Source organism: Myodes glareolus, chromosome 27, assembly GCF_982192425.1.
Source record: "Myodes glareolus chromosome 27, mMyoGla1.1, whole genome shotgun sequence".
Taxonomy (NCBI): Eukaryota; Metazoa; Chordata; class Mammalia; order Rodentia; family Cricetidae; genus Myodes; species Myodes glareolus.
In genome coordinates, this window is record NC_142052.1 from 16,294,613 (window position 1) to 16,366,701 (window position 72,089).

The 72,089-nt window shown below is 38.2% G+C and overlaps 2 pseudogenes; one reads left to right on the forward strand and one right to left on the reverse strand.

Moving 5' to 3' along the window:
* The first annotated feature begins 8,852 nt into the window (after positions 1-8,852).
* On the forward strand, positions 8,853-60,411 carry LOC125400001 (small ribosomal subunit protein uS17 pseudogene; annotated as a pseudogene).
* Positions 60,412-63,102: 2,691 nt separating this feature from the next.
* Positions 63,103-63,605, reverse strand: LOC125400015 (small ribosomal subunit protein uS12 pseudogene; annotated as a pseudogene).
* Positions 63,606-72,089: the final 8,484 nt, after the last annotated feature.

Here is a 72,089-nt window from a genome sequence, read left to right on the forward strand (position 1 = left end):
CAGAACTTCAGCATTTCACTTCTGAAGGACAGAGGTCAGGGAAGAAAATTTCAGTAAGATTGCTTCCTCCTGAGTGTTACTAGGGAGACTGTTTTTAGCTTCTAGGGGTTGGAGAGCAAGGAGAATGTTTAGTGTTCCTTTGACTGCTAGCTGCTGTGTGTTAATCTTCACTTGTATCTTCCCAGGACATTCTTTCTGTGTGAGTGTTTACCCTTCTCAGGACATTCGCCCTGTGGGAGTAGGGCCTATTCTGATGACCTCATTAATTTGACCATATACAAAGACTGTCTCCAAATTTGGTTACTATTAGAGGTTTGAGGCTAGATATCTAGTACATCTTTTTAAAGATAATTAATTAATTGTGTGTGTGTGTACATTTGAGTAAATGTATGCTATGTATGTGCAAATGCTGAGGAATCCCAAAGAGGACATCAGATACCTTAGAAATGGAGCTACAGGTGGTTGTGAGCTCCCCAATATGGGTGCTGGGAACTGAATTCAGGTCCTAAGGGAGAGTAAAAAATGCTTTTACACTCTGTGCCTTCTCTCCAGATCCTAGAATATTGTTGAAAGTTTAATCTATATTATAGCACTGATCATTTCACATATGTTTCAATTATTCAGCATAATGCACCTTGTTTCTTTAGTTGCTGTGTACTATGCCATCACATAGATTCATCTCACTGTATTTATTCTCATCAGACAATGAGTATTTGGCTATTTCTACATTTTAGTTTTTGTGACCAACACCTTAATGAACACTTGTGTACTGTAAGATTTTTTTATGAATGTACATATTCAATTTTATAGGAGTGGAATTTCTGAGTTTTCAGTAAGATGTGGATATGAAATAAATACTTTCTAATTTGCTGAATTTTAATTATCTGGCAGATTTTACCTATAGAGTCCCAATTGGTATCAAATTTTTGATTTTTCTGTCTCAACCTCTCAAGTGTTAACAATATAAGTGTGTCCTACTACATCCTGTTTTCTAATTGCAGGTTTGATTTGTGTTTTCTTCATGAATAATAATGCTGAGTGTCTTTTTTAGAGCATAGTGACTATTTACACATTATTTCTAGAGTAATGCAATTGTTTTACATTTAAATTTTTTCAAACATTCTTGTTTCCTCAATAAATATTTACGACCACATTTCTATCAGTGAGGCATAAAAAACATGTAAGAAATTTCAGACTGAAAGGGCCTGGGTGTCTCCTTTTAGGAATGTGTGATCCTCAAGGCAGATTGTCACGGGCCATGAGCTTAGATGAGAGCGGCAGTGCTGAGAGTGGGGTGGGACAGGAGGCGAATGAAAGTTATTTGGTCTCCATTTAGCCCTCCACGAATTTAGGTTTTCCCTCAGAGGGCAGAGACCTGCAATTAAGACAAAATGATTTAGCAATGATTTCAGTGATGGACTTAGAGAAATACAAACTCTGTGAAGCCTAAGGCAACAGGAATTCCATTTGCTTGTTTGTTTGTTTTTGGATATCTCTGACAAATTCCATAGCAAATGCTAAAGACAACACAGGACCAGGCCAAAAGGAAGTTGAGACTGGGCTGATTCACAGACAGTGGTGTGCACAGTGGCTCCTGGATGTTTTAGAGGCTATCTGTGTGGTAGCTTCAGTTAACAAATACTGCTCCTGTCCACAGCACCATGGGTGACCTTTCCAGACATAGAAGGCATTCCACCAGGGTCAGGATCACTGCAAAAGGAACATAGTGGGTGGCACATGGTGACCTAGAAGACCAGCTGAGTGCCCCTAAGGCATGGGGCTCCCCAAAGTCAGGAAAATTTTGGACATATTTGGAGACTACTCACCAAAGCAGATAAATTCTAGTTTGATTATTAATTCCACTCTACTTCTACTTTTTTGCTAGCGTACCTTGAGGAATAAGGTACCTTACAGATAAATAAGATGTGACCTCTCCCCTAGATAAGTGAATATCTTAAGATATTATTCTTAAGAATAAGAGAGGGGACACAAATATAATAAGATTATTATTAGGAAAGATATAAAGTGTTTAGTAGTTGGCATCTTAAATAGACTCTTCATTCTACTTGTCATAATCTATAATCAGTCCTAAAGCTGAATCAGTGAACCTTTTCAGACTCAGAATACTCTTTATTTTTGATGTCTATTCCATTCCACTTGTTTTGCATTTGTGTCTTCTTGATTGTTTTCTCAATTTCTGTGTTTCTGCCTGATTTCATAAGAATGAAGTATTTACTTAATCTTTGAGACTTTTTAGATTGGGTGGTTGTCTGTTCTGCACACTATACCTTCCTTGTTCTCCTGTCTGGCCTGAGACTTTACAAATACTTTACGGACTTGTCAGTGTGATGACATCCACAAGGAATGCTGAGATTTTTTTTGTAGATGTAGGCTGAAGAGATAGACAGTAAATCTGAATAATATAATGTGTTTTTAAAGAACTTTCAAATAGTTTGGAATAAAGAGAATACCATGGAGTGGACAGGGGCCAGCTTATGAAAGTTTAAGAATACTGGATTTTACTTTGAAGACAAGCAATGGGCAAATCTGTTTTTGAAGAAGTCTCATTTTGGAAATGCCACAATAACTTTCCTAGAGGCTTTCAAGCGTAAGGAAACCTGTTAACAGCATTCCACATGAAAGATGATGGTGGTTAAAGATGTGGCATCAGACATGAAGAGAAGTTTAGATGATTGGAAAACCCTTATAAAACAGCTTCAAATTGTTGTAATTTATCAGCTGTAGAGGTGAGGTGAGAGGAGAAAATAATAAAATAAATGTCAGTTTTCTGGCATTGGCCGTTGGGTGAGTGATGGAACTATAAAGACGAGAATCCAGAAGGAAAAGCGTCATGACGAAGTGGGCAGAACATCTTGTTCTCCTGTCTGTATTGCTTTGGAGATCTCCACGTTTGAATGAGGCATGATGATTGCTTCTATATTTTATTGCATCGCCCAAAGCAATTCATCTGGTTCCTTCAAATAATGTTTTGTTTATTGTGATGGTTAATCTTGGTTGTCAACTTGATGGGATTTAGAATCACCTAGGAGACACATTCTTGGGAATGTTTGGGAGGGTGCTTCCAGAAAAATTTAACTGAAGAAGGAAGATAGAGCTTGAATATGGGCAGCACATATCCCCACAGTGCTGGGGTCCCAAATGGAATAAAAAGGAGATGGTGAGTGAAGCCCTAACATTGATTTATCTCTGCTTCCTAACTGTAGATGCATCATGATCATGCATTTCATGCTCTTGTTTCGTGTCTCCCATGCCTGATTGACTGTATCCCCTTCAACCATGAGTCAAAACAAACCCTTCATTTTAAAAGCTTCTTATTCTCAGGATTTTGCCACATCTCCCATGCCTGATTGACTATATCCCCTTCAACCATGAGTTAAAATAAACCCTTCATTTTAAAAGCTTCTTATTCTCAGGATTTTGCCACAGCGATGTGAAAATTAATCAATACATTTGTTCTCTTAATTTTAAATGCTATGTATCCTTCTCTGCATGAAATAGAATTCCCCGGGCCACAGAAAACTTACTATCATATAGAGAATGGTTGCACCAAGAAACAACATGGTGGATTGCTGTTTTTTGACCCCCATTAAATGTCACTTACACACTAATATATCAGAAGGCCTTTTAGTTCATATTTTAGGAATATCATTATATTTTTATGTCTTATTGAGAATAGTTAATTCTGTTTTTCATTCCTTTATTGTTGACAAATTTATCAGCTAGGATATTTCAGAAAAAGTGCAAGAATATTTATTATTCATTTACTAAGTATAGTTGAATAAAATGTCAGGTGTGTATGTATTTGCTGTTGATTTTTTTAAATAAAAAGGACCTAGGTTATTTTCTTCTTTATGCTCTATTATTCACAAGTACTGTTCATGTTATCCTCTTGTTTGTAACCCCATGGGTTCATGCCAGCTGCCACAGCTCCTAGGGTTAGGGACTCACACTGAAATATCTTCTATAGTGGTGCATATTCCCAACAGATTTCTCTTTTTGACCAAACCCTGGCCCGAATAGATTAATATTATCGTGGTTGGCATGGACCAAGGAAGAGTCATTGCCCAGAAAACCGAATATTGCAGCCTAAATAAACCATTGTTTCTTTACCAAAGGAAAAGAGTATAAGGGTTGATCAACAGTATTTACTTACAGGAAAGAAAAGAAGCGATCACTGAAATGTGGGAACAGAACTAGTCAATATGAGTTTGGAGTGGTCTAAATCTGTCTGTAACCTACTATTATCTGTCTGTCATCTATCTATCTTTAATCAATCAGTATCTATCTGTCTATCTATCTGTCTATCTATCTATCTATCTATCTATCTATCTATCTATCTATCTATACATCCATCTATCATCCATATATCCATCCATCCATCCATCCATCATCTGTCTGTCTGTCTGTCTGTCTTAGTTAAGGTTTATATTGTTGTGAAGAGGCAGCATGACCACATCAACTCTTATAAAGAAAACATTTAATTGTGTGACTTAAAGTCTCAGCCCATTGTTATCATGATGGGGAACATGGAGATATGCAGGCAGACAGACATGGTGCTGTATCTAAGAGTGCTACATCTGGCAGGGAACTAGAAGTAAACTGACTGTCACATTAAAGGAAGGTTGAGCAAAATAGACTTCAAAGCTTGTCCTCACAGTGACATACTTCCTCCAACAATAGTGTCTCCTAATAGTGTCTCCAACAATAGTGTCTCCTAATGGTGTCACTCCTTTTAGGGGGCATTTTCTTTCAAACCATCACACTATCTTATATATTTGTCTAATATCTGTTATCTATCTGTCTAATATATCTATGCTTTATATATGTACTGTGGGAGGAGGCCACTTGTCGGTTATGGCTTCTCAGCCCATAAATAATCACATAGAAACTGTATAATTAAATCACTGCTTGACACATTAGCTCTAGATTATTATTGGCTAGCTCTTACATATTAATTTAATCCATTTCTAGTAATCTGTCTATCGCTACGAGGCTGTGGCTTACTGGGTAAAGTTCTGGTGGCTCTCTCAAGTGGGGTTACATGGCTTCTCCCTGACTCTGCCTTCTTCTCCCAGCATTCAGTTTAGTTTTCTCCACCTCTCTCTGTTCTACTTTATCAGGCCAAGCCAGTTTTCTTTATTCATTAATGAATAATAGCAGCATATTATTATATATCATATAGTAATCATAACATATATCCATCCATCCCCCGTTGTCTATCTGCCCATCATGAGTCTAGGTACCTGCTTTCTAATTTTACTAGTTTCAATCCAGAATAATGTAACATCCTTTAACTTATTTTTTCCCAGAAACATAATATAAGAACTTATCAATATTTTGCTTAAAAATATAATAAAAATAAATTGTCTCCATATTAGTAGTAAGCCAGCAATGTCTTAGGGATGCATTATTTTCTCTAAATACATGAATCTAATATAACAACTGCTATTAATTATTTCTGATATTTGTGAGACCTATTCTTTCACATTTTTGGTAAATTGGGGTGATGGTCATTTAAAAAATCCTCTAAAGGTATTTATAATTGTTCACAAACGAAATCTAGACTTTTCCCTACCTTAGGCTAAAATCTGGTTCAAGCCCTGAACTTAAGTCCTTTTCCTGTCACACACAAACAATGTGTACAGTAGTTATTTTTTGTTACTTTAAAAAATATGTATTTTTATTTATGTGCACTGGTGTTTTTCCTGCATGTATGTCTGTGTAAGGGTGTTGGAACCCTGTAACTGATGTTACAGACAGACTTGAGCTGTCACGTGGGTGCCAGGAATTGAACCCCAGTCCTCGGGAAGAGAAGCCAGTGTTCTTAACTGCTGTGCCATCTCTTCATCTCCTTATGCTACTTTTAATAGTCATCATTCCTTTTCTGAATTAAGATCCATGTTTACCTTGTTGCTCTGGCTTCAACAGAATATATTTTAAGCTTCATTCTCTGTTGAACTGTGTTTCCTCCTTGATTCTTATAGCCTATATCATAATGGATATACTGTGAAAAGACCCTCAAATCCAAATCAGGACTATGGTGGTATCTGGTCTTATGGGTGAAACAGCTACCAAGTTCTCAGTGCCTCCAACATGCAGCCAGCAGTTATTTATGGACTAACTAGTCTGAATTATGTAAGCCAATGTAACATATCCTCTTTGTAAAACATAGTCAATTATATTGGTTCTGTTCTTCTGAACTCTGACCATCAGTGGTTAGTGACTCAAATCAAGAGATTCCTTGATCCGTTTGGTTAAAGTTCTTGCTTGTAGATGAACTGAAAATACTTTGATTTCCAGGTCAAGTCACATTTAAAACTCTTTTATTTGCATAATGATAAATAATAATTTTGTCATTTAAAAGCTTGGTACATTTTTATAATTAAAAATTTAAAAGTTAGGTGTAGCTATATTCTAAAATTTTCTTTCCTTTATGTTTAAAAACCACTTGTATTATGAGTGAGTACATATGATAATTGTCTTTCTGTATCTGGGTTACCTGACTCAAAATAATGTTTTCTAGCTCCATCCATTTGCCTGCAAAATTCAATATGTAATTTTTTTCTACTGTGTAGTACTCCATTGTATAAATGTATCACACTATCCTTATCTATTTTTTGGTCGAAGGGCATTTAGGTTTTTTTCTAGTTTCTGGCTATGATAAACAATGCTGCTTTCTTTGAGGCATGACTGAGTGTCCTATGGATATATACCCAAAAGTGATATTACTAGGTCTTGAGGAAGGTTGTTTCCTAATTTTTTGAGAAATTGCCACTCTGACATCCAAAGGGGCTGTAGCAGTTTGCCTTCCCACCAGCAATGCAGAAGTGTTCCTTTTACTGCAAAACCTCTCCACCATAAGTTGTCATCAGGTGTAAGATGGAATCTCAGAGTAGTTTTGATTTGCATTTCTCTGATGACTAAGGACGCTGAACATTTTCTTACGTGTTTTTCAACCACTTTAGATTCCTCTGTGGAAAGTTCTCTGTTTAGGTCTGTACTCCAGTTTTTTAAAAATTGGATTATTTGTTCTTTTGATGACCAATTTCTTGAGTTCTTTGTGTAATTTGAAGATCAGACCTCTGTCTGATGTGGGGTTAATAAAGATCTTTTCCCATTCTGTACACTGTCATTTTGTCTTGTTGACCATGTCTTTTGCTTTACAGAAGCTTTTCAGTTTCAAGATGTCCCATTTTTTAAGTTTCTCTCAGTGTCTGTGCTGCTGGGGTTATATTTAGGAAGTAGTCTCCTGTGTCAATGAGTTCAAGTGTACTTCCCACTTTCTCTTCTATAAGGTTCAGTGTGGCTGGCTTTATGTTGAGGTCTTTGATCCATTTAAACCTGAGTTTTGTGCATGGTGATAGATATGGGTTTATTTTCATTCTTCTACATGTTGATATCCAGTTATGCCAGCACCACTTGTTAAACATATTTTCTTTTTCTATTTGATATTTTTGCTTCTTTGTCAAAAATCAGGCGTTCGAAGGTGTGTGGATTAATATCTGGTTCTTCAATTCGGTTCCATTGGTCCTCCTGTCTGTTTTTTTGCCAATACCAGTCTGTTTTCAATACTGTAGCTCTGTAGTAGAGTTTGAAGTCAGGGATTGTGATGCTTCCAGAAGTTCTTTTATTGTATATAGGATTATTTTGGCTATCCTGGATTTTTTGCTTTTGCTTATGAAGTTGAGTATTGTTCTTTCAAGGTCTGTGAAGAATTTTATTGGGATTTTGATAGGCATTGCATTGAATGTATATATTGCTTTTGATAAGATTGTCGTTTTTACTATGTTAATTATATTTACCCAAGAACATGGGAGATCTTTCCACTTTCTGGTGTCTTCTTCAGTTTCTTTCTTCAAAGATTTAAAGTTCTTGTCATACAAGTCTTCCACTTGTTTGGTTAGAGTTATTCTGAGATATTTTATGCTATTTGTGGCTATTGTGAAGGGTGATGTTTCTCTGAACTTTCTAACCAGGGTAAGTATGCTTCATTTGATGTTCACTGGCTAGTCTTTACAACTCAGTATTTACACAGTTACTTCTATAAACACAAAATCTTAAAATAAAAGGAACATATATACTAATCTTACTCATGACATTAAAAACATTTTTACTAAGGGAATCCCAACAGATACCTACATTTTTCTCTGTGTGTATATATATGGAGGTACGGGTGCTGTTTCCATGCATGCTTGTGTAAAAGAGAGTACCGTCTTGTATGCTGTTCCTCCTGGGCTGTTCATCTAATTTTTTGAGACACAGTTTCTTCATGGTCTGGAGCTCACTGACTAAACTAGTCTGGGTGGCATCAAGCACCAGGGACTATACCTGTCTCCAGTGCTGCGATTATACGCATGTGCCAATATCACCAGGTTTTTCTCCGCATGGGCTTTAGGGATCACACTCAGACTCTCACGCTTGCACAGTGAGCACTTTGCTGAGATATCGTCCCACCCTTCTGTCTCTACATTTTAATTTTTTTACGTATTTGCTCCACAAATGTTGCCTTCACTGTGTGAGGGACCTATAAAAATGAATGATGTATCTCTAGGCCACACTCAGTCTACCTTCTAGTACGTATGGGTAAATCAATAGATAAAGGGACCAGTGACACAATAGAATTACTAAAAAAAATTTGTTATCATAATGTATGTGCATGTGTGTGTGTGAATAAAGTTGTTGGACAGTTATAAAGCCACACAACAAAAGACTTGCTAGTCTTCAATGGTGGGTTAATTTCATCCTTAATTAGACTGGATTAGGAAACAGAACCTGAGGCATTACCAAGGCAGGCCTTTGGCTATACACCATTTCTTTGGCTGGTGTCCTAGATGGCAATAAATGGAAAAAGGAAAAAGCCAGATGAGCTTCACAAGTTCACGTCCTCTGTTCCCCATGACCTGAGACGAGAGCAGGTTGTACCTGTTTACCTTCCCCACAATGACTGTGCCCTATGGTGTGTTTTATAAACTTCTCTGTAGTCTAAGAACAATGGACACTTTGCCTTAAAGAGGAAAATTCTTCTAATTATATTGGAAAGCTATGTGACGACAGTAACTGATGGTCTGATTATGAGGCGAGTGAATTTGAGCCTCCATGATGAGTCCAGCCTTTTCTTGTTTCTGTGTTTTCCCTTAGTTCAGAAACGGAGTGGGCAAGTAGGTTGAGAAATCAGTCCAAGGATTCAGTTAGATGAATAGTTCATTTCGGACCCTCCTTGCCTCCAGAACCTCACCTGGACAACCCTGGGGTTTTGCAAATTGAATTTGGCTTATGCAAGACTGACTTAGAATCTTGGTGTTGGTGTGTTCTCAGAGGCAGAGCTGGCCCGCAGGCAGCAGTGGAATTTGATAAACTGACTGGGAAAGGGCCCTGGGGCAAAGAAAGGATATGAATGTTCTCTGCATCTTTGTAGTTGGAGAATGCACAACCAAGTTCATTTACAAGGAGATGGATACAGGAAGGTGAGGTGATCAGAGGTTGAATTTAAAAGAATCCACTCCTATTCCCCCAATGCAATTTTGGAGAATAGTCAAATATTCCTTAACTTCTGTATCCTTTGACCCACTAATAATTTCTCCAGAAGGACTATGATGACTGACGATTTGACTCTACATTGTGTAATTGTTGTAGAAGCACCAAGTGATCACTCTCAACATCATTTGAAAAGTGGATAACTCCTTCTCTCTAAACTTAATGAAATTTGAGCAGCAGTCCCCAATTACACTTTCATAACCAAAGGGCAAGTTAGGAGGCAAGTGCCTAGGCATTTGAACAAAATAGTGAGAAAAGTGGTTAATTTTTTCCATGCTTACTTTTATATGCTCATTTATCTATTAAAGAATTACTTATTATTGAATATTTGTTACATACAGAGCACTGAGTGAGGAGTCTCTAAAGTCAAAATTCTTTTCTGTTTTACCAGAAGCATGGTGGTGGCAGCCAGTGAAGTTCCAGCTAACTTCACAGTCATTGACTCTTTCTAAGACATTTGTCACGTTTTGTATTTTTCTTTTTAATTTGGAAGGAGCTCTGTGAATATAGAAGCTTCACACCAGTCTTCTCCTGTTCTGTTTTGCTTTTTTTGAATCTGGAAAAGACAAGAGAAAGGAAGTTGACATTTGAATGGCTATTTTTGCCTTAGGAATCATGCTAATTTTGTTGTTCATATTTTCTCATTAGGTTTGGAGATGTTGCTTGCATTTCTTTATTTGCATATGTCAGTTCTTCCTGTCTGGAACCCCTTCCTCCTGTTGCTTGTACTTGGTAGCATTTGTCATTCTTTATACTGAACTCATCCAAATACCTTAGACTTGGTGAGATTTCTTTTCCCATTTTTTTTTCCTGAGACATCTTTTTGTGTGCACAGGCTCTTCTCAAATTTGCCATTTTTGTTCCTGCTGTCTCCTTCTTATGAGGGCTGACATTACTGGCATGTACCACCACACCTGGCTTACCTTGTTCTTCTTGATCCCCAGACCAAGGCTGGATGCGTCTCGCAGCACCTATGGTTGTGAGTCTTAGAACTCTGTCCACAGATCACAATTGCTATCCATGTCTGATTTCCCTTGCTCCACTCTGAGTTCTGTGGTGGTAGATTCTGTGCTATTCAACTGTTTGTTCTTAAGATACAGTGCAGTTTGTATCATTGTATGGGAAGCCTATCCAGTGTCAGCTCACTGACTGAAATGGGATTGATTCCGTTGTCTGGACCAAACTTTTGAAGAGGATCACATTCTCTTCCTTTTGAGAACTGAGCTCGTGAAGCAACTTCTGATAACAACTTGTTTCCTAGTTTATTGATGACAGGGTAAAGGTGCTTTTTAGAGAAAAGAAACAGATTTTTCCAGGAACAGAGGGTATATTCCTGGTGTGAGGGAATAAATCAGCATTTTAGCTTGTAAATCAGGTTTTTTTTTTGATGTATCTGCCAGATTCAGTCCCTCAGCTCTAAAGTGCTTTTATGTTTCTATTCATGAGACTGAATTGTAGAACCTCTAAGAAACCTTGCAGAACTCAGACAATATACAGTGAGTTACCGATCAGCGTTTTCAACAGATGTTTTAGCTGCAAAAATTGGCTTGACCTGCATATTATGGTTTATAAATTCAATATCAATCTTTATCATCCTTGTTTTATGTACAGCATAGGATCAAAGGTGTCCAGCCTGTACCTTGAAAGTAGATATCTCACTGATATTTGATTATTGCAATTCATTAAGTCCTAATAAATTAGTCATGTTTATTAACTACATTTATTACCTTAGAGATATATAATTTCAAAAATTCCTAGAAGCCTCCCTCCAAATCCTAATTTTAAAAGTTCTTCCTCATGCATATTTATGAACATTCAGGGAAGCTATCTTTAAGAAAAAACAAAACTAGGCAGAATGAACAGAAGTAAGAGAATAACTTTAATACAGTTTGTTTGGGCTGCCAAGTGTTTCTTAGGAGGGCTGTGAACTAAACTGATGGGTTGTGTATAAATAGAAGGAAAAAAATCTCAATGAAAGTTATTCATTTGTTTTAATGAGTTTTGAATCCACTGGATTAAGAGAAAATTCATCTGATTTAATTGAGTGACACTAATTGGCAAGGAGAAGGAAATCAGTAGTCTGTGCTTCATAGCTCTCCAAAGTTCTTATTTTCTTCTAATTTCTGACAGGTTAACATTCTTTCTTTGTGCTCTGTGAGCAGATTCTAAAAATAGTTCTGTAGTTATTGAGATAGACCAGAGCAGATTAGGAAACGTTCTGTGTAGTTAGTTCTTTTTCATGTTTTAAATCAAAGGTTAAGATTTTTGTTCTTTGAATTGTTTCTTTAAATATAAAAGTAACTATCTTGTTTATATGTAAAGTTTATGAGAGGATGAGGTGGGAGAAAGAAGGTTTGTGGGAAGGATAAGACTGGTTTAGAAGAAACAGGAGGGAAATGCAATTGGTCTTTGATATCTGGGTGTTCTGTACCACTGACTCAACCAATGTCAGAAAACATTAACAAATAGATTTGTAGTAAACATTTTCAGAATTCTTGTCATTTCTCCTAAAACATAACAAAAAACATTCATATGACATTTGCATATGAATTCTTTAGTTTTGTCTTTTAATTTATTATCATTTTGTTTATTCACTCATTCACTTATTCAGTGTGTGTGTGTGTGTGTGTGTGTGTGTGTGTGTGTGTGTGTGTGTGTGTTTGTGTGTGTGCCAGTGTAGGCTAGATAGAAGACAAACTATGGGATCAGTTCCCTCTTTTCATCATGTTGGACCCTGGGATGGAACTCAGGTAATCAGGCTTGGTTAAAAGTACCTTTACCCACAGAACCATCTTGCTAGCTCTTGCATTTATACTATATTAGGCCATGTAAGTAGTCTGGAGATGAAAGTACACAACAGAATGTGCAAATAGTTCTCCATTTCATTTAGGGAACTTGAGCATCTGTGGCTTTTGGTACCTCCAGGAATGCTGGAACTTGTCTTTTGTGAGATACTCAAGGACAGTTGCATCAAATTTTATGAGGCTGAAGATAGCTTATCTGAGGTGAGTCTTATGGTCTAGAATCCCAGCAAATGAGGACTCATGAAGATGATTATGATAGTAGCCTATAAGGCATCAAGGTCTGAAAAAGAAAGGCTGCAGGGTGCACAGGAGATGGTCTTTCTACAGCTCAGGATCTCCAGCCTGATACATGTCTCTTCACTGTGGCAGAGCATAGACGCAATAATAATTTTTAGATCTGAAAAGTCCATATAAATATGGGATAATAGGTATCTCAGGAATAATTTATGAAGACAAATGACCTTCACATGACCCTGGAGAGAGGGTCATCCCCCACCCAACTGCAGAATGGAGACTGAGACAGAAATTAAGTTTATTAAAACTTGCATTATTGTGCACACCTGAGTCAGTGGACAGAGATGAATGTTCACTCTAACCACATTTCCTGGGGCCAAACATCTCAGATCATTATGTGCTCATGAGGAGACATAGTTTTATTTGATTGCATTTGTTCATTTACTATAATTTGATAATATTTCCTATGAGCACACATTTAAATAATTATTTAACTAAAATGATGTTTTCAGAGTTAGCCTGGCAAGGGGGGTTTGGAATCAGAAGACTCTAGTCATGTCTGATACTCCAGCATGTGGTTTAGATTTGAATCTCATTATGACTTAGCACAAATCAGAGTGGACTTGCTATTTAAATGTGGGTGGAGTTATATACAGTAAATGCCTCTCAAAATCATGATCATAGTACAAAATGATATTGACTTCTGACATAGACATTCAATCCCTGGTTTTAGAAAATGTCCCTAGAGTTTCCTCCTTGAATCTTTGCGTAGGGGTATATGAGATTTTAGTTGTTGTTCTATGTTTTGGGTTAGCTTGAAGGGGGAAGTTAGAGGTATGACTCTAGGGTTGGGAAGCATGCTGAACCTGGCCGTGGGACCAAACACTTAATTCTGGGAAGCTGCAGTTTGTGGCCTGTGAACATGGACCTCTTTACTAGGTCATCACTCTGTGAGTTTGACACAAAGCCACAGTTATACTCTGGCTATAACTGGGCTTCCACACTGGTTTCTGAGTTATTACTTTTGTATAGCTGCTCTTTAATTAGAATATGAGAATCTATTCCACTGACACACACCACATGGGTAGGTAGTACAAACCAATCCCTGGTTTGTTCCTAACAAGTCACAGCATTTTCAGAGTCACTGGATGCTGATATTGTTTGTGAATGAGCATGGCTGGAAAACTGATGTCCGTTTAGACTTATTGGTCCTTGGGAGCCCATTTTCAGCAAAGTCCCTTCTCTTCTCCTGTTGGACCACCTCTGTGGGTGACTGATGTAAAGGCTGTTCCTATTAACTAGATTGTAGTAATGCTGAGGGGCTTGAGGCACCACATTATCATATCTCAAGGGTGTCTTTCTTGCTTGTATGGATTGCAGTTTCTTCACTTAGAATAAATTCATTGACAGCAAGGGTTTTATTCACTTTCCAGGTAGGATGCTTGGCAGGGTGGTTGTGGCACAAATGCTAAGCTGCACATAAGCTCATCTCTCTGATATGACTTTGAGAAAGATCAGTATATCTCACTGTGATGTTCTGAGCCCCATGGAGGACACTCTTACGGCAATTTTAAGTCTGTCTGGCAATTCACCTTTTCTGGGGAAAGCAGTAGGACTTCTGTTAATTACTAGTACAAATGGAGAGACTTCTCAATATCGAATCCTCCATTAGCATCCCCTTCAAGATTAAACTTCTCAATATCGAATCCTCCATTAGCATCCCCTTCAAGATTAAGGATTTGAAATGATCTGGGGAACTGACCGAGAGCAGCCATTAGCTTCTGATCTGGCCTTGAAGTGTGTGTTAAAAGATTCAGAACTGGAGAGATGACAGTTGGCAAAGTATTGCTGCTTAAGCATGAGGACCTGGATTTAGTTCCTGACATGCACATAAAAACTGGATGCAATGATCCATGCCTTTAATCCCAGTACTGAGAAGATGGAAGCAGGAGAACCCACGGAGCTTGTTGGCTAGCCAGTCTCTGGCTGAACTGGTGAGCTACAGATTCAGTGAAAGGTATTATTTCAGAAACTAAAGTGAAGAATGATTGAAGAAGACACTAGATTTTGTTCTCTTTTTTCATTTGCATACACATCTGTACACAACTGAGCAAAACAAAACAAAATAAAACAACTCAAGCCAATCACTCTAGGTTCAGACCTCAGTTGAGACTTATATTGAGGCTTTATAGGATGTTCCTTTTCTCTTTGTTTTTATTCTTTTTTTTTTTAAAAAAATAAAAGCAAATTAAAACAGATGAGTTTTAATTTTCAACTATATCTCTATAGATAAAATCCTAAAAGCAGATAATCTAATACCCCTTTAAACCTCAAATTTTGAAGAATGGAAACTGGCTTATGAAAGTGAAGCCCATAATCTAAACCAACAGACGAGACAACCTGTTCTAAATATTAGGAGCAGAAAAGTCTGAGAGAAATGAGTTGATTATTTCAGTGAAGAATTACTATGGCAACCTCAATAGCTTTCCACAGTCAAGAATTCCTTCCTTCCTTCCCTCTCTCCCTCCCTCCCTCCCTCTCTCCCTCCCTCCCTCCCTCCCTCCCTCCCTCCCTCCATTCTTCCTTCCTCCCTCCTTCTTTCTTTGCTTTCTTCCTTTTCCTTTTCTTTTAAAAATTTCAAAGAGATTAACCACTTAGTTTAGACATGTTCTATAAGGGAGAGATTTTTCCCCTTTTGTTGAAAATAACTTTTTCTCATATGTTTCCCTAGTTCCTCCTTATTTTCCCTCCCATCTTGATCCAAACATTTTCTGTTCTCGTCAGAAAACAAAAGGTTTCCAAGGGATAATAATAAAATGGAATAGTGTATAATCAGAAAAAGCCCAAGCTAAAAATGGAATAGGACAAAACAAGCAAACATAAGTAAAAGAGCCCAAGAAAAGGCATAAGAAACAGATAGAGATTAGAGACCCACTTATTCATATACCTGGGAATCCCATAAAAACACTAAACTGGCTATGCACAGGATCTGTAGGATAAAAGGACAGAAGAATAGGTAAATAAAATAAAATAAAATAAAAACTATGAAACAAAGACAGGGAAGGGGAGCCCTCACATGACATCATGAGACTAAGGACCTCCAATGATGCAACTGAGTTCATTTTCTATTGTCCATCTACTGTTGGGCGTGCCGCCTACCCTCAAGAGTAATTTGTTTCCCTAGTGAGACTCCCTTGGAGAAAACTAAATTTTTATTTTCAAATGGTTATCAGTTAGAGATTGCTTCTGAGTTAGGGATAGGAACACATATTCCCTGCTCCTTTCAGCCCTATGACCTCATCTGCTGCAGACCTGTGAGGACCTTGTGTATCTGTCTCTGTGAATTCGTATGTCACCAGGCTTGTTGATTTCGGTGTTCTTGTTTTCTTGGTGTTCCCCATCCCTTCTAGCTCTTATACTCTTCCTGCTCCCTCTTCTGGTGTTGAGGGACATTCCCCGAGCTTCAAGCAGAGGGATTTAATGGAGATATTCTGTTCATGGGTGAGTGTTCCAAGCTCTCTCACTCTTCACATAATATCTGACTGTGGGGTCTTTGTATTTGTTCCCATCTTCTCTGATGATGGCTGAGCAAGGTATTGAACTCTGAATATAGCATAATGTCATTATACATTATTTTATTGCTATTTTTATTTGAAGAATAGTATTTGATTTTACTCTAGGTCCCTGGGCTATCTAGTTTCAAGATTTTTGTTACCCAGGCAGTGCTGTATAAGACCAGCTGAGACATATAGCCTTATGGACTGAGAAACTTCTGGATTCTTGGACTTCCATTCATAACCAGTCATTGTTGCATTATCTGGACCACATCATATAAGTCAGTTTAGTAAATGCTGTCTATCTGTCTGTCTGTCTGTCTGTCTATGTATCTATGTATCTATGTATGTATCTATGTATCTATCTATGTATCTATGTATCTATGTATGTATCTATGTATGTATCTATGTATCTATGTATCTATGTATCTATGTATCTATCTATCTATCTATCTATCTATCTATCTATCTATCTATCTATCTATCTACCTAACGTCATTCTATAAGTTCTATTACTCTAGAGAACCTTGACTCATATCTCATGGAGTGGGCTTTATGTCAAGTTAGACGTTGGTTGGTTACTCCCACAGGTTTCTGTCACCATTGCACTAGCTTATCTTGCAGGCAGGACACCACAATAGATCAAAGTGTTTGTGGCTGGGTTGGGGTTTATGTTTCTCATTTAGAAGCATGCAGAGTATCATTCTGAATCAAATATGCTAGCATGTACAGGAGAAGGCCCTGAGAGGGCACCTTCTCCATATTAAGTGAAATGTATAGGTGTCTTCAGCAATGGATCTTGCTATCTGTTTGTGCTAAACAGCTATAGTCTTGGCAATGGCCTGAGTTATTTAGGGGTTCCCACTGGATTCCTTTGGCCAACAGCTCAATTAGATGTAATCCAATCTCTGTACTAGAGCATTTATTTAGTGACAAGAGATATCTAGTTGGGGCTCTGTCCTGTGGGATAAAGTTCTTTTTTATTTTAAAATACACTTTTATTTTTATGATTTGATATTAGGATAATTAAAAATAACATTTGTTTTGTGAATATACATACATTTTTTTTTACTTTGGATTCTATTTTACTTCTTTTTTTATTGATTTTATTGAGCCATACATTTTCTCTGTTTCCCTTCCTTCCTCTCCCCCCTCCCCCTTCAACCCTCTTCCATGGTCCCCACGCTCCAAATTTATTCAGGAGATCCTGTCTTTTCCTACTTCCCATGTAGATTAGATCCATGTATGTCTCTCTTAGGGTCCACATTGTTGTCCAGATTCTCTGGGACTGTGTGTTTTAGACTGGTTTTCTTTGCTTTATGTTTAAGCGCCACTTATGAGCGAATACAGATGATATTTGTCTTTCTGGGTCTGTATTACCTCACTCAATATGATGTTTTCTAGATCCATCCAATTGTCGGCAAATTTCAAGATGTCCATTTTTTTCTGCTGTGTAGTACTCCATTGTGTAAATGTACCACATTTCCCTTATCCATTCTTCAGTAGAATGATATTTAGGTTGTTTCTAGGTTCAAACAATGCTGCTATGAACGTAGTTGAGCACATGTCCTTGTGATTTGATTGAGCGTCCTTTGAGTACATGCCCAAAAGTGGTATTGCTGAGTCTTGAGGAAATTTGTTTCCTAATTTTCTGAGAAATTGCCATACTGATATCCAAAGAGTCTTTACCAATTTGCACTCCCACCAGCAATGCAGGAGTGTTCCCTTCACCCCACATCCTCTCCGGCATAAGTTGTAATCAGTTGTTTTGATTTAGATTTCTCTGATGGCCAAGGATATTGAGCATTTTCTTAAGTATTTTTCAGCCAGATAATGTTCTTGTACACTGTAAATATTTGTCACTCATATTGGTATCTGATATTTCCTTCAGTTTCTTTCTTCAGTGTCTTAAGATTATTTTTATCATACAAATCTCTTACTTGTTTAGAGTTACCTAAAGGTACCTTATATTATTTAAGACTATTATGAAAAGTTTTGCTTCCATGAATTCTTTTTCACTGTTTCTTTTAATTTTCATATAGAAGAGATATTTAATTCATTTTTGATTAATTAAAATTAATTCTTTTACTTTTGTGAATTCATTTTGATTACCATTGCTTTGTGGAAAGTATTTATCAGCTGTAGGTATTTCCAGGTGGAATTTTTAGTGACTCTTTTGTATATTTTCATATCAGATGCCAATAAAAATACTTTCCCTTCTTGCCAGATGGTGGTGGTGCACACTTTTAATCTTAGCACTCCAGAGGCAGAAGCAGGTGAATCTTTATGAGTTCGAGGCCAGCCTAGTCTACAAGAGCTAGTTCTAGGACAGGTTCCAAAGCTTCACAGAGAAACCCTGTATCCAAACAAAACAAAACAAACAAACCAACAAAACCCACAAAATTATTTTGGCTTCCCCTTTCTTATTGTATCCCCTTGATCTTCTTTAGTATTCCTATTGCTGTAACTAAGATTTTAAGTACTACATTGAATAAGAATGGAGGGAGTGGACAACCTTGTCTTGCTCCTGAGTTTAGATGAGTTGCTTTGAGTTTGTCTCCATTTAAGTTGATGTTGGCTATGGACTTGCTGTAGACTGTCATTATTATGTTGCAGTATGCCTCTTGTATCCCTAGCCTCTCCAGGATTTTTTCATGTATGGCTGCTGGATTTGTCGCCAGCCTTTTCTGTATCTAAGAAGACGACCATGTCATTTTGTCTTGCAGTTTGTTTATATGGTAGATTGCATTAATTGATTTATGTATGTCGAACCGTCCTTGAATCTCTCGGATAAAGCAACAAGTGATGAGAAGAAGTTTGGAGGGGAAGATCTATTTGATCCACTGAAGATGAAGATATGGAAAGAAGCAAGGCTACAGCTGGCAGTCTGCTACAGAGTTGGGAATGAAACTGTAGGAATGGATTTGGAAGAGAAAAGGAAGAGATAAAGATCTACACTTAGCCTGCTTCCATGGCTATTGTCCAAGAATTATTTCTTCATCATTCATGGCAACTTGTAGGACCTGAGGTTCTATAGAATGTCCCAAGCTGTAATTTAAGAATCCCATCTGGTTTTTTTTTTTTTAAAATGTTTCTTTTTGATGTCTTGGGTTCCACAGAGGCAGGAAAGCCAGAGGTAAAAGGTGGTACAGGAACTTTCCTTGTATTTTTTTCCCAGTAGGGACAGATGTTAGCATTGACTTAGATCAGTGGTTCTCAACCTGTAGATTGTGACCCCTTTGGGGTCACATATCAGAGATCCTGTATATCGGATATTTACATTACAATTCGTAACAGTAGCAAAGCTACAATTAAGAGAGTTGAAAACCCCAGACTTAGGAAGAGTTCATTGGTAGAATCAGCAATCTGTCCCTACCTAACCGCAAAGAGGGTGGAAAGATGAGTTTCCTTCATAGAGTGAGAGTGTGTCATGATATCTGGGACCAGTAGTAATGTTCATACAGGACACTTTGAATGGAAATGGACTTGCTACGAGGGAACACTATGTCAGCATTTTCTTATAGTTTTCTTTGCTTCTCAGACCATATTTGGCATCATTGATTATCCACTTTACATCTCTTCCTACGTGCCTGCCATTGGGCTCATTTTGAGAGTTTAAGTAGTTGTGTGTGTGTGTTGCAGGGGAGGGACAAAAGTTGGTTCCATTATTTTTCTCTTTCCAGTAAGGTCATTTCTAAGACTCCTTAAAGTACTTATTTTGCCAAGACCATGTGATATGAAAGCATGATTTTGAAAAGTCACCACAGATCCCTCTAGCTCATTTAGGAGCCATCTGGAAGAGGCCTTAGGGTCAAGGAACACATGCTGTTTCTCTGGCCTCTGGGAGCCATCCCTAGGGAGCAAATGTACATACTTATTTAGGCTATAAATCATTTTGCTCACTGATGCTAAATTAACTTTTAAACCTTCTAAACTCCCTGCTGGATCCTGGGTTGTAGTATGCAGAGCCTTGAATTTGCTATTGATTACATGTAAATTGCTTTTGTTGTGCGGATTTAAGGCACACATCAGTGCAAGCACAGCACAGTCTCCAATGACTGGCCTATGACTACTTGAAGTGTGGGTGAAGATCAAATTTCCAAGTACCATTTCAGACCCTCTTTGATCTTGGCTTAATAACTTGTATTGTGAGGATGCTGAACTCAGTATTTTTGAAGGAAATCCTACATTAACAGACAAAATCAGGGCAACGTGGTAGAATCAGATACCCTTTGTCCCTAAAATGATCCCTAAGAACTGCTGAAGAAGTCTAGACCCTTCTGAGAGCTGTGGTCCAAAGTGAAGAGGGCTGTGGGTGTGTCTTTCCTTTCTGCTGGTTCTTTGTGTCAACCTGCTAGCCACTCTTTGTCTCTCTGTTATCTTCTGTGACCATGTTTCTATTTTACTCTGTGTCGCTGTCCCTTACCTTCTCCCTTTTTCCTAGAACTGATGCACATTTCTTTTACCAGGTGAATCACAGTGGAGATTTGAGAAGAGTATTAGAATCCCATTTGAAGATGCAAAAGTTGTGTTGCTTGAAGATTTCTCTTCTATTTTATTTTTTACACTTCAATGGGATATCCCGGTTCATTTTGTCATTTTTGAAGTTAGATTCACTAAGTTACAGGGTTTAATATTTCCTAACATCTCCCACCCAAGTCCTGGAAGGCAAAAGAGGGACTTATTTAAGAAGTGTGTGATATGTGGCATACATTGTGCATACAGGTTTCTGTTTTATTTCGACTGAATTTAACTATGCAATCACCACTTGACTCATTAGTATTTTGCTTTGGGGATATGAGGTATTTATTATGTTAGAATGATATGAGATCAGATATGACAGAGCTCCTTCAGGAATAAGAAACCTTAATTAGGTTCAAAATTGTCCTGGTTTATCCCAGGACTAGATCCTACAACATCTTAATTTATTACATTTAACTGTTTTTTTTAAAGTTATTATGTTTAGCTTCAACCATAGTGAGAGCTACTGTGTGTCTCCTATGTTTCTTCATAATAGTTTTACTCCTACATGCAATACTGCACTGTTCCTAACAACAAGGACATTCAGAAAGTACAATCACGTAATGCTCTAACACAAAACAGCAATAAAATTAAGCCTAGTAAACTTTAAGATAAAACTAACATCAAATCCATCTTGGATTAAGATTTGACTGTCTTGTTCTAATGATACCAATATAAACCTTAATAATTATTATTCATGTTTACTATTTGTATAAAATAATGGGTCTCATTGTGAACCCCAATGTGAATTTTCATGATTTTGAAGTTGAATATAGTGTTTTGTGAGAATTGATGTATTCATTCAATATTGCTAAATAACAATGTTTATAGATATTGGAAAATAACTTACAGAAGGACAAATAAAGCATCGCTTACTTTGTTGCTAATAATGCAATTCAGTGTACCTTTGGAAGAAGACACAAAATTTTAAAATGATAGAGAAAACCACAGGGCAAGTGAACTGGGCACTATTATTAGAAATAGGAGAATCAGAAGGTTGTTTTAATAGTGTTTAATAGTGTTTAAAATATGTGGAGCTGTCCTGTGGTTCATGGGTCTATAGCTCTGGAGTGTGATTAGGGCTCTGCCATAGCCTCAGATTTGTCTGAGAAAGGAGAAAGAGGAAATCTTGAAGGAATACTTTTTAAAGAGAAATGTGGGTGAGAATGATTTTTCTGCATGTGTGAGAGAATACACCATGTGTGTGCAGGTGCTCTTGGAGGCCAGAGTGGGCATTAGATTTTCTGGAACTGGAGTTATTAACTATTGTGAACTGCTATATTAATGCTGGGAACCAAACCCAATTCCTCTGCAAGAGCAGCAAGTGCTCATACCTGTTGACCTAACTCTTCAACCCAGGGAGAACAATTTTTTTTAAAGAAGTTAATGTAAGAAATTGAGGACAAAAAATTATAAACAAAATAAAACAAACCAGAGAAGTCACATGTCCTCTCAAACAGTTATTTTTTTTATCATGGGTAGAGTTGGAGATCACTCAGTTAAGTTAAATAAGCCAGGCTCAGAAGGACAAATATTACCTCTGTCATATGTTCCCCCTCCCCTCCATAAGGAAAGGACCCATAGCATAATGTATTTTAGTGGTGAGTAGCATTCCTCCCTCTCTGGATGGCCTAATAGGCTTCCGCTGTCCGTAAATGTTCCATGTCGACCTTTAAGATCTTAAATTGCAGAGGAAAGAGAAAATCAAACGGAAGCTTGAAAAAACAAAATGAGAGCAGAAGTGATGAAAATTGACGGAGAAAAACTGCTTGGCTTCTTCATTGTTTTTATACTTCCCAGTCTATGGCTTCAGAGGAATTGTTTTGGAGAAGGGAAAGATTAAGGAAAAGGAGAATGCAAGGGAAAATACAGAATTATACCCCATTTCTCTCATATGTTGACCTTGGATTTAGTGTGTGTGTGTGTGTGTGTGTGTGTGTGTGTGTGTGTGTGTGTGTGTGTGACATGAAATAGAAAGAGGAGGGAGAAGAGGGGAGTAGTGAGAGTGAATGGGTAGGAATGTGAACAAAATACAAGAATATGTATGTATGAAAGTGTCATACAAATGTTGTTAAAAGTCAACAAGAAAATTAAGAAAGCTGCTTTTCTCTTCCGTTTTATAAAGGTATTTATTAACTAGAGAACTGAGTCATTGCAATTCATATTTTGCTATACATGAAAACTATAAATTCACCTTCTGCTTTGCCCTAAAGAATATGAAGAAAACAGTCTGCATTCAAGCTTAAATAGAAGACTAATAATTCACAGTGGACTTTTTTAGTTGACATCATGATACAAATGACTACTATTTGGGATGGTTTCTTTGCCAAAATAATAGGCAACATTCTGTGGATTTGCTTCTTACTAGTTTATGGATTAAACTGCTGGCATGTTTGTGTTTTGCGACCTATTCTAACACGATTAGATTCACCACATGAAAAACACAAAGACCAGTTCAACCCAGGAAATAATCAATTTTTCATGCTCATTATCATTTAGATGAGTCTCTTATAAGGTAAGGGCTGCAGCATGACACATTTAGTGCTGAGGTACACCCCTTCCTCTTGGGGTGGCCTTATATGCTTCCTCTAGCAGTCTCCGGTGCTTCATGTAAAGCTGGTAAGATATCAAATTTCAGAGTAAGGAGAAAATCAAAAGGACACTTGTGAAAACAAAATGAAAGCTGGAGAAATGATGAAACTTGACAGATAACTGTCCAGTTTTTTTCAGTGTTTTTGTAGTTCTAAGTGTATGGTTTCTGGCTGTCCTAGAGAAAAATGAAAAGCATTCAGAGCTTGGTTATTTTATTAACACTTTTATATCTCAACACCGTTTAGAAGCCTTTTAATTCCTCCTACTGAAACTGGAACACCATTAATATTTCTGGAAAGTGCAAATGAAAACAGACCCAGCTCTAGTGGTTGCAGCAGTCGGGGCCCAAGGTTCAGGACAGGGATTTATCTGGGTATCTCAGAGACTTCCTTACTGGAGGGTAGAGAGTCCTATTCTTATGGCCTAATTAATCAAACTGTAATTTTTATGAGTTGATTATAGCTAAGCTTAACAAGGTTATAGGACTATTCTGAGTAACTCCCCCTTAGCCTGACTGTTGAGATAGGTGCCAATGGATTCATTCTTTAAGGAATAGATCTCAAAGCTCTGTAGTGGTTCTGTATTCTGATTAAAAATAGCTCTGATCTTTGGCTTTTGCTATGAGGCCTACAGGTTTAAATCACATTGTCTCTCTTACTGTGAACTCTTACTGTCCTTCTCCCCAGGGATTAGTCAGCAGAATGTGTGCATGTAATTTGTATCATATGCCCTGATGTCAGATGGATATGCCCATGCGATGAAAGATGAGACAGAAGAAATGACTAGATCTCTGAGATCTGAACCTGGGGACCAAAAAAAAATACCATCATCTCCCCCCCCCCCCAATATCAGGTCAGATTATTTTTAGTATAGCAAATGTTTTTTTCACCATAGAAACCTCTGGCAATGAATGATAAGCTGATTTCCAAGTTGTATACAACAGAGGAGGAACTCAGCTGATGTGCCTAGCTTCTATCTCATTGCTGCTCATTAGAAAGACAATGCAAACCAGCTGTCCCCTGGTGTTCACAGAAGAAAGATCCAATTAACTGGCCATCCTCCACCTGGTTCCAGACTTAGCCAGCTCCTTACAAGCCTGTAAGAGCAGCCAGCATGCATCAATTTTTGTCATTAAATGCAAGCTATGGTGTGAGGAGAGATGGACTGGCCAACATTCTCTGAAATACCTTGGAGAGTTAACAAGTCAAGTATCTTCTGAGCTTGGCTATCTGGAAAGGCAGCAATTTCATTGGATACTGACTAAAACTGTTCCTTATTGTGAATATTGTGTATTTGTGAAGCCAGAAATACAATGAATTTCTATGAACGTAGGTAAAGGGCCATTGTGAGATGCAGTGAATTCAGCTGGACTTTCTTTTTGGTAAGAATGAAATTTAAAATGTGAAGCACTGGACTGTTTTGTAACTAACCACACACCTGTACTGTAACAGGAACTCATTATTCAGGTTTTCCGTTGTGAATTTGTCAAAAATACCGTGATTAACTCAGAAATAAAAGGCAATGTCTAGAGCCCTTCAGTTGTCAGTATTCCATCTTTTAAACGTCAAGCACATAATTGGCTCCTGACCATTTAGGCCCAGGAATAAAGCATCTAGTGATGTGGATCCTGGAAATGCTTCAGACCTATGAGTTCCTGGTGCAACACCCCGTTCTCAATAGAGTCATCAATAAAGCAATCATTTCTCAGAAGCGAAGACTGAAAAATCTGCTGCATTACACTTTCCAATCTCTTCAAAATCACATTTTAAAAAAAAATCCATTTTGCTGCAAGATGACCGACCAATCTCATCTGATTTATAAGCAGTGGCCTCTGAGGAAATATGAAAGACTTGGAGTTGAAGCCAGGCAACAAACATGCCAGCAGAAAGCAGACACTTCCTGCATTTTGAGCTTGCAGCTTCCAGGGCCAGCTTTACGTGTCAGTTTGCAATTTGTAAAGTTATCTAGCAGAGACCCATTCATTTGTCGGTGAGAGTGATGTGTATTCCATTCTAGGCCTCTGTGTGGGGCTTATATATACCTATACTTTTGATCTGCTCAAGAAAAACCTAGAAAGCTTTTTCCTTATAATTTCCAATTGTGAGACTTTTTTTTTTTTTTTTTAAAGAATTTTAAGTGTCAAGTGTTAGTAAAGAAATCACTTCCCTGGTAAGAATTTGACTGCCGTCTTTATAATAATGTCATAATACATTCAGAAAAAAAATTTAGATTTCTCTGGTGAAAAGGTTGTTACAGTTTCTGTGTATCAGAGGAAGGCTTTTAATGTAATATACCCAATGAAATTTCTTTAGCTCACTTGAGGGTCATGCACCTTAATGTACACAAATTTTCTAAGTTAGTTATATACTACTCATGATCAGAAACCAAACACCTTATTGAAATTGGATTTCTAGGGCTTTAAAAATGAAATTTATGCTCTCCAAATTACAATCACAATATTTAAAACTGTTTTAGGAGAAGTTATTTGTCATTATGAATTGTTTAGCATTAGATTCATTTGAATCTGGTAAATAACTTTTTTTTCTAAGCTATTAAACTGTGTCATTTAGTCTTTTGTTTATCTCTCCAATAGATAGTATGGATGTTTATAACTATAAATTGTCCTCTTAGTAGTATTTTCACTGTGTCCCATAGGTTCTAGTATGTTATATTTTCATTTTCATTCAATGCTAGGACTTTTTTCACTTTGTCTCCTGATTTCTTTGAGGACACATTCATCATTGAAAAGCTTTTATTTTTCAATCTACATGAGCTTGTATGGTTTCTACAGCCTCCCTCGACTTCTAGGTTTTTTTGTTATTGTTGTTGTTTTGTTTTGATTTTTGATTTTTCGAAACAGGGTTTCTCTGTAGTTTTAGAGCCAGTCCTGGAACTAGCTCTTGTTCCTAGTCCAGGCTGACCTCGAACTCTGCCTACCTCTGCCTCCCGAGTGCTGGGATTAAAGGCGTGTGCCACCGCCACCTGGCTTTGACTTCTAGTTTTAATCCTCTGTTGTCCCATAGAATATATGAAGTTTCTCTAATTCTCAAATTCGTTTGAACTGCAGTATTATTAAACACCTATGTTGCTTCATTGATTTTGTGTCTGGATAAACTGTCTTCTGTGGAGTATTGAAGTCGCCCACTACTATTGTGCTATAACCAGTCTGTGTATTCTCATCCAATAGTATTTGTTTTATGAAATTGGGTGTGCCAGTGTTCAGTGTGCATATGTTTAGAGTTATTATATATTCTTGATAGATTATTTGCTTAATCAGTATAAAATTACCATCTTTATCTCTTCAGAATAATTTTGGTTTGACCTGTACTTTGTTACGTTTTAATATCTGGTATTAAAAATTGCTATACTTTCTTGTTTTCTTTTTTCATTAGCTTAAAACACTTTACTTGATGCTTTACCCTAAGACAGTATTGGTCTGTATCAGTGAGGTGCATTTATTGCAGACAAATAAATGGGTCCTGCTTTTTTAACCCAATCTGCTAGTCTGTATCTCTTGATTAGAGAGTTAAAACCATTAAAATTCAGATTTCTTGTTTCAAGATGTATATTAATTTCTGTCATTTTGTCATGACTGTTTCAAATGATAGTATCTTAATCCTCATTTACTTTCCTACTATTCTACTGCACTTTATTCTTTTCTGTGATCAGGTGAGCTGCTTATATTTCTCTATGGTTGTGTTTCCCCTCCTAGCTCCTCTCAGTTTTTTCCTCACACCTCCCCTCCACATTCCATGAACCTCTCATAGATATTAGTCAGCCATGGTTTATCAAGTGGCAGTGAAATTAGGCACTTTCCCTTACATTCAGGATCAGTAAGCAATCCAGTAGCAGGAACAGATTCCTAAAGCAAGCAACTGAGTTAGAGACTGCCTCTGCTCTCATTGTTAGGAGTCTTGCAAGACCAAGTTACACAGTTGTAACATGTATGCAGAGGACCTAGGCTGGTCCCATGCAGGCTTCCTGGTTGTTGGTTCAGTCTCTGTGAGCCTCTATGATCCCAGGTTAATTGGTTCTGTGAGTTACCTTGTGGTGTCCTTGGCACCTCTGGCTCTTACAATCCTTCCTCCCCCTCTTCCACAAGATTCCCTGAACCCCAGCTAATGTTTGGCTGTGGGTCTCTGCCTCTGTTTCCATCAGTTGCTGGGTAAAGCCTCTCTGATGACGACTAGTCTAGGTAGCAGTCTAAGAGTATAGCAGCAGAATATCACTAGGAATCATTTCACTGTCTTTTTTTTCTAGTCTCTGGGGTATCCTGCCTCTGTATCCTGGCCTTCAGGGGTGAGTTCCCTTTCAGGGTGTGGGTCTCCAGCTAGGCCAGTCATTAGTTAGGCATTCCCACAATTCAGGCAAAAATTGTTTAAAAAATTATGTTTATACTGAACTTTTTGTTGCTTAAAAATATAACAATACTTAATAGCAGGCATATGTCAGGAATTATAAGGCATGCAAAGATGACAAAGTATCAGAAAGGGTGGGTGTGTTTATGTTCTGTGATAACACTGCTCCATTTTCTACACAGTACTTCAGCATCCATGGGTTTCTGCATCTTCAACAGGTCTTGGATCTAGTCTCCCATGGATATGGAGAGATAGATGTAACTTGTTTCTCTTGTGGTCCTTGAAAACAGTGACTTCACTGGGATCCTAAAAATTTCTCAGTTCTTTTCTTTAAAAAAATTAACCTTGTTTTTGCTTGCTCTTTACCAAAAATTATCAGACAAAGCCAGCCGGTTACATTGAAGAAACTCACACTTTTGCAAAGTGAAGGTCAAAATTCTTAATAAGAGCTGTAGGGCCCTCTGTGAACTAGGCCCATTGAATATCTCTTTTCCTTCCTGTCTGTCCCAGTGGGTCAGGGTCTCTCTCTCTCTCTCTCTCTCTCTCTCTCTCTCTCTCTCTCTCTCTCTCTCTCTCTCTCTCTCCTTCTCTCTCACTGCATATAAATATTTGTGTAAGTACATGTGGAGACCAGATGACAACCTTGGGTGTCAATCCTCAGGAAGCTGGCCACCTTTTTTTGACATAAGGTCTCTCACTGACTTAAAGTCCTCTTGGCAGGGTAGGCTGGCTGGCCAGTGAGTCCCAATGATCCACCAACTCTATCTGTCCAGTACCAGACTTACAAGTGTACACCAATGTGTTCAGTGTTTTGACATAAGTTCTAGGCATTGAACTCAGGTCCTCACGTTTGTGAGGTGAAGCAGCACTCGGCCAGATGAGCTGTTTCCCTAGATCTGCACCTCCCTCAACCAGTGGAAATCTTAAGTGTGTATCTTTTAGTAGTAGTTACTCCTAAAGCCAATGATATTTAGACACCTTCAAGTATTCAGAAACTTGCCATTAAATGGATGGAAGTGAACTTCTTATCCCTAATTCTGTCTTATGGAGATACAGAAAATGTATTTCTGTTACACACAGCGTGGTATACAAGAAGGAGATCCACAGTGAAAGGAAATTCGGTTACAGCTTTTGGGATCGGAGGATTATTATGTGCCTACTATTACATTTGTTAAGTGGAGATAATTGCAATTGATTTGCACAGTACAATTTGAAAGGTATTTATCTAACACCTATTGTGTTTTGTATATTATATTAATATTTGGGACAAAGACTGAATAACAAACATGCTTTCCAGAGGCTGTTTAAAGAAGTCTATTAAAGTATCTTGGGCAAGAGAATTTTGTTAGGAATCAGGTCTATTGATGAACTGACAAGTTCTTTTTCATTCTTATGTAATATTAAACTCTCAAGAATGTGGTAGGATTTGGATTATGATGTCAAGTCACTAACCCAAAGTGAGTATATAGATATTTAGACAGAGTTTGCAAAAATAGTTGTGACCCAGAGATGTGTGAGGGTCCCCGAGGATGGAGGAGGTGGATTAAGTCCTTAGAAGAGTTCTAAATTGAATTGCTGCCTGGTGTGGTTTTGGTTGTTGATCCTGGAAAACTGCCTGCTGATCCTGCCACACTCCTAGGACTGCATTTTGTTCTCTGCTCTGTGTACCCTATTTACTGTCATGTAAGTAGATTTTTGATCCTTTGTGTCTGATGATATCTTCCATCATTCCACTTGTACCATGTCAGTTGCAGAAATACACGTATGGAGATTGTCGAAGTTTCTTTTCTATTGCTGTGGTAAAATACCATGACCAAAAATAATTTGGAGGAGAAGAGGTTCATTTTTATTTACAGTTCTAGAGGGAAAGAGACCTTCATGGTGGGAAGGACATGACAACAGGCAGAAAAAGCTTGATGGCAGGAGCAGGAAGGTGGCTGATCATGTTGCATCTATACCCAAGAAGCTGAGTTAGAACATCAAGTAGTGCCGGCTATAAAACTCCAAAGCCCTCTCCCAGGGCCATACTTCTTTCATCAAGATACTACCTACTAAAGGTTCTGTAACCTCCTTACACAGCACCAACATCTGAGGACAAACGCAGGAACCTATGGGGGACATTTCACAATCAACTCACAACAGCTATGGGTCACCTAAAGCATATGGGGTCAGTGCAGGAGAGTAGGTGTATGAATGGGTAAAATATCTTTAGAAACTTGCATCATCTACCGTTTGCTGAAGCTGTGCCTTCTCATGGTTCGGTTTTTCTGTGTATAGCTATACACTCAGAACTATATCCTTAAGTTCTCCAAAAGTCATGACTATGTTGTAGCAGCATTTATCAGCAAAACCTCAAGCCAGATGCTAATCAGCAGTAGATTTGATAAGCTCTGTTGTATTAACTCACTGAAATAGCAGTGCAAACACCCCTAAGTAAAAACTGTAAGAATGATAACTGTAACTTGCTTAAAATACAAGAACAAACAAAAGTAAGTGCCAAAAGTAAAGGATGATGGCCTTCTTAGGGACAGGTCACTTGGAGAAGGTATAGGGTGGGGTTTCCTGGGCATGCAGATATTGTTCCATTTCTCCATCTGAATAATAGTTAATTTATGAAAATCCAATGAGTTTTACACTATGTATATGGAGTTATATTTCAATTTATAGCTTGAAAAGTTTATATTATCTTTTTTTTTTTAAATGGAACTCAGTACTCCTAAAAGCAGGTTGTGTTATGGGGAGCAAATATGGTAATTGCCACCTAGGGAAGGAGTTGTTTTGTTACTCGTTGCCAATTGGCACTTGGTTTGAAAGTAATCATCAAGGTAGCAGGGGGTGTTTGAACTTAAATTTCATGGAGGATGACACTTGTCCCAGTAATTACAGACCCTGTGATGAGCACTCAGGAACTGCTTCCCCATTTCACATGGGCCAGGGAATCTTACCTATGAAATATGCTACTTTGATTATGCAATTTGTTTTTAAAAATTATGGATTAGAAACAGACTTAGTATCCCTGAAGAAGACTGCTGACCATTCCTTGAAAATATTATAAAGTAAACCAATGCAGAACAAGTAAATTTTTAATAGAAGCATTACATTTTGTCTGTGTTCATGCACATGTGTTGGTGCACATCTCTATGTATATGTAGGCCAGGGGTTATCCATGTGTATCCCATACCTTAGGAATGGTTCACCTTAGGTTTTGAACCAAGGCTTCTCATTGGGTGGAGATCATCATGCTGTAGGCTCCAGCACTAGCAAGTGAGTCCCAGGAATTCACCCATCTCAGTCTTTCCAGTACCTGGATTATAAATGATATGGGTCCTGGGAATAGAATTTTAATCTTTATGTTTGCATAATAAACACTAAGCCATTTCCCCAGTCCTGGGAATTCTTTTTTAACTCTAATTTTTTGCATTTTCCTAATTTTCATAGATGGGATATTTAGAAGGTCTATATAAAATTAACAAACAACAGATTTTGAAGATCACTTTCTGTAAAGTAGGCCCCTAAGTCAACTGCTTCAGGTTTGAAACCTAACACTTTCCAAATAAATAGAATGACTTTCTTCTCAGCTCTGAGACTGTTTCCTAGGGCATTATACATGTTAGACAAGTACTCTACCACTTAGCTACCTTTACACTGCAATAACATTTAAAAAATTGCACAGTTCACTGGCCACTGGTTTATACCAAGTTTTCTTTTAAAATCTTGTCTAGATATCTATCAAAGCCTTTGCAGCACCTTGGTTTGACACCTGCTGTGACTATAAACTCCAAGCAGAAGTTTTGTACATGTTCTTTATATACATATTAGATCTTACATCTTTGTAGGAAAGTCTCTTATGTGCGGCTCTGTCCTGGTTTATGACTGGCCACAGCTCTGTCTAGGGGATAAGGAATCCACAGGACAAAGAGCTTGTGCTTCTTTTTTTCTGGAACCATACAGCAGGTAAGAGGGACTATGGGATCTCACTGCAATGCTGAGCTATTTCTGGAGTTCTCTATATCCTTCTAACCTGTTCTCCTGAACTAAGATTATCACTGTTCTGTGGACTCCTGGGCTCAAAGCATGGTGGATAATACAATTTCTGTGTATGATATAACCAACTTTATAGGAAAGAAAGGTTTACTTTTTATTCTTGGATGTAAGGTTTTCAGTTCATCCCTATGTGAACTTATTACCTTTGGTGGGGTTGTATGGTAGAGGAAGCTGGATACTGCAAAGGAATGGGAAGGGGCCAGAGTCCTAATACTCTCTTGAAGGGCACAATGTCAGGTCTTCCCAGTAGGCACCACTTCTAAAATTTTCTACCACCTCTAAAGTACCAATACCTTAGGCCCAAGCCTTTAATACATGGGCCTTTGAGGGTCATTCAAGTTATAAATAACAACAGAAGGGTGGGTGCAGCATTTCCGGGGGTGGGCTATTGTGACAGAACTTGTGTGTTAAGATTGCATCATAGCCTCTAGAGGACAAAGCCAATGGGAGAAAAGAAGAGAAGGCCTGGTTGTCACTATGTCACCACTTCCTCCTGAAGAACTTGAAGGAGCAAGATAATACTTTATTCTTACATGGTCTTAAGCTATATAGTTATGTCTGCCAAGACATGAGGATAGAATGTTCTTTTTTAAAAAAGATTTATTTTTATTTTTGTGTGTTTCTGTGAATTCAAACATGGGTGTGGGTACCCACAAAGATCAGAAGATGCCCCAGAGCTAAAGTTACAGGTGATTGTGGGTTCCCTAATGTGGGTGCTGGCAACTGAACTCAGCTCTTCTATAAAAGCAACACTTCTCTTAGCCACTGAGTCATCTCTACAGACCCAGAACAGAATATTCTTAAGTTTCTGACATGACTCTTACTTGATGTATGTATTCTATACATGATGTATGGACCTGCACTTGGATTGTTGTCCATGACCTTCTGCATGTTAAAAAAGAGGCTGCTCAGGACAGAAGCTACTCATGAGCTAAGGAGAAAGAATTTCAAAGTCCATAGTCAATTATGAATTTTTATGACAAATGTCTTCTTTTGCTAGCATGGAAACTTTAGTGATTATAAAAAGTAAGCATGATTAATCTTGTACTGATTATCAAAGTGTGTTTTTTAATGCAGAAGTTGGCATAATTAATGGACACACTTTGTGCATAATTGATCCTTTTGGCTTTGCTGGTAAATAACAAGTGGGACCATTTTGGTCATATAGAACTAACTATTGGACATGGTAGTTAGTTCATCTGGATGACATAGAATTGAAGTCTTTTGTCAAGTGAGAATAGGAAGAGTCTGTCACTCATTGACTTCTCCCACATAGTCACGATAAACCAGAGGCTATATATCGACTCTCTACTCTGTATGAGGTACTGGAACCCAGTGTTGATCAGGACTTTTGGCTTTCAAAGTCTCCCAGTCTAGTGGAGGAAGCTGTTAAATGACAAGCATACTGATTGATGTGGCAATGATTGACCCAACAGGTCAGGTGTGTATGCATGGACTGTGTGTGACATATGTGCATTAGGATAGCATATTCTCTGTTTCACTCCAAGGCTGAGGATATAGCATTGAAATTTTATGCCAATAGCTTGCAACAGCAACGGTTAATTCTATGGTCTACATTCTTATTCTTTCTTAAAACCTAGACATTTAATTTGAATCTATCAGTGTTTCATCCAAAGTACATGATAATGGGTAACTGTTTCCATTTCTCCTCTAATTTCACTCAAGAATATGCTGCTTAAATGGTCAGAACAAACAGATTGCATCAAAAATACTCTTTAACATTAATGTTTCAATTAATTCTTTAATCTGGAATACAGATGAAATGCCAAATAAAAGTGTATCTTGCTAAGGTGAGTTACAGATCTTGGGTCTATTGGGAAGTTACATGAAAAATATGCCATGTTTCCCAGATTTAGAGAATGTCATGCACATGGAAAGTGACAGTTTTTTTTTAAATTGTTGCTAACTTTGTTTTTGGCAGAGAAGGAGTAAGGCCATGGTTGCTTTTGTGAATCTGAGAGGTTTCTCCTCTCAGAGTCAAATAATCTTGTACTACGGGACTCGTGTCCTTTGAGAACACTGCAGACTGAGTACTGGATATTCTGTATTTGAAAATTCAAACAGTTAGACAGTGTGGAATGTGTCCTTTATCCAGTTTGATGTTTTGGGAATGTTGTATTATATACACCCTAATATCACATAGGAGGTTGCCATGTCATGAGGAAGGAGAAGAGAAAGACAACCGTCTATCATCATTCTTTACCCTCTCAATTGTAAGAAATGCTTATCAACACTAATTTGACTCCAAAATTTCCAGAGTAAATCTAATATCAAGCTTAATAGTCACCTGTTCTTTAGATTTTAGCACAGTGTATGGACTTGGAGGATCATTCTATCAATTTTGATTTTGAATTCTTCTTAAAAGAAACCTATAACAGATTTCTTTGAGCTGCCAGCTCCCAAATAATGACATGAAAACTTTTTACTAATTATGAAAACTTGGCCTTAGCTTAGGCTTCTTCCCAACTAGTTCCTAAAACTTAAATTAAGCTGTTTATATTAATCTACATTCTGACACATGACTCATTACCTCTCCTCAGTACCATATGTCTAATTTCCTCTGTGTCTGCTAGAGAATCTCCCACCTCAGATTCATTCCCAGAGTTCCTCTCTCTGCCCAGAAGTCCCGCCTATCCTCTCCTGCCTAGCTATTGGCTGTTCAGCTCTTTAAACCAATCAGAAGATAATCTCAACAGAAATCCATACTGAGTATTACTGTGTACATCAAGCTGATTCCTGCCACTTTTGCTTGATGTTTGTAATCAATATATCTCCATTCAATTAAAACCCTTTTTCAAAATACTCAAAGGTGTATCATCTTTCCTTTCAAAAGGTTTGTATTAATATCTCATCCACTGTACCATGTTTTCCAAACATTAAATGCTTTTCTCCTTGGCATTCTGTCTTTCTTAAATAGTCCCATGCATTTTTTAAAATCTTCATAGTTTGCAAATAGCTGTGGAAAAACTTGGAGGGTCATTGATGAACTTCAGGTCAGTTTTCTCCAGAGTCCACTGTTTGGTCTGCATTAGCAAGGAATGAAGAGAGGAGCACCCACTTCTTGGCTCCCATCACAAAGCCTTTCTTTTGGAGCCCATGGATGTGGATCCATTCCACCTTGACCAAAGGTCAAAGTTTAGACCTATTCTTTCTCCTTCAAGACTATGACAGGAAGTTTGAGTCAGAGAGTGGCTGCCTATAGCATGCTTGACGTAAGGTGTAGTAACTGCATGTCCTGCCTAAACAACAGAATATATAGTGACTTGATGTTTTGGGTATTAAAGAGGTAATTACTTTGTTTTTTACTTGTTTGTATCAAGCTAAAGAAGTCTTGCCTTCTTTCTCCCTTTTGGATTGGGATATATAAAGCATATGGAAAATAAACACAGGTAAATTCAGTATTCACTGGGTTGCCCTCCCAACTCTATTCTGTGTCTTGGTTTATTTCTTTTGTATCTGTGTCTTGTCTGCCTGTCATTTCTAATGTATACATCTCGTACCCTGAAATGTATGAAACTGTTAATTCTAGACCCCACACATGTCACCCCAGCGTGGGGCCCTGACAGATGCCTCCTCAACATGGGCCCCTGACAACTTTCATCATGACAGAGCCTTTGTTCCTTCACCATAATTGACAAAGCTACATAATGAGCTCTTGTCAGGTAGATAATACTCTGTAGAGGTACTCTTCTTGATAAGTTTGTCATCCTTGACAAGGTAACCCTGATTAATCTTATACATTTGTTTTTTGGTGGTCTCCTATGGTAGCTTTTCCACCTATCTTGAGCCACAGCAAATATCTTGAGCCACACAGACACGTACCAGGCTAAATACCAAGTACCAGGTATTTTAGGTACTAAAGTACCTGGTATTTTAGGTACCAGGCTAAAATACAAGCAACTTTGAGTATACTTTTGTGGACAACCTTTATGCATTGCCAGTCACTGGTGATTCCTCTGTAGCTTAGCTTTTGTTTACCTGGTTTACAAAGGTTATTTCATCCTGCTTAACTGACTGGTTCTTTGGGACCTGCTGCTCCAGCTTTCCCCCAGTCTAGTCTGATTTCTCAGACACGTTGATCCCATTTTCCTGACTTTCCTTCAAGTAGGCCTTCTGTTGAAGAGGAATCAGGCACATTAGTGTGTGGGCAAGAGTGTGGATGACTTAACAGCCTTTCTTCATGCTTCTAAAGGCCTTTTCCACTTGTCTCCTGCTCAGGTCACCCTGCCACTTCTTGCAGTGTTTGGAGAAGAATTTCTTGAGTATGTGCCAGTTCTAGTAGAAGTGCCATCAGTACTCATTAGTGATGTGCTCAGCAAAAATGGACTTAAAAGTTGTGAAGCCTCATGGGGTCTCATAGCTCACAATACCCACAGCTACTATAGGTGGTGTCCTCACACTGGTGGCAGCATCTACATTTTCTTCTTGTTCAATCCTGATATATAGCCCTTGCATGATCTGGGTCATGACAGTTTTAGAGTTTAAGAAGACTGTGAGATGGTTTTGTAGATTATTTGTTTAACTATGCAAAGATGTGTTGCATTTGTTCATTTTGTGGAATATTTGTTTAACTATGTAAAGTTGTGTTGTATTTGTTTAATTATGTAAAGATGTGTGTTGCTGTTGCTGAGCTGGGTGGTGGTGACGCATGCCTTTAATCCCAGAATTTAGGAGGCAGAGGCAGGCGGATCTCTGTGAGTTCGAGGCCAGCCTGGTCTACAAGAACTAGTTCCAGGACAGGTTCCAAAGGTGCACAAAGAAACCCTATTTCGAAAAACCAAAAATAAATAAACAAATAAAAATAAAAAATTAAAAAGATGTGTTGTTCTTTTATCTTGATAATAAAAAACTAAATGGCATCTGGCCAGGTGATGATGGCACATGCCTTTAATCCCAGCACTCAGGAGGCAGGTGGAGCTCTGTGAGTTTGAGGCTAGCCTGGTCTACAAGAGTTATTTCCAGGACAGGCTCCAAAGCTACAGAGAAACCCTGTCTTGAAAAACCAGAAAAAAAAAAAGCTGAGGGAAGAGGTATAGATAAAGGTAGGAAGAGGAGTTTAGCCTCAAGAGAGGAAGAAAAGGGGATAACATGGAGGTGCCAGGGAGCCAGCCAGCCACATGGAAGAAGCAGGAAAGTAGGACATTCAGAATGAAAGAACAATAAAAAGACCCCAGGCAAAATGTAGATGACTAGAAAAAGGTTAAATTAAATTAAAAGAGCTAGTGGGACAAGTCCAAGCTAAGGCTGGGTATTCATGATAATAAGTTTCTGTGTCTTTATTTGGTCCAATGAAAATTCCATTTACAAGGTAGACTGGCTTGGAAAATTCAACCTTGAGAAACTCTTCACTTTCCCACAATTGTTGCTAATGTGCTTCAGAGGCAAGATGCCAAAGAACTCACGTCTGGAATGCAGAGAACTTGATGTGAGTCATTAGATCCTGCTGGTAACACCACTTGATCATTCTATTATTATATACTTAAGGTTTTTGGAATTTTGAAATATTTCCAATGACTCTTCACAGAAAACTTCAAAAGACATCATAAACACTTTTAGCAAAGCAGTATGGTACAAATCAGTATATAGCAATTAGTGAGTTTTCCAACTGCCAATAATGAATTTACTTACAAAGAAATCAGGAGAAAGATAACCATTCTCAGTACCTTAAAGCAACAACAATGAACAGAAGCAGCAACAACAACAACAAAAATCAACCAACCAACCAACCAAACCAAATCCCCAACCAGCCAAACAAAATTCACAGCCTAACAAATTGGATCTAAACAAGTTTGTATGAAATGAAAATCCTTCTAAATAATATCATTTTCAAGGCTGTCAAGAAAACAGGGAAATACCTGAACAGGTTGCTATTCATTAGTTAAACTGAATCCATTATTTTCATGAACACACATAAAATACTTAGGCCCAAATGCTTTTAAACAATGAATTCTTCCAAACTTACAAAGAAGAAAACATCAAAGAATATAAATCTTCCATTATAAAAGAATAGGCCATACTTTATATGTGTATATAATGAACAAAATATTGCTTCAAAGGGTTGAAGAGATGGCTGAGCAATTAAGAGCATGTACTGTAGTGATATTTCATTTGTATTTTAATAAATAAAGCTTGCCTGAAGTTCAGAAAGTAAAACAGCTACACTGATCAGCCCTACAGAACAGACAATGGTGATAAACACCTTTAATCCCAGTAGCCACACTAGTTTGCTATAGAAACCAGGTAGTAGTGGTGAATGCCTTTAATACAGTACCAGAGAGGAATATAAGATGGGAGGAGACAGGACAGCTCTCAGACACAGTCTCATTTCGGACTAAGGTAGAGGTAAGAACCAGTGGCTGATCTTGAGGTTGAATCCTGTCTTTTCATGAAAATATTCATGATACATCTCTTGTATATCTCTCTATCTTATCCTCTCTTCCTCTTTCTCTCTCCCCTTGCCACCCCCAACTTTGTGACAATAAATTTCTTTTACAACACAAATGTAAATATGGGGGGTGAACAAGGAATATATTCAAAGACCACCTCTGAGAGGCCCAGTCTCTGTCCAAAACAATATACAAAAGATCTTTAGAACCAATCAGGAAAATCACAACCCCTCCTGAGGTAGACCTTATGCAGGTTAGCTGTCTTCTCTTCCCTAGACAGTGTATGGAGCCAGTACACTACAGTCTGTGTGAAGAGTTGTGGTCAAGGACTTGAGGCTCTTGTCCGATTTGCTCTGGTATACAACTATCTTTAACACAGGTGCCTCTATTGGGGAGTACCCTTAAATCTTCTGCAGAGATGTGAGGAGGAAACTGAAGTACATATGAATTTTGTTTGACTAGACAATTAGTGCTTTTTCATCCCAGTATTCTCTCTATCCCTCCCATTGTTCGGGTTCTTCTGTTCTTCAGAAAGATTTTTGTTAGGGACTTCCTTTGGCAGAGAAATGACCTATGTGTCTGCTGTATTTAATACCTGATCCTAGACTGGTTCTATTCCACTATAGAAAATGGAACCGAAGGGAGTTGACATTTTCTGTCTTAGCTTCTTGCTCAGATTATTGCAGTATGTGACTACTAGCTTGCCTGTAGAGTTTGTTTGGACTTACTGTCTTAATCAGCTGCCCTGACATCCAACAACTAAGTCCTCTCCAGCACAGATTAATGCCTAGCAACTACACCAATCGCCTTGGAATTTTAAAGATATTTTCATGCAGACCACCTGAGCTCATGCTCTGCCAACTGAAGAACACAAGGCTGAACACAGCTTCATTGGTAGAGAGTAACCACATTCATCTCGTTCCTGTGGTGCAAATATCCAATTTCCCTCCAGAGGATTTTTTACTTTCAAAAATATCTTCAGAAGCTTTTTGTATGCAGGCAAAGAATTAAGAATTTTCATTACATTCTCTTTTCCTCCAAGGAATGAGAATGTTTTAACCCTGAATATTGATTTAGAGTTTGCTTATAATGGGAAAACATCCTAGTTTTCTAACTAAACATTAGGTGAAAGAAATCTGAGGACAAAGAGTCCTATATTAGTCACAGTTCTATTTCTGTGTTAAAATGCCATCATGAAAAGTGACTGAAGAAAGAGAGGGTTTATTTTAGGTTCTAGAAGAAGGAGTCTCTGACAGTAGAGAAGGGCATGGCAGCAAGAGCAGAAAACTGGCTCAACACATTTTTATCCAAAGGAAGGGAGAAGAGAGGAGGGGGAGGAAGAGGGGAGAAAGATGGGATGGGGGATGAAAGCAAGGTATTCCCAGTGGCATGTTTCCTCCAGCAACGCTTGACCTCTTAAAGGCTCTATAACCTTCCAAACAACACCATCAGCCAGGAACTAAGTGTTCAAATACATCAGCCTGTGAGGGAACATTTTCATTCAAACCACAACAAGGCACCAATATCAAGGAGGGGCATGTTGATTTGTTCCTTTTCTAGTTTTTTTTTTTTTTTCGTATTTATAGAGGGTTTGATGATCTTAGCTTTCAAGGGACATATATCTACTACAGTTTGAGTTTGAAATGTCTACCAAATTCTTATACATTCTGTGCTTGTTACTCATCCCAGGGAACTGTTAGGAGGTTGACACTAGGAGTATATATTATGTGAAGCTAGTCCCTTCCCTTTTTCCTCTGCACCTGGTCACAACATGAATATGATTCCTATGATACATGCTTCTGTCATGAGGTATTTGTCATTGCAGACCCAAAACAGTGGGACTATAGGGTCATTCATTGAAGCTTCTAAAACTGTGATCCAGTGTGTTGTAGAATATTATTTTAACTAGGTAAAGATATGTTACATTTGTTTATGTTGCAGGATTTCACTTTAACTGTGTAAAAGGTATGTTACTTTTGTTTATGCTGCATTTGTTTAATGCTGTAAGGATGTGTGTTTAATTATGTAAACATGTGTTGCATTTGTTCCACTTTCCCTGCCTAAGGCACCTGATTGATCTACTAAAAAGCTGAATGACCAATAACTAGGCAAGAATGGGATAGGCAGGGCTGCCAGGCAGGGGGAATAAGTAGGAGAAATCTAGACTAGAGAGAAAGAAGAGGAATGAGAGAAGAAGGAGAAGGCAAAAATGAGGGACATGCCTGTGTCAAGAAGCTAGGCAGCTGCCAGCCAGTCAGACATGAGAAGTAGTGAAAATAAAATACACAGAAAGAAAGAAAAGTAATAAGCCCCAAGGTGAAAGGTAGATTAAAAGAAATAGGTTAATTTAAGTTAAAAATTTTGGGCCACCAACCAGCTCCCAAATCATGACACCGAGACTTAATATTAGTTTTGAATTTTCAGCCTAGTTTAGAAACATTTCTGGCTCTTCCAGAGAATCTGGGATAGGTTCCCAGCATACACATGGTGGTTCACAACCATGTGTACGTAACTCTAGTCTCAGAAGATCTGATACCTCTTCTGGCATACATGGCACCAGGCAGACACGTGTATTTATACGCATGCAGGCGAAACAGTCATACACATAAAATAAAAATAAAGAAAAAAATACCATAAGTCAAAATTAACTATATTTTGGCATGGAAACAAATGTTTATTTATATTGATGAAAGAAATCTCACCAAGTTACAAAATTAAACAGACACAAGCATCAGACAATTCAGGTAGCTCTATTAATAGATTCATTGGCATACCTCTATAATTCTTTTGCTTTTATTTTCAGTTGCATAGTCTTTGGGCATCTTATAGGATAGTGATTTTTCTAGCATCTTCTGGCTGAAAATAAAAACCAACTGAGTCTCTTCTTTTTGGCAGAATTAGAAGCTTCTTTGAAAACTTTTTATTTTATAGGGTGGTTATCTCAGGAGTTTCTTGAAAGCTAATACAATCCCTAAGTTCTTAGTAGCATGATCTTTTTGACTCCTTTATTTCATTTACTCCTTGTTTTGTTGTCGACACAGAATCTCAGAATGGTGTCTCAGTGAAAAGGGGTCTGGTTTGCTCATTGTTTAGAATTTTGCATCATATGATTTTCAGATATCAATAGAACAGTGAATTCCTCTTTGCCGCCTACCTCTGAAGCTTGCTGACAGTCTTTGGATCCTTTTTGTGTTGAGCTGAAATGTTTCTGACCCTTCCTGTTTATGTAGCTTTACTGGGAAGGAGCTGGGGAAGCATTAAGGTGACAGTTGGGAAAAACAACAACACTGGGGACTCACTCAGTGAACTGCTGAATAAATGAAGAGCAGCAGAGGAGAATGCAGAGCGTAGGCAGGACTTGCAATGTGGCCAGCACCGTATCACGTGCTTTTTTTTCTCTTCTGCTTCTGCATTTAGATTCTCAGTTGGCTCACCTTTAACTTTGGAGTTGTCTTTATAGAATTTTTGTTTTAGAAATATTTTTAAAAATTCCTTGTAAGTTTCTCTATCTGCTTTCCAGCCTGGGCCAGCAACGGAGGAAAAAAGATATGATTTGTGGACAGACAAGACCTGAAACAGTCACTGATTATACATATGGTTTGTGTTCTCTTTGCTCCACAGACTACTACTGATGTGGGATTTGAGTTTCTGTCTGCACAAACCTCTGTATGCTGTGAATACCACTGGTTAACAAAGAAACTGGCTTAGCCTATAGCAAGGCAGAACTCAGCTAAGGAGAGGTGGATGAGTGGAGGGTGGGGTGAGGGGTGGAGGATGAGGGTGGGGGACTAAACTGAATGCTGGGAAAAAGAAGGAAGAGTCAGTGAGTCATGTAGCGCTGCCAGAGACAGACGCCAGAACTTTACCCGGTAAATCATAGCCTTGTAGAAATACACAGACTAATGCAGGTGGGTTAGTTTAAGATATGAGTTAGCCAGAAATACACTTAAGTTATTGGCCAAACAGTATTGCAAGTAATATGGTTTCTGTGTGATTGTTTTGGGGCTGAGCAGCCAGGAACAAACAAATGGTCTCCTACAACATACTACATGCAGCTACTTAAAAGTGCACTGACAGAATTCAACATATATGTATGGCTGTTTTTCTTTAAATCACCAGAAGTTTTCTTTAAAATTGAGATATAACTGTAGTAAATGACAGCCTTTTTTTAAGACAGGATCACATGTGGTCTAGTTGGTTCTGCATTTTAAGCCCTGGAATTACAGATGTAAACTACTACTTTTACTTCCAAACACAATTAATTTTAATGTTCTCATCTATCTGTCTGTCTGTCTGTCTATCTATCATCTATCATCTATCTATCTATCTATCTATCTATCTATCTATCTATCTATCTATCTATCTATCTATCTATACTTCCCTATCTGCTTCCTATCTTTCAACCATGAATCTTCCATGTACAAAGAAATAGAATAAGAAATAAATTAAGGTATAGAACTTTTCCAACATAATGGAAGACTTTCTCATACTTTTTCCCAATAAAAAGAAACACAAGATGTTTATGATTTGAGTTTCCGTCTGCACTAACCAGTTCCCTAGAGTATGCTTTCTTTTGTTACCTTCATTTATTATGTCTGAGATGCATTAAAGTTGTCCCCCAGTATATTCTTCCTCCTTCAATACTTAAATACAAGTTAAAATACTGAGACACTAAAAGAATAATGTAATAATTACACCTACTCACAACCTAAGTTACACATTACTATCTTTTGGCATATCATCTATCCATCCATCCATTAATCCAGTGTTTATAGATTCTAAACAAGTTGTACATGTTCATACCCTTCTTCCTGTTTTTCCTCAATACACATGTCTTTCTTTTAATATAGTTTTGTAGTTTTGGTCTTGAAAAGTGGGTGACTGTTTTCAGAAAATCTTTGTGTTGTCCTGAGTCACAATGTGAAAAAAAGAAAAGCAAGCAAACAAACAAAATAAAAACGTATACTATAAAACCAAAACCCAAAGCCAAACAACAAAAATAAAAACCAAAAACCCAAAGAAACATTGGTGATTGAGTTACGATTTCTGGTCCTAACATTTTACAATTTGGGCTTCAAAAGTTTGTCCATCAGGTAGAAGATGAAGCAGGAAGCAGTATTTTTTCTGTAGCTTGTTTTTCTTTGTGTATCTGTGTGGGGGCAGGGGAGGAGGGATGTTGTAGATCCCAGAGGGAGGCAGTGTGAGAGCTTTAGAATTCCTCCCTGAAGAACATGTCATTTAACCATGTGGGAATTGAGAAATGAGGTCTGAGTTGTAGGGCCTGATTTTTGGAGGAAACAGCAAGGAAAATTGTAAAAGGAACAGCAGCAGGCTGCGTTCCTGCCCGGATCCTGGCTAGCTTACCCCCGAAATAATCACACACAAATTGGATTCATTTAAACACTGCCTGGCCCATTAGTTCTAGCCTCTTATTGGCCAACTCTCACATCTTGACTAACCCATTTCTAATATGGCTTATGTCGTGGATTACCGGCATGAGACTAGCCAGTGTCCATCTTGGAGAGGAGCTTCATGGAGTCTGCCTGACTCTGCTTCTTTCTCCCAGCATTCTGTTCTGTCTACTCCACCTATCTAAATCCTGCCATATCAAAAAGTCAAGGCAGTTTCTTTATTAACCAATGAAAGTAACACGTAGACAGAAGACCCACCTACGTCATTTCCCCTTTTTCTGTTTAAACAAAAAAGAAAAGCTTTCTCTTTAACATAGCAAAATTACATATGGCAAAACAGTTATCAAGCAAGAATTACAGTTACAATATTTATATCTATTTTATCTTTTATCATAACTAAGGAAAACTATAACTATAACTAACTATTCTTCAACTCCATCAAAGACTCCAGAAGGATATAATATTACCTAAGTAAATAAGAAGTAAGAAACTTCCAAACTCTAGAAATGACAGAGACATCTCACTACCTGAACAGTCACTCAAAGTTCTTCTGTACTATTGGGACATTCATCTTCAGCCTTCAGGCCCATAGTATCCAGCAGACTTTTCCATGAAGCAGGACATTTCAAAGACAGTTCAGTCACTTTCTTTTGTATCCTGCAGAATGTCTCACAGACTCTTTCATGAATCAGGAACCCTGAAGGATCATCTCACCTTTAGGCAAGTTCAGCAGTCCTCTCTCTGTGGGTTCTTTGTGTCCAATTTATGCAACAGTCCAGACAAGAGCAGTTTTTTACCCAAATAGCTATCAAACTCCATAAGGAGCCTTTTCGATGCCCATCTTCTTCAGGAAGTAGCTTGGTGCTGCCAGGAGCAGATGTGTCTCAATGTCATGAAAAACCCTAAGTTATTAAAACATTTAAAATACCACATTCTGTAGTCATTGAAAGATATGAAGAATGCCTATCTAACTGAACTATATCTCTATATATTCAGAAAATCCAACTAACATGACTACAAGCTTGACAACCTATATTTCTTAATTATATATTACATTTTTAAATGAGCTATGTAATCACAATAACTTAATCAAGATCAGAAATACATACACATATAACAAAATTGACCTTAAAATCCATACCAATGCAAGTTATTCATATCTATATCATGTCCCCTTTTAAATGTAAAAGAACATTTATAAACAATATCTGGGAATATGGATGTAGCTATTTCTCTCCAAACTTCTTCCTGCTGTATAGGGGCGCTGTTAATCAGGTCTTTCATGGTATAACCTGTGTGCTAGGTTCCTCTCAGTCAGCAGTTGAGTGAAGTAGTTTTTTGAGGGTGTTCACAGCAACCTTTCAGGAGGGCATGGTCAATCATACCATATTGGGATAGAAGCAATCCACAGGGTCTCATCCTCTATGAAAACAAAAGAAAAACCACCTTTCCAAAGCATCGTGTCCTTAGACCCAAATTTTGCAGTCATAATACTTTTATAATAATATACATGGTGGTTTAGCCTAGCAGCCCATACAATGAAATGTCTCTCTGTACTTAGCTCCTTTACAGTCAATAAATTTAAAGAAAATACAATATACAGAATCCAAACTCTTTGTGAATTTTTCATTTTTATGTGGCTTATTTTTCTTTGTTTTAATCTATAACTATCTGTACTCTGTCTCTTTAAAGACTTTATCCTTTTTTTTAAGGCATTAATTGCACGGCTTTTTTTTTTTTTTTTTTTTTTTTTTTTTGCCTCCAGGTAGGAGCCACACTCAGCATTTTAACTCTGAGAATGAGCTTTTTATCTCAGTTACAGCCTAATCTGCCATGCAGAACACTGAGCAGCCTGGAAACATCTCTCTGTATGGCGGTAGAAATCTGCCATGCTCTCCCATCTGCCTAAGCCTGATCCCACAGTCTGTCCAGGCAGGGAGCGCTGAGCCATTGGCACAGTTTCAGAGTACTTTCCTCCCAATCCCGAGCAGACACACAAACACACCACAGCCGGAGTCTGCCCCTGCGGCAGGGCCCAGAAAGCCGCGTTTTAAAATGGCGCAGCTTTTTTCCTGGTGCTGTTGCTGAATCAGGAAATCTCTCTACAGCATGCCCTAGCAAACAACAAAAAGTTGTGTTAAACTCTATATTTGTGTCTAGAATTCCTTTTAAAGCCCTCTCAGGTTTTATGTGGAGTTAGTTACCATGTTGGGGCACCACTTCTAAAAGGAGCAGCGGGCTGCTTTCTGCAGCCCAGCTCCCAGCCGCCTGTCTAGCTTATACTCTGAAATAAAAACAGAGAAACTGTATTCTTTTAAATACTGCCTGGCCCATTAGTTCTAGACTCTTATTGGCTAACTCTCACATCTTGACTAACCCATTTCTAATAATCTGTATGCCACCACGAGGTCATGGCTTACTGGCATGAGTCTAGCCAGCGTCCATCTTGGAGAGGAGCTTCAGGGAGTCTGCCTGACTCTGCTTTTTTCTCCCAGCATTCTGTTCGGTCGACTCCACCTATCTAAATCCTGCCCTATCAAAAATCCAAATAGTTTCTTTCTTAACCAATGAAATTAACACATAGACAGAAGACCCACCTCCATCAGAAACTGTTGCTTTCATCACACCTTCAAACATGCCCTGACTACTTGCCTTTTATTTGTAGCTGAAGCTTGCAATTGTCTTGTCAAAACAATGGGGATGGGCATGTAGAATAAGAATGGAATTGTTTTTCTCGAGTTTTTATTTTAAAGGTGTGTAGGCAAGTCTCAAGGGAGGAGAAAATAGAGTGTGTTCCTGAGATGAAGGAAGGGAGTGAAAAGGACCTTGGGGCCAAGCTAGTTTCAATTTATCTCAATACCTTTTGGAAAACTTTTAAAAACTTTCTTGTGAGAGTCTGATCTGCCTAGCTCAGGCGGGTTGGGATGCTGGCTTTTGTTAAAATTCTCCATATAATTGTAACCTGTGGTGGACACAAGATTCTTGTTTCTATTTATTATACTGTAATCTATCTTTCCAGACAGTTTTGACTTAAAATGTGATACTTGATGCACAGATCTCTGCTCACCTGTGCATCACTAAGCAGAGGGGGTGGAGATAGGTAGCGCAAGTCTCAAATCACCACCTACAGAGGAAACTCTCCATAGGTATTCTGGACTCAGAGGAATTCTTTCTATAAATGGATTGCTTTTCTAATGTTAACAAACAACTGATTTGAAATTTATTTATTTTTTCTTTCCCTCTTCTTTATCCTCCTCCTTTTTGTTTTTCAAGACATGGTTTCTCTGTTTAACAGCCATGGCTGTCCTGAAACTTTTTCTGTTGTTTTTCTAGGTTGTCCTAGAACTCACAGAAATCAACCTGCCTCTGCTTTCCCAATGCTGGGTTTAAAGGTGTGGGCCACCAATGCCCAGCCTGAAATTTCTTTATAATGTGAATTGACATGATCTTACATAGTCTTCTTGGGGGCAACGTATACTAAAGCATGTATCAGAGGAAAGAGCCTGTGTTCTTGCATTTAGGTGAGCTTCTGTCTGTAGTAGAGCTATAGGAGATAGAAATGCTGTGTAGAAAGAGTGTTGATAGATGTTGACTGCTTCTTTTGAGAGAGCTTTTAGTGCAATAAAACTGCAGTCAACTACATGGATAATTTGCTAGTCCTTTGAAATAAATTCTATTTTGGACAGCAAGGTGACAGTAAACAAATATAGTTTTTTTTTTAAAGTTTGCATTTAAATTTCCAGATTGGTTGTAAGTCTGTATTATGAACCAGGTTAACTTGATTCATACTTACATAAAGCATTTGAGTTTTGCACAGCTAATGGAAAACAGTTGTCTAGTGGTCTCTCTAGTCTATTCTTTACGACTTATGAAGGTTGGAGAGGAGGAATAATGGCATATGAGAAGTAGCAACAAAAGAGGAGTGAGGATGTAGAGTTTCATTACTGTCTGAGAATTATCCTGCGTTTTCCCTGAAAGTCAAACTAAGGAAACAAGACCAGAGAGTACCACTCAGAGTGAAACTAACTTTGACTCTTTGCAATAATTACTGCTAACATTTATTTATGTTTGATACATGTCAGTGCTGAATAATTTAGTCTCTTTTCTTAATTTCTCACTCTAAATCCAGGAGATGGGTAGTTTTTGAAGACAGGAAAGATTGAGGCTTTGAGCGACATCTGCCACACATTGTTGGAGCCAAGATTGTTTCAGATCACTTCATTCTGCTTGAGAGTCTCACCATTATCTTCTAGTCAAACCCTCTACCACATTCTGTTGACTATCTGAAGATATAAGACTCTTTGTTCTCTAGCTGGGGCTGGACAAACAGGTGGAGCTCCTCGTACTGGCTTGCCAAGAACTGTCTGAATTGCAAGGTCAAAGCTGGTTGGGAATTGGATGCTGGCACACAAAATTGGTAGCATCATGTGAGGAAGTTAAGGACTTTGGAGTCAGGAGACTTCCAGTGCCTCCTAGTGGCATATCTTTGAACAACTTAGTGACTTTAGAGGGTCCACTATGCTCTTCTAAGGACTAGAGATAAAAGTAGCCTTCTTGTAAACCCTAAAATGATTCCCTTAGTTGAGGTATATACTTGCCTGATCCCATATCCATCCTTCCTCCCTCCCCCCCATCCCAGTCCCCCGATCTTTCCCCAATCCTCCCCTACTCCCTTCTCTCTAACCCTCTCCCTTTCCGACAACCCTCTCACCCCCCCATACACCCGAGGATACCTGGGACTCTTGTCTATTTCCTACCTCCTGGCGGATAGTTAAATAATCTTCATCAGGTTCATCTTCTTATTTAGCTTCTCTAGGATCACGAATAATAGGCTCAAAGACCTTTAATTATGGTTAGAATCCACTTATGTGTGAATACATACCATATTCCTCTTTTTGGGTCTGGCTTACCTCACTCAGTAAAACGTTTTCTATTTCCATCCATTTGCATGCAAAATTCAAGATGTCATTGTTTTTTACCGCTGAATAAAACTCTAATGTGTATATGTTCCACACCTTTTTTAACCATTCTTCTATTGAGGGGCACCTAGGCTGTTTCCAGGTTCTGGCTATTACAAATAGTGCTGCTATGAACACAGTAGAACAAATGCTTTTGTAGTATGTTAGGGAATCTCTAGGGTATATTCCCAAGAGTGGAATTGCTGGGTCCTGAGGGAGGTTGACTCCCAGTTTCCTGAGAAACCGCCACACTGATTTCCACAGTGGCTGCACAAGTTTGCATTCCCACCAACAATGGATGAGTGTTCCCCGCATTCCACATCCTCTCCAGCATAGGCTATCATTGGTGTTTTTGAGTTTGGCTATTCTGACAGGTGTAAGATGGTATCTCAAAGTTGTTTTGATTTGCATTTCCCTGATCGCTAAGGAGGTTGAGCATGACCTTAAGTGCTTTTTAGCCATTCGAAGTTCATCTGTTGTGAATTCTCTGTTCAGTTCAGTACCCCATTTTTTAATTGGGTTAATTAGAGTTTTAGTGTCTAGTTTCTTGAGTTCTTTGTATATTTTGGAGATCAGACCTTTATCTGTTGAAGGGTTTGTGAAGATCTTTTCCCAGTCAGAAGGTAGCCTTTTTGTCTTACTGACAGTGTCCTTTGCTTTACAGAAGCTTCTCAGTTTCAGTAGGTCCCATTTATTTATTGTTTCTCTTATTGTCTGTGCTCCTGGGTTTACAAGAGACTTGATTATAAAGGGGATCCCCGGTCCAAGGAGAGATCCCCAGATGGTTCTCTGGACAGAGGAGAGGGTGCCTGAACCGGCCGTGGCCCACAACCATACTGATGAATATTTTGCATGTCACCATAGAACCCTCATCTGGTGATGGATGGAGATGGAGGCGGAGAACCACGTTGGAACACTGGACCTAGCTCCCTAGGTCCAAACGAGAAGCAGAAGGAAAGAGAACGTGAGCAAAGAAGGCAAGGGCAGAGGAAACCTTCATCCGACGTTGGATGGCGATACAGATGGAGACCCATATTGGAACACCGAACTGAGCACTCCACGGTCCAAATGAGGAACAGAAGGATGAAGAAAATAAAAAAAGTAATCAGGACTGCGAGGGATGCGAGCACCCACTGATACAAGGGGACTGATATAATGAGAGCTCACCAAGGCCTGTTGGACTGGGACTGAACGAGGACATGATCCAACCAGATTCTCTAAATGTGGCTGGCCTGGAGCCTTTTTGAAAAGCCATTGACAATGACACTGGGACTTGCTTCCTCTGCATATACTGGATTTTGGCGCTCCAGTCTGTTTGGACTCTCACCTTCCCTGGACCTGGAGGGAGGGGTGGAGGAACTTGAACTTCCCACAGGGCAGGAAACCCTGACTGCTTTAGGGGATGGAGAGGGAGGAGGAGAGGGAGTGGGGGGAGTGGGAGGGTGTTGGGAGGAGGGGCTGAAATGGAAACTATTATAATTTAATAAAAAAAAACAAAAAACTGAATTAAACAAACAAAAATTTAAAAAAAAAGTAGCCTTCTTTCTGCCATGGCTGGCTGGTATACATGGGAGGCCCACCCTTTTCTGAGGAGAAAAGAGACATGGATGGGGGGGCATGAGAGGGACGTTGAGAGGAGGGACTATGATGAAAGGAGGGAGGGGAAATGTGATTGGCTGGGAAATGATTAATTAATTTATAAAAATTAAAAATGCCTCCATAAGATAGGGTCATAGACAAGCTTGTAAGGCATTTTCTTAATTAGTGATTGATGGGAGAGGGCCAAACCATTCTGGATGGTGTCATTCCTGGGTTTTATAAGAAAGCATACTTGTTGTATGAGCAAGCAATGGGGAGCAAGTCAGTAAGCAGCACCCTTTCATGGCTTCCACATCAGCTCCTGCCTCCAGGTTCTTGCCGTGCTTGAGTTTCTGTCCTGGCTTTCCTTGATGATGAACTGTGAGGCAGAAGCTTCTCCCTCCTCCTCAAAAATCCACTTTTTATTATTATTGTAGATATTAGAGATGATGCTCATACATTTCATACGTTGTCATCATCATCACCCAACCATCCATTTAATTTGACATGATCCTCAGCAGGTGTCCAGGATGAGAATCACAGACCTTGTTCTAATGATTTGGTGCATTAACGAGGAAGAAAGAATTTGACTTTCAGTTGTGTTTTAACCAAGCTAAGCTGTATGTGAAATTGCACAAATTTTCATATACATAGATAAATATAAATGTTTGTACTGGGTTGGAAATACCAATAAAAAAATCAGGCTCCTTAAAAGTATACTTCCAGGCTGCACCCTGCACAGAAAGTTGTGTGTGGGGGTAGCATGGGATGGATCAGTCCATACCCCCAGAGTTTCACACCCTGTGCCCTACCCTTTTTCTTTGCAGTCTCTGCTATCAGGAGTTTTACTCACTTTCCACCTCTGTCTCTCTCCCACTGACTTCAGGGTTCTAATGTTATGAATATATCTTAGAGTGTCTCTGGACCTCTTGATGTCTCTCCGGGTTTCTTTATCTTCCTTGCTCAGTTTCTATTTTTTTTTTTTTGACAGTGTTTTTCTGTATAACAACTCTAACTGTCCTGGAACTAGCTCTTGTAGACCAGGCTGGCCTCGAACTCACAGAGATCTGCCTACCTCTGTCTCCCAAGTGCTGAGATTAAAGGTGTGCACTACCACCACCTGGATCAGTTTCTAGTTTTGGGGGCTCAGTGTATCTGTGTTTCTTTCTCATTTCCCTGTTCCTACTTCTGGGGATGGGGGCCTTTCTGGTCCATCGTGACTGTGTTGCTGGCTTCTAAGAATAAAATTTATATATAAAAAAATTAGGTATCCTTATTTAGTAAAGGGGAGAATATACTTTGTTATTATCTACAACTAGAAGTCTTACCATCCCCGAAAGAATCTTTTGATTTATAGAGTTCATGCTTTAAAATCATGATTTGAGTTGGGAAGCTTGTTCACAAGAACCCATTATTTTGACCATGTTAAGAAAAACAAAGATCTCCTGTGTTTCTTGGTTTAGATTTTAGACATTTGACAACTTGCATAACAACTTCTGTATACTCAGAAAGACAAATGTTAAGTGTTTTCACTTATGTGAGAAGTACAAAGCATAGATTTCTGGTTCTGAAAGTCTGCAAAGAGTGTAGGCAGGAAGAAAGGGAATGTGGTGATGGTTTCAGGGGTGCAGTTGGACAAGAGGGATGACTATAAATGTTCTATTGCATAGAATAACCATTATTGACTATTAGTAGTTCAAAACCAGCCAGTCAAGAGGAATTTTGTTGTTTCCAACATCAAGGCCTGATAAATATTTTTTGAGGTGACAGGCCAGGTACTCTAATCAGATCAGTAAGCACTGAATACATGTTTGAAAATGTCATACTGTATTTTTAAAATATGTGGAATTTCTATGTGCTCATTAAAAATAAAATATCTTAAAAAGAAATAAGACAAAATCTTCGGTGCATAGGCAGGGGCTAGCCTTTTGATAGTTGCAAATGAAGAGTCGCCCAATTACCCAGGGAAAAGAGGTTACTTAAAGGATAATTTCTATATTTTATATCACTGCATTTTAGAATTTTAATGTGAGGTTTTAAATAATATGGTTATAATAAATTAGATTTTCTTTCATATTCTATGCCTACAAAATCATGGAATTGCTGCTTATCCTTTGGCCCAGGGTGATAAATTTCCTTTCAAGAAATTCTTTTTCTGTTGAGTATTCACAATTTTAGAGGAAAAATAATATTCAAGAATCTTTTAGTAAAAGAATGTACTTTACTGGCTTTTCAAAAAGGGATTAAAAACTCAACTTGCCTGCTTTAGAAGATATTAGTTAAAGTTTTCTTGACCAAAATAATAATAATAATAATAATAATAATAATAATAACAATAATACTTCCTTGTAAAATAGTAATAGAGGGAACTTAGGGTAGAGAACAGGAAACACAAAGTTAAATGAGCATTAGGAGACAAAGATAAAAAAGAGAATGTTTTCCAAAAAAAAAGAGATGAGGTTCAAAGAAGGAAAAGAGAGAAGTCTGTTGTGGGAACATTGTGGTGTGTGTGTGTGTGTAAGAGTCTGTGAGTGTGCTTGTATGTGAGACCGGATAACAACTGAGTTTCATCATAAAGAACCTTCTGGTTGGGTAGCAACTGTGTGCACAGCTATGACAACCAATGTTAATTGTAGGTAGCGACTGCTTGTTTGTTTCCAGGCTGCCTGGATGCGAATTATCACACAAAAACTATATTAATTAAAATACTGTCATGTCAAGAGCTTATGCATATTTCTAGCTAACTTTTACATCTTACATTAACCCATTTCTATTAATCTGCAAGTCACCATGAGGCTGTGGTCTACCAGTAAGGTGCTGGCTGGCTGCTGGTGACTTTTTCCTTCAGCAGGTCCATGGCGTTTTTCTGACACCGCCTATTTTTTCTCTATGTCTTTTTTTTTCTATTTATTTATTTATTTATTTGTTTGTTTGTTTGTTTATAAAAATTTCCACTTCCTCCCCTCCTCCCCATACCCTCCCATTTCCCCCACTCCCTCTCCTCCTCCCCCCCAACTCCCTCCCCTCCTTCCTCTCCAGTCCTAAGAGCAGTCAGGGTTTCCTGCCCTGTGGGAAGTTCAAGTTCCTCCCCTCTCCCTCCAGGTCTAGGAAGGTGAGCATCCAAACAAACTAGGATCCCAGAAAGCTAGTACATGCAGACAAAACAAGACCCAGTGCTATTGACAATGGCTTCTCAGTCAGCCCCCATGTCAGTCACATTTAGAGACTCCGGTTTGATCACATGCTCGTTCAGTCCCAGTCCAGCTGGCCTTGGTGAGCTCTCATTCGATTAGTCCCCTTGTATCCAAGGGTGAACGCACCCCACACGGTTCTGATTTCCTTTTTCATGATCTCTCTCCTTCTGCTCCTCATTTGGACCTTGGGGGCTCAGTCCAGTGTTCCAATGTGTGTCTCTGTCTCTATCTCCATCCATCTCCCGATGAAGGATCTATGGTGATATACAAAATATTCATCAGTATGGTTATGGACCAGGGCCAGATCAGGTATGCTCTTCTCCGCTGCCCAGGGAACAATCTGGGAGCGCAGTCAATAAGAGAATCAATGAATAAATGGGACCTACTGAAATTGAGAAGCTTCTGTAAAGCAAAGGACACTGTCAGTAAGACAAAAAGGCTACCTTCGGACTGGGAGAAAATCCTCACAAACCCCTTATCAGACAAAGGTCTGATCTCCAAAATATACAAAGAACTCAAGAAACTAGACACTAAAACTCTAATTAACCCAATTAAAAAATGGGGTACTGAACTGAACAGAAAATTCACAACAGATGAACTTCGAATGGCCAAAAGGCACTCAAGGTCATGCTCAACCTCCTTAGCGATCAGGGAAATGCAAATCAAAACCACTTTGAGATACCATCTTACACCTGTCAGAATAGCCAAACTCAAAAACACCAATGATAGCCTATGCTGGAGAGGATGTGGAGAGAGGGGAACTCTCATCCATTGTTGGTGGGAATGCAAACTTGTGCAGCCACTGTGGAAATCAGTGTGGCGGTTTCTCAGGAAACTGGGAGTCAACCTCCCTCAGGACTCAGCATTATCTTGGGAATATACCCAAGAGATGCCCTATCATACTACAAAAGCATTTGTTCTACTATGTTCATAGCAGCACTATTTGTAATAGCCAGAATCTGGAAACAACCTAGGTGCCCCTCAATAGAAGAATGGTTAAAAAAGGTGTGGAACATATACACATTAGAGTTTTGCTCAGCGGTAAAAAACAATGACATCTTGAATTTTGCATGCAAATGGATGGAAATAGAAAATGCTTTACTGAGTGAGGTAAGCCAGACCCAAAAAGAGGAATATGGTATGTACTCACCCATTAGTGGATTCTAGCCATAGTTAAAGGTCTTTGAGCCTATAATTCGTGATCCTAGAGAAGCTAAATAAGAAGGTGAACCTGAAGAAAATCTTATAGTTATCCTCTTGGATATTGGAAGTAGACAAGATTGCCAGGCAAACTTGGGTGCAGGGGGGTGGGGTGGGGGATGGAAGTAAGGGGAGATGGTTAGAGAGAAGGGAGGAGGAGGAGGATTGGGGATGGCTTGGGGAAATGGGAGGGGGGAGAAAGGATGGATATGGGACTAGGGAAGTATATATCTTAACTAAGGGAGCCCTTTTAGGGTTTGCAAGAGTCTTGATTCTGGAGGGGTTCCCAGGCCCAAGGAGAGGTCCCCAGATTGTTCTCTCTATGTCTTTGCTCCATATTTCCCTCCTGACTTTACTAAGCCATTGGCTAAAACAGTTTCTTTAATAACCAATGATAGTAAAACATATTTACAGCATACAGAGGGGAATCCCATATCAGTTAATGACTCTAGACTTTTAGTGTAGGACCTTGCCACTCACGTTAGCACTGATAAATTCATAAACCACTAAAAAGACAAACAATAAACAAAGCCAAACCAAAAGAAAACTGCTTCCTGATTTGCAAAGTGACCAGCTCCTCACACTGCTGGTCCCTGTCTTCACATTCAGCATGGATTGCATGCCCTGGGGCTATATGACAAAATGAAACCGCTCTTAAGCTGATTTTTGTCAGGGGTTTGTTCCAGCAACAAGAAAGCTAATGAATATGTCTTATCTCTTCTTCTCTTCTGTGTCTTCTTGGTCTCACTACCTCAATTGTCCAAAGGATGCAGAGAGGCCTTCTCTTCTGCCTACCTCTGCTTGCCTGGTCAGGAGTTGGAAATGTGATTTGGGTGCAAAAGACCCACATAGGCTTCTGTATTTGTGTGCTTAGTCACCAGTTGAAGACTTGTTTGGAAAGGATTAGGAGGTATACCCTTTTTGAGGAGGTGGATCCTTGCCGGAGGAGATGTGTCACTGAGAATATATTTGGGGTTTTAAAAGCCTACACTAGGTTCAGTGTCTGTCTCTTGCATTCTCTTCCTGCTGTGGGCTAATTCACTGAAATTAGAAACAAGCCCCAAATTAAATGCTTTCTTTTATAAGAGTTGCCGTGGTCATGGTGTGCCTACAGCAGTAGAAGAGCAGCTAAGACAAGGGGCAGCAAGACCAGAGGATGATGTGTACACATTTTTGCCAGCCAGCTTTCTCCAAGAGCCTGATTAGTACCTCTTTATCAGAGAGCTGATATTTTTCTTCTACACTTAAATTAAGCATTAATATTTAAATAATAGTTACCAATATTTGGACAACAATTAAGATCTTAAAAAATTTCCTATAGTACCTATGTGGAAGAGGCGGTGAAAAGACTGTGAAACTCAGAGATGATGAATGATGCCAAGAAACAGTGTCTTCTAGACCCACCAGGCCAGATGTACAGAGGAAATCACAGGTACTGTGGTCATGCATAGGGCCTTCACAGGGTCAAGCCAGATGGGGTCTGTATTGGTCAGGGTTCTCTAGAGCAGTGATTCTCAACCTTCGTAATGTTATAACCCTTTAATACAGTCCCTAATGCTATGGTGACGCCCAACCATAAAATTATTTTATTACTACTTTATAACTGTAATTTTGCTGCTTTTATGAACTGTTATGGAAGTATCTGATATGAAGGGTATCTAATATGCGACCCCTTTAGGCGATTACCCAGAAATTGAGAACCATTGCTCTAGAAAAAAACCCAAAACTTATAGAATGATCCATTCACATACAAACATAACACACACACACACACACACACACACACATACACACACAGGTTTATTAGAATGAACGAATAGATTACAGACTGAGGTTCAGCTATTTCAGCAATAGCTGTCTACCAATGAAAGGTCCTAATCCAATAGTTCTGAACTCCATGAGTCTGGATGTCTCAGTTGGTCTTCAGTATATGCCAGGATCCCAAAGAAGTAGGCTCTAATTCCAGGAAAGGAAAGGTCTTGCCAGTGAGAGTGAAGACAAGTAGGCAAAGAGTGAAAGCCCCCTTCTTCCATGTCCTTTATAAAGGTTGCCACCAGGTGTGGCCCAGATTATAGGTGGTTCTTCCACCACAAAAGATCTGGGTTAAAAGTGGGTCTTCCCAATATATCTCAACTAAGGGAGTCATTTTAGGGTTTACAAGAGACTTGATTATAAATGGGATCCCAGGTCCAAGGAGAGATCCCCAGATTGTTCTCTGGACAGAGGAGAGGGTGCCTGAACCGGCCTTGGCCCATAACCATACTGATGAATATTTTGCTTATCACCATAGAACCTTCATCTGGCGATGGATGGAGATAGAGACAGAGACCCACATTGGAACACTGGACTTAACTCCCTAGGTCCAAACGAGAAGCAGAAGGAAAGAGAACTTGAGAAAAGAAGGCAACACCAGAGGGAACCTTCATCTGACGATGGATGGCGATGCAGACGGAGACCCACATTGGAGCACCGGACTGAGCCCCCCAAGGTCCAAATGAGGAGCAGAAGGAGGAAGAACATGAAAAAGGAAATTACAAGGGGACTGATCTAATGAGAGTTCACCAAGGCCAGTTGGACTGGGACTGAACGAGCACATGATCCAACCAGATTCTCTGAATGTGGCCGGATTCTCTGAATGTGGCTGGCCCGAAGTCTTTCTGAAAAGCCATTGACAATGACAGTGGGACTTGTTTTCTCTGCATATACTGGATTTTGGGGATCCAGTCTGTTTGGATACTCACCTTCCTGGACCTGGAGGGAGGGGGAGGAACTTGAACTTCCCACACGGCAGGAAACCCTGACTGCCCTTAGGGATGGAGAGTGAGGAGGAGAGGGAGTGGGGGGAGTGGGAGGGTGTTGGGAGGAGGGGCGGAAATGGAAACTTTTATAATTTAATAAACTTTGAGAAAAAAAAAGGTGGGTCTTCCCACTTCAAATGAACTAATTAAGAAAAATCCTTCATAAATCTACCCAGTTACTTGAATTTTAGTTAATTCCCGATTAACTAAAGGAGGATCAGAAGTCATTCTCAGCTACACAGCCCTTTTGAGGCCATCCAGGATACAAAAGATTCTGTCATAAAACTAAAATAATACAAAAGCAAAAACAACGAACAAGGAAAAGGAAACATGGAGGCACAATATATATATATATATATATATATATATATATATGGTATATAGGGAAAGTCAAGCTCGAAGGACTAAAAATGTATTTTGAAAATTTGCTTACAGCTTTAAATCTTTCACTCCTTATACTACTATTAAATACTTACCTGTGAAAATAATATTTCAAGGCTGAGTCAGGTAGAACAAGGATCCCTCAATCCTATTTTTAGTTTTTGACTCACATAAGAGTAAACAATGTAATTGTGCTTAAGGACATTAATTGTTTCAGGTTAAAAATACATGTGAGTGATGATGTCACTTTGTGAATCAATGCCTTGGAGTAGAAATAAGGATTTGTGGGTGATGGCACAAAGTAATTTTTACTGAGGAGAATTATGACCAATAAAAGATATTTGATTTTAGCTATGTCTTAATTCTTCATGTGCCAAATAAAAGTTCCAGGCTAAGAAATTAATTTCAACTCCTGGTGATTTCCCCAAAGTATCAATCATTACACAGGGATTCTCTTATAGCCTAGCAGTAGAAAGCCACCCGTCATCTTCATATTTCTATCTTCCCCTCTAATCTAAGTCTATCTCTCTTCACTGCTAGTGAGATAAATGGCATAAGCAGACAGACTTTCCTCGTAGATCACAGACAGACCAATAAAAATGCTTGTGAACAACTTGATACAACCTTTTGCTAGGTCTGGGGACAGCTGAAAATGTCCTCCTCTGGCCTGCTGTTTGATAATAGTATCCTAAAGAAATACATGGAAAATCCAAACCATTAAGTTCAATGATCCCATGTCCTGTATTTGCAGCTTCCAGTCGAAGAAAGAGATGTTAAAAGTGTTGACAAACATTGGTCGATTGGCTCCATGTTCTAGGACTTTCAAAGAAGCTTCTATCACATGATACCTAGGGACATTTCCTACTTCTCAACCTCATAAGTGAAATCTTACTAAACTGTAGTATGTTTCATTTTACATTGATGGCCCAGTTTGTCAAATTTGATCTTAGACACCATTGGGTCCAAATATGGGTTGAGTTTAGTGAGCAGGAAGGAAGTTCAGAGTGCAGACTGGGGAATGAATGCAGGGCAAGGAACAGTCAATGGAACTCAGGAAATACAATTTTTGGATATCTATGCCAGGAATTTTATTCTTTGGGTTTCATACTTATTTAAAGAAAATATATCAACAAATGATTCTTTGTAGAATGTCACTATTAAGTGATAGTATGAAAGGAGGTTGTAGTTTTAAGTTAGGTTGAATTTTAAGTTTGTCTTCTTAAAAACTATCACTTATTATTTCATAGGTATGTGAGTAGGACTTGAGGTGAACGTCTATGCACAGGATCTTAGAAAACCATGTCAAGGCATTGTTAAGTTGGTCTCTCTTCTGGAAGCTCTGAGGAAGTATTTGTCTTTAAGCTCATTCCCGTTGTAGGCTTCACTTTTTTGCAACTATAGATTCTCATTTCCTGGCTACTTGTCAATCATGGGGTACTAAACTGCTATTCTTGGAGGCAACCCACATTCCTTTTTAAAGGGTCTCCTCCATTTTGAAAACCTCAAAAGTACATCAAGTCCTTCTTACATTTGGATTCTTTCCAACTCCCTCTTATGCTGGTCTCTGGAGGAAAAAACTAGTTTGGAGGGCTGATGTGTTAAGATTAGACCCACTAGGCTTATGTCCCTTTAGGCTTATGAGGTAACATAATCCCAGGAGTACTATGTTACTATAGTCGTGGGTTCCACTAATACTCAAGGAGATGTAGACCATACAAAAATGATGTGTGAGGCTACTGGAGGCCACACAAACCGTGAAAGAATGATGAGCAGTAGAGGCTGTAGGCTGAAGTTTCTGTCTTCTCAGCAACTCCCAAACAAACACACTGAGGCTTATATTAATTATATATGCTCAACCAATAGCTCAGGCTTATTACTAACTAGCTCTTACAACTTAAATTAACCCATGTATTGCCACATGGCTCATGGTTTTACCTGTCCTCCATCATGTCTTACTTTCTCTGTGTCTCCTGGCAACTTCCACTGACTCTGCCCTTCTTTTTCAGAGAATTCTCTTAGTCTTGTTTTCTTTTCCAATCTCCTCTGCCCTGCTATAGGGCAGTAGGTTCTTTATTAACCAATAAGAGTAATACATGTTTACAGTGTGCAAAGATTGCTCCACAGCAGGAGGCCATGAACCATGCAAGAATGATATGCAGTAGAGGCTACAGGCAATGCAAGAATGATGAACACTGGTGATCATATCTATACTCCTCCTACTTCTAATCTTTTTACCCAAATAAATATTTTCCCTTAAAATCATATGACCTGTCCAGATCTTGCATAGTAAATAAGGAAACTTGGGAGAATGGGAGTCCACCTCTCTTTTTCTCAGGCTTCCAGAAAAATGGTGACATTTAGACATTTGGTACATACTAAAATTAGCCCACAATCATTCAAAACCAGAAATGTGTTCTTCTCAGAGAAACCAGCAAAGAAAAGCTACCTCAGTACTACAAAAACACTGGCCTAGGCTTTAAGACACTGAAGATTGTCATCAAGGGCACCAGCATAGGAAAGAAATGCCCCTTCATTGGTAACATCTCCATCCAAGATTGGCTCCTATTTGATGTCATGATCAAGATGAAGATGCAGAGGACCATTGTCATCTGCTAGGACCATCTCTATCACATCTGAAAGTACAATCTCTTTGAGAAGTACCACAAGAACCTGCATGTGTACCTGTCACCCTGTTTTATGGACATACAGATCAGTAACATTTCACTATGGGAGAGTAAATGCCTCTGAGCTAGACTTTGTGCTTCAATGTGTTCAAGGTCACCAAGGCTGTTGGCATCAAGAAGTAGCTTCAGAAATTCTGAGAGGAATCTGGCCAACTCCCTAGAACAAATACAGTTATTTTCCAACTTAAAACAAACAAAACTAAACTAAAAATAAAACCTTAGGACATGACAGTTTATGTCTGTATACAATAGATGTGTACTTTGAAGAGTTTACACTGAAAGAAAATGTAATCTGCTGGGCAGTGGTGACACACATGTTTAATCCCAACATCGGGAGGCAGAAACAGTTGGATCTTTGTGAGTTCAAGGGTAGCCTGGTTTATAGAATGAGTTTCACAGCAGATTCCAAAGCTACACAGAAAAACCCTGTCTCAAAAGACCAAAAAAGTAACCCAATTTAAATTTTAATTTAACAAGAATGGCCTGTATTTATGGACTATAAATGGCTTCTTGGTGTCTTAGTTTCTGTTCATTAACTGTGAAGAGACCATGATCAACCAAGGCAATTCTTATGTAAAAAAGCATTTATTTGGAAGCTCACATAGTTTTATAAGGTGAGTCCATGATCTTCATGGTAGGAAGCAGGTAGCCATAGTGCTGGAGCGGTAGTTGGGAGCTTTGTGTCCTGATCCACAGATAACAGGAAGAGATAGATAGATTAGACAGATAGACAGACAGACAGACAGACAGACAGACAGACAGACAGACAGGTAGGTAGAATGAGCTGGCATGAGCTTTTGAAACCTCCAAGCCCATTCCCAGTGACACACTTTCTTCAACAAGACTACATCTAATAATCCTTCCCAAACAGCTCACCAACTGGGGACTAAGCATTCAAATATATGAACCTATGGGAACCATTCTCATTCATACCACTTGATATTTTTTTGGACAGATTTATTTTCTAACTTTTTTTTCTCTACACAAGCATGCCTCAGGGCTCTAAGTTGTAGTTAGACTTGCTACAATATCTTAATTTTTAGTATTTCCTAACTATTCCTATACTATTAACTCGTATCATGGGCATGTCATTCATAGTTACATATAATAAATGTTGTATTTTTATTTAAATTTTTCCCCATAGCTTTATGTATGCATAATCAGTAAATCAAAATTACATATATTTATTGCTAACATGGAGGGACCTAGAGGTCCTTACTTCTCCCTGAGGATGTATAAGCAATTAATGATTACTGGGGGAGGAAAAGATATTTACTTCAGCATTGAAGGCATTGGTAAATTACTTGTGCTTCTGTAAAATACCTGCAAACCTATGTTTTTGTAAAAACCTTAATGAAACTCATTGGTTTATGAAAAATAGACAGGAAAGCAGAAGGAGGACTGTTTGGGCAGAGGATGGAAGTGAGTAAGCAATAAGAGAGGGTAATGAATACGATCAAAGTACAATATACACATGTACAAAAATGTCATAATGAAAGCCATTGTTATGCACAATTTCTATATGACAATAAAATTATATATATATTCAAGGCACACAGCATAATTTGATATATCTATACATTGTATAATGATAACCACAATCAATTAATAAGTACATTGATTACTAGAAAAATTGGATATATATACTTTATTGAGTTGGAAAAGCATGTTGTCCATTAGATCTTCAGCACTGATTCAACTTATAACTTTGACCAATATTTTTCTAATTCTGAGATCTAGGCAGTCACTGTTCTACTTTCTACTTCTGTGAGTTTTGAGGTTTTTAGATTTCACATATAAGTGAGATCTTGAGTTGTTTGATTATTTCTTAATTAACTTAGGTACTGTCTTCGAGATTCATCCATGTTGCCCTAAATTGTGAAAATTTCTTCACTTTTGGATAAATAATATTTTGTTGTAAAAACATAATATTTTCGTCGTAATGTATGTATTGATGGATACTTAGATTGTTCCCATATGATTAAAATGAGTAATGCTTCAATAAGCATGTGGTCTCTTTAAAAGGGGACTTCATATCCTTTGAAGAAAAATCCAGAAGTAGAATGGTTGGATCACATAGTACTTTTAACTTAGATTTTTATTTTCAAGAAAATGTGTAGTGCTTTCCATAAACTAACACTTCCATCAGCAATGTATCATTTTATTTCTCCACACTCTTACCAACATGTGTTGTGTCTGTTTTTCGTAACCCCAATAATAGGTAAGAGGTGACCTACTGCCTGGTTTTAATTTACAGTTTTCCATTTATCAGTGACATGAGACAATTTTTTCATATACCTATTGAACATTTTTAAGTCTTCTTTGGAACAGCATCATGCAGTTCTCAATTTGGGTTATTTATATATTGCTATTGAGTTGTATTGATTTCCTTATGTATTTCAGACGTAAACATTATATCATATATATAATTTATAAGCATTTATCCTTTTTAAAGTTGCTTTTTCCATCACATAGTTCTTGTTTTCTTGTTAAAGATTAGTTGATCATATGGTTTATTTCTAGATTCTCTAGCTTGTCTCACTGGCCTATGTGGTACTTTTAACCTTGATACTATGCCTTTATGAGTACCATGGCTTTATTATATGGTTTGAAATCAGGAGATGTGATGCCTTCATTCTTGGAAATGAAGATCATTTTATCTCTTTGGAGATTTTTGTTTATTGTGGGTTTGATGTGCAGAAGCCTTTTGTGTGATATAGCCTTTCTCACTGAGTATTTCCTTTGGTTGTCTTCTAATGCTGTCTCATCCAGAAATTCATCACCAAGATCAAGGCCAAGAAGACTTCCATCTATGCTTTCTGCTAGAAGTTTTTTTTTTTTTCTCAGAATAGGAAAATTTATTACTGTGCTTCCACTGTCAAAATTTAGGATCTTGGTCTTTCCTTCTTGCCTTTGTACAGGGCCAAAAGGAACACACTGGCTACTTTAACAACCTTAAAGCGGACTCCAGGAATATCACCTACAGCATGACCCTTTCGACCAAATCCAGCAACCAGAACTTCATCGTTTTCCTCAATGAAGTTCAAGCAACCATCATTGGGCACGAAAGCTGTGATCTTCTTGCCGTTCTTTATGAGCTGCACCCTGACACACTTCCTGATAGCAGAATTTGGCTGTTTGTCTTCAACTCCTACTTTTTCTAGCATGATTCCCTTGGCATGAGAGGCACCTCCAAAAGGTTTGGCCTTCAGGGCTGTGCCCAAGTGGGCTTTCTTGTACTGTTTATCATGCCACTTCTGGTCCCGTCGGTGGCTGCGGAGCTTCCTGGCAGTACAGAGACCACGACACTTGCCCATCTTGCCGACGCCACGGGCTCCAGAGAAAGAGAGAGCCGATGCAGGAAGGACCCACAAGGCACTGCTAGAAGTTTTTTTTTTTTTTTTTTAAAGATTTATTTAGTTATTATGTGTTAGTTATTAGTGTTCTGCCTGCATGCCTGAAGAGGGCACCAGATCTTATTACAAAGGGTTGTGAGCCATCATATGGTTGCTGGGAATTGAACTCAGGACCTCTGGAAGAGTAGCCAGTGTTCTTAATCACTGAGCTATCTCTCCAGCTCCTCTTCCAGACGTTTTATTGTTTAAGATTTTATATTCATGTTTTCAACTCATTTCAAAATGATTTTTGTATACTGTATAAGATGGGTCCAGTTTTTTCCCTTGCTTATAAACATGTAATTTCCAAATACTGTTTATTAAAAATTATCTCTCCCCTAAATATTACACCAAAACTAATTGTTAGAACTAATAAATTAATTTAGTAAAGTTGGAAAATATAAAATCAACACACTAAAACTAACTGCATTTCTATATACTAACAAAAAAAAGTAAGAAATGTAAGAAAATTGGCTTGGAGAGAGAAATTAGCAGTTAAGGAAAAATCTCATTTCAATAACATAAAATAATTTATTGGGAATCACATTAGGTTTTTTTTGTTGTTGTTGTTGTTGTTGTTGCTCTGATAGCCCTGATAAAAACAATTTAAGGAAGGCTTTGTTTTGGCTCACAGCTTAAGGCATAAGGGATCCTGGTGGAGAGGTCAAAGTAGTAGCAGCTTGAGGTAGCTTGTCACATCGCACCACAGTAAGAAAGCAAGAGGAACGATTCTGTCCAGCGAGCTTATTTTCTTCCTTCCTTCCTTCCTTCCTTCCTTCCTTACTTCCTTCCTTCCTTTCTTTCTTTTTTTTTTTTTTTTACAGTCCAAGACTCAAGCCCACAGAATGGAACTACCCCCTTTAGGGTGGTTCTTCCACCTTAGTTAGATCAATCAAGATAATCTCTCATAGGCATGCCTAGAGATTTACTGTCTAGATGATTATAGATCTATTCAAGTTGATAAACAGTATTAAGCCTCACAGGAATGACTTTAATTAGGAGATAAAAAAGCTCTTTATGTTGAAAACTATACGGCGTTAGTGAAGAAAATGAAAAAGATACTAATAAAAAGAGCTTTCTCATATTAATGGGTTGGAAGAATTCATTCTATTTAGGTACCCAATACCCCCAAAGAAATCCAATGTTTTATCCAATTCCTATCAAAATTGCAATGGCATTGCCCACAAAATGTAAGGTGTGTTACTTCTGTGCCTGATTTGCTCAGGACTTTTATCATGAAGGCTTGCTGAATTTTTTCTCATTATCTACTTAGTTGATCACATTATTTCTGTCATTAAGTCTATTTTTGTGCAATTATGCTTTCAACAAGAAATGTTCCTCATAGGCTTGAGTATTTTTTATTTTTAACTTCTTTTATTTTTTAAAAGAAAGCAAACTATCCTATTTTTCATTTTACATACCATTCCCTGTTCCTACTCCCTCCCCTTCTCCCATTCCCTCCATCTACCCCCCATCTACCTCCATCCACTCCTCAGAGAAGGGGAATTGAACTCAGGACCTCTGGAAAAGCAGTCAGTCCTGTTAACCTTTGAGCCATCTCATCAGCACCTCTCCCCCTTTTGTCTAAATAAGGGGGTTTTAAGCCTAAAACAAAACAATATATAATAAGAACAAATATCACATATTGTCCAGGAAAAATAAAAAGCAAAAACATACACAAAAACAGAACTACAACCAACATGAAAAGCATCAAACAAGAAATCCATACTAAATGTCTTAAGCAGAGGTCAATTGCTGTCCTATCCTGAGGAGTCTAAGTCTTATACTAAAATATCTTAGTTATGTTTTGGGAGAAAAGATAGCTGCTGAGTACCAGAAATTAGTGTAATTAAGGAGGTCCTCAAGAGCCAAAAATAAAGGATAACAAGTATTTCCTTATTTGTAGAAAAACTCAAATTGAGGTTAAAGGACTGCGATCTTTTGTGGGAGATGGAAATTGTGAACCAAGTTCCAACAACCAACCAAGAGAAAAGGGGGCAAACACACTTCCTGTCTGTGCTTATAGTACCTCAAACCACACCCTAATGGGCTGGTATCCAAAAAGTTATCGGCTGAATGAATTCCTACGACACCGATACTAGATAGCCCAGAGACCTAGGATAAAACACACATAACTGGTCTAAACAAGTCAATAAAATGATTTCTAATAATATTTTGCTCTACTCATAGATTGGTACCATCAGAGAGGATTCCTCCTTCAGTAGATGGGAACAGATATAGAGACCCACAGCTGGTGAACAGATGGGTGTGGCTCTTGGTGTATTTATTGATGGATATGACTGCTTCAAGTTAGTTGACGGGATTATTTCTGAGTCTGCTATAGGACTGAGGTTAAAATTCATAGGTCAGTTTAACTGCCATGAGACCTCTGAAGAGAGTATTACTTCTTTCAGACAAAACCTGAGAGGGGATCAAGCCACATCATTAGGTCCACAGATGTATTAACAAAAGTGCACATGAGCCCTCCCCCTTCTCTGCTAGATGGTTCTGGAGATAGCACCAAATCTGAGGAGGCTACAACTTGACTTATAGTGAGATAGGCTGTTGCTGGGTCTATTGTCTATACTGTGACCTTAGGGGTGGGCCTGACTTGTTAAAACAGCCCTTGGGCTCTACCAGGCTTTCTAATACTTATGGGGGAATCAAAGTTCTTTAAATCACATACTTTCTTTAGGTGCTTGCCAAATTCTTGTTGCTATTCTGCCATCTTGCTGATGTCCCTCTCAATCTTTTTAATTTATGCTATTTTAATCTAGGGTAATACTAATTTTCCATAAAATGGAAGATACCAACTGTCTTACTTATTGTCCTATTGCTGTGAAAAAACACCATGACCACACCAACTCTTAAGAAAGCATTTAATTAGGGCTTGCATATAGTTACAGAGGTCTAGTCTATTATTATCATGGTAGGGAGAATGGCAGCACACAGGCAGACTGTTTTAGACAATGCTGAAGAGAGTTCTAGATTTAGATCTACAGGCAGCAAGAAGAGAAAGCCACTGGGCCTGACGTGGGCTGTTTTGAAAACCTCGAAACCCACCCACAGTGACACTCTTCCACACTCTTCCTCCAGTAAAGCCATAACTCTGAACCCTTCTCAAATAGTGCCAGTCCCTGGTAAGTATGTGTAGAAACCTATGAGCCTGTGGAGGGCATTCTTATTCACACCTCCATACTGACTATCTTCTAAAAATTGGTTTTCTAGGAGTATTATTTCCCTAATAGTGAATTTTTGGCTGTGAGTGTTTATCAACCATAAATCTATACAGAGGAGAATTTTCTAAGTGAAGAGTTGATCTTTATTCTGGGTTTTGTGTTTTACTTTAGATCATTATGTCTAAAAGTTTAATAATTTTTGACCTGATCTCAAACAAGGCATATCCTTTTAGTTACAACATTCTGTACTTTTACTACAAATAGAAAAGATATAAGATGTTTCCAGGAAAAAAAATAAGAGTTTCCATCAAGTTGCATTGCTATTTAAAACATATTTATATTGGCACTATGATTGTATCCCCAATAGAAAATTTGAGGCATATTTTATCTTATGATTGTGGAGTTTCTACCACTTTTTTCTTAAATTTGAATTTTAAAGGGCATTTCCCATTTTGTGCATGAAAAAAGAAACTCATGGTCTTTTTTTTTTTTTAAACAAAAGACCTCTTATGTTCTATTCTTAACAATGTGATAATAATATGCTGCTTATTGTTTCGGAAAAGCATTGCACAGTACTATTGCAAATTTGGTTCTTTAAACATGATGAGTTCTATAGGTGATTCAGAAAATTTCTGTGGAATCACAATTTTAATTCCACTCCAGATCCCACCCACTCTGATCTTAAGCAAATTCTGTCAGTCAGTTAAGAGAGTCCCTGGTCACAGTGACCACACATTCAGTACAGATTTTTAGTTGAAAAGGGGTGAATGCTGCGTGTCTTGTATATATATATATCCTCCAATTGTCGTAAGCTTTGCAGAGATTCTGACTTGTCCATGTGACTGTTATGAGTTAAGAGAGTTTTGCTTTGAGAATATCTTCAGGTATTTACAGATGATAATTCCCCCAGCTAACACTCAGTAAGTAGCACCTGGAGAACATAGACTTTGAAAAAATTTGAAAGTCAGAACTGAGAACTGATGGTTGGGTAGTCTAGGGAATATGATTTCCTGAAGGAATTTTAGAGCATGAAGTAAAAGTTTAAAACATATTTACAGCATAATTATTGGAATTCTTTTCATCTAACAATTTCTGTAATTTATTATCATGAAGATTTGTTTAAACCTAGAGGTTTACCAAAGTTCTCAGCAACAGAGATTTTATAAAGTTTATAGGTTTGTAGAACTATCTCCTTAGGATATGGAAAAGTCCCCTCCTACCTGGGAAGGTCAGTCTTTGCCTCTAGCGGCTAGTCTCATCCCCTATCCAGTGACATGCTGACACATTTTAAATAAGTAAGTCACCAAAATGAGTAAATGAAATATAAACTTCATTTTATAGTATTCACTGATTTCCATATGAATATATCTTTTGTTGCCCATTTTGAGGTCACAAAAACTTAGCTTGCTTTATTTCAGAACTTTGGAACATTGGGTACTTAGTTGCTGTGAGCTAGTGCAATGGTTTGAATGATGCTCTTCCTCCCAAGACTTGTGTTGATGTTTAATAATGCAGGAATATTGGGAAGGGATGGACAGTGGTGCTATTGGACCATGGGAAGGTGGGTGAGGTGCTTGCAGACCTTCATCTTGGACAGTGGATGATTTCCTGTATTGCCATCTTTCAATGCTTTTTTGTTGTTGTTTTTCTAATTTGGGATGGGTTGCCCGCTTTCTTCCTTTCTTTTTGGTGCTATCTTGGTAAAAAGGTGAATCTTTATTTTTTTTTTAAATATTAGCATCAGGGAAAGTACAAATATCCAGTGTAATGATCAGCTAATGTGGAGAATTATATTTATTGATTTTGAAAAATTAAACTAAATTTGCATTTTGGAGATTATCCCCATTTGGTTATTGCATTTTGCCTTTTAATATATGTTGTTAGATTTAGTTTGCACAATTTAGAAGAATATTGCAATTGTCTTATATAATAAGTTGATAAGTATTATTCATTAGCTTTCAATTCTCTGAAGGACTTTGGGTTGAATTGGTAATATTTTTTCCTTAAATACTACTTAGAACTAGCCACTGGAACCATTAACATTCACCACTGAATTTATTTGGCTTAAATTTTCGTTGAGTGAGGATATTCTCTCTCTCTCTCTCTCTCTCTCTCTCTCTCTCTTCCCCCCTCTCTCTCTCTTTCTCCCCAGCCTTTTTTTCTCTCTTGGAACTTGTGTGAAGGTCACAGGACAACTTCAGCAGTTGGCCACGAAGTGCTTCCACTCTGTTGTTTTCCAGGGTCTCTCACTGACCTGACACTTTACCGTGTAGGTCTGGCTGGCTCACAGTCTTCCAGGACTCTTCTTGCCTCATCTTTCCTTGCTAGGATCATAGGCACGCACCACCATTCCTGGATTTTTATGTGAATTTTGGGGATTCACATTCAGGTCCTCGTGCTTGCATTGCAAGCGTTGTAACCGCTGAGCTGTGTCCCCCAGACCTGCGAGGGGATTTTTAATCAAAACTTAATTGCTTTAACAGATAGAGAACTAATAAGGTTAGTAATTTCTATTTCTTTATGAGTGATATTTAGCAATTTGTGTCTTCCAAGATATTTGTATATTTATCTAGTTTTTTAATATACAGGTGTGGAATTGTTACTTAATTTTTTCATGCTTGTGGACTGTATGGTAACACATCTCTCCTTCCTTATATTGTTCTTCTCTCTGTTGTCTTACCAGACTGGACAGAGTTTTGTGGATTATATGGCTCTTTTCTAAGGTCTACTATGTAATTTTATTTTATTTTTAATTTATATGCATTGGTGTTTTGCCTGCATTTATGTATGAAGCTGTCAGATTTACTGGAACTGGAATTACAGACAGTTGTGAGCTGCTGTGTGTGCGCTAGTGCTCTTAGCTGGAGAGCCATCTCTACAGCTCCATAATTTTATTTTTCTATTATTCTCGTGTTCTGTTTATTCGACTTTTGACTTTTGTTCTGATTACTCTTGTTGTTTTTTTTTATTAATTTCTTTTTTTTTTTTTTTTAGATACCCAACCCGAGGCAATTGATTTGGTAATTTTATTTCCAATATAGGCATCTGGTGCTATGGATCTCCTTGTGGGTTCCACTTGAGTTTAATTCCATATATTTTATATATTCAGTGTTCACTTTCATTTACCTTTCATTTTTAAACAGTTTTTGATTGATTGATTAATTTTTATAGTATTATCTTTTCCCTTCTTTCTTTTAAGTTCTAAATGCTAGGAGTGTTCATTTTTGTCAGTCTTCTGGGTTTGTCACGAAATACCTGAGGAAATCACTTCATAGGAAAAAAGGGTTATTTTGGCTCATGATCTTAGAAGTTGGAGTCTGAGTCAGTGCACTTTACTGTATTTTACCAGCCGGCAATGCTGTCACAATGGTAGGTTTCCCATGCAGGAGCAAAGCTGCTTACCTCATGAAAGCCAGAAAGTGAAAGCAGAGTGAGAAAAACATAGGTGAGAAAGTTAGTGGTGTGAAGGAGGAGCTGGGGTGAAGGAGGCACAGGGTGAAGAAGATAGTGAGGAAGTGAAGGCAGTGGCATTATGTACTCTTCAAAGGATTCCTTTCAATGACTCACGTCTCATCAAACTTGATATCTTAAAGCTTCACTGTTCCTTGGCGTACCAGCAGGTGTGGACCAAACCTTTGTCACACAAGATTTCAGGGAACAGTGCAAATCTAAACCATAACATTTCCAGTTACATTTGTTATTGATTTCTAATTTAATTCTAATATATATATACATATATATATTACTTCATACGAATTAAAGCCTTTTACATTTATTAAGACTTATTATATGGATGATAACATGCTTTTTTTGTTGTCAATGTCCTTTGCACAACTTAAGAAAATGTACATTTATAGGTTCTTAGATGGGATGTTCTATGGATGTCAACCAAATCAATTTGGTTAATAGCTGCTCGCATTTTATAGCATTGAATTTATTGATTTTCTTTTCATTTGCTGTGAGCTAAGATAAAGGTGTTTTATTCATCTTCTTAGAGTTATATCAGGGTTTTTTTTTTTGCTTTTACTTATTATGAAGTACCATTGTTAGGTATCTAACACCTTTAGGATTATTATGGTTCTTTGATGACTTGACATAGCTTTATCACTATGAAATGCTCGTTTTTCTGCAAGGTAATATTCTTTGAATCGATGTATACATGTCTTCGTCACTGTTCTATTGCTGAGACACCATTATTAAGGCAACTTATAAAAGACAGAATTCACTATCTTTTATATTCACTATTCACTAAGGCTTGCTTACAGTTTCAGAAATTGAGTCTATTATTGTCATGGCTTGGAGTGAGGCAGTAGACAGGCAGACATGGTGCTAGCAAAGCAGCTGATATCTTACATGTTGAGATAACAACTACGAGGCAGACTGAGAGACACTAGAAATGATATGGGCTTTTGAAACCTCAAAGCCCACTCCCAAGGACACACCTCCTACAACATGGCCATACTTCCTAATTCTTCCTAAACAGCTTCACTAATTTTGCAGACCAGGCATTCAAACATATGAGCCTATGGGGGCCATTCTCATTCTATCACACTATATTATATGATATAATAATTCCTGTAGGTGTCTTTTGATTACTATTAGTATCCTTGGACTTAAATAATTTCAAATTTCATTTTGTTTTCTTCATTAAATTACTAAATGTAACCCTTTGCCCCAATAACCATTTGATGGCTTCTGTAGAATGTTCAGTATACATCAGCAGTTAATGACAACCTTCAAGTGACAGTATACTCTTTTACATATGTGTGTAAAAGATCTTTTAGGCTGGAGAGATGATGTCATGGGCCAATGTGCTTGTTATCAAGCCTGAGAAGCTCAATTTCGTCCCTAAGGCCCACATGGTATAATGAGAGAACAGACATCTTTTGACTTCAGCATGGGTATTGTGGAACATATGCATACACACACACCATAAATAAATGTAATAAAAGTGAGAGTATTTCAGCAGTGTGATTCTATTTACTTCCTCTTAGCCTTTATGATTTTGTTCCCAAACAATAAGCTTTTACATATTACAAATTCTATGACATATTATTGCCAACATTCTTTAAGAAGTCAATTATCTGCTGGGCAGTGGTGGCGCACACCTTTAATCACAGCACTCCAGAGGTAGAGGCAGGAATATTTCTGAGTTTGATGTCAGATTTTAAAAAGTATTTCATGAAACTAATGCTTGTATTGCTTCTTTCTTCTGTATCTGTTCAGATTCACTGTGTTATTT